The sequence below is a fragment of the Lucilia sericata genome, unplaced genomic scaffold, assembly GCF_015586225.1.
Source record: "Lucilia sericata isolate MDLA Ls3-8-SP2 unplaced genomic scaffold, ASM1558622v1 Contig000287F_arrow, whole genome shotgun sequence".
NCBI classification, from domain to species: Eukaryota; Metazoa; Arthropoda; class Insecta; order Diptera; family Calliphoridae; genus Lucilia; species Lucilia sericata.
In genome coordinates, this window is record NW_023994312.1 from 178,928 (window position 1) to 251,016 (window position 72,089).

Here is a 72,089-nt window from a genome sequence, read left to right on the forward strand (position 1 = left end):
AAAAATGTACTCAGCAAAATCTTTACCTATCCGATTTTTGTTCGACGATAACCAATAACAAATGTGATAACCCCACTTTCCTGGATTTAAAATCGGCTTTGCAGTAATTTTCTGTGTTTATTAGTCCATTCTATTGGATCGTGCAATTTGGAATGGTTTTAACAAAAATTTTAAAAACAATATTTTTTCAAAAAACTTCTAATATTGACTAGGATTAGAACCATTAACTAATACCATATTGGACACACGCTCTAGACAATTGGTTACAAATCCTATTGTAAAAATTAATTAATATTGTTGATAACGATCACTCACTGTCAAGTGATGTATGAAATAACTACATCATGTATGTATGATGTATGAAATAACTACATCACTCATAACCAAAATTTGAAAATTTTTTACAGGGTAAATGTATAGTAATCCACAAATAATTATGCATTTACATTTTTCTGCAAAAGTGATACAAATTCTAATAGATTTTATTCCAGTAAACCAAAGTTTCGGTGTACCCTTACAAAGAGTTCTTTTATTAGACCTATTCTGAATAAAAATTCCCTGAGTTATGCATGTATGTAAAAACAATATTGTGATTTTTTTAATTTATTTGTGTTATGTTTCTTTGGTACAAAATAGTGTTTCTTTCAATTGTCGATTTATTGCCGATTTTTAAAACGTAAGTGCCGATAAATGCCGATTTTTTGGGAAAAAATTGCCGATATTTCTACAAATTTATCTGGCAGCCCTGCTCGGAAACTTGTTTTGTTTTGTTATTCTTCTCATTCGTACAACAACAAATCAATGCAATTAATATCTATGTGTGGACATTAAGGAAACTTCATAAGAGAATTAAGAAAAAGTTTCTCAACAAAAGTTTCCTAGTTTGTTTAATGTGAAAAAAATTGTTTTATTTTTTAATTTTCAAACAATTCACACATCTATATATATAAAAATTAATGTGTGTTTGTTTGTATGTTTATATGTTTGAACGTTATAGACTACTAAACGGCTGAACCGATTTTATTCAAATTTTCACAGCGTATTCCTGTATGTCTGGAATAGGTAATAGGCTGCTTTTTATTTTGAAATTCCAAGTGGGCGAGGAGCCACGCCTATATTAAGAAAATATTAAATCCGTATATTTTAGATAATATAACAGTTAGAATCCTCAAATTTTGTCGGAGCAACTTTAGTGTCAATATAATTATTTAGGACAAAAAGTAGGCGGACTATCATTAGGGGGCGTGGCACCTCCCATATAAATTAAATACAAAAATACGTTTATCTGGGAAACTAATAGAACTAAATTCTTAAAATTTAGCACGAAGAACTTTAACATCCATGTTAACATTTTGGGTAATAAATTGGCGGACTACCCATGAGGGGAGCGGCACCTCCCATATTAATTAAATACAAAAATTCGTTTATCTGGGAAACTAATAGAACTAAATTCTTAAAATTTTGCACAAAGAAGTTTAACATCCATGTAAACAGGGGAGCGGCACCTCCCATATTAATTAAAAACAAAAATTCGTTTATCTGGGAAACTAATAGAACTAAATTCTTAAAATTTTGCACGAAGAACTTTAATATTCATCTGAACATTTTTAAGGGGGGGGGGGTCTTGGAGGCCCCATATGAATAAAATAGAGAGATTCGTATATCTGAGAAACTATTAGAGCTAGAATCTTTAAATTTTACTTGAAGAACTTTCACATTCATCTGAACATTTAGAGTATAACGGGCGGACTTCCAATGGGGTACTTGGTACCTCCCATATGAATTAAATACAACATTTCGTTTAACTGGGAAACTAATAGAACTAGATTCTGCAAATTTTGAACAAATTATTTTAATATTCATCTGAATATTTTGAAGGAAAAATGGCGGACTTTTATCCGGGGAGCTTGAAGCCCCCACATGAATTAAATTCGTATATCTGAGAAACTATTAGAGCTAGAATCTTCAAATTTTACATGAAGAACTTTGACATTCATGTGAACATTTAGAGAATAACGGGCGGACTTTCAATGGGGGCTTGGCACCACATATATGAATTAAATACACATTTTTCATAGATAGATAGAAATTGGCGAACTTGCAATAATTTGCTGGGCATCTCTCATATGTAACATATTGTTAATCTGGAAAACTATTATAGTTAGAATTTTCAAAATCGTTAAGGGGGGTTTTTATTTAATCAGTTTAAACGGCTAAACTGATTTTCTTGAAATTTTCACAATATCTTCCTGTATGTCTGGAAGGAGTTATAATTGCTTTTTATGTTGAAATTTCAAATGAGCAAGGTCCCACGTATAGAGTCCCCAAATTTTGTACAAGTAACTTTTGTTTAAATACAAATATTTTGGACAAAAATAGGGAGTTCAGCAAAAGCGGGCGTGCCACCTCCCATATGAAGTAAATACTAAAATCTAATTATTAAAATCTGTATATCTAGAAAACTATAATAGCTAGAGTCCCCAATTTTGGTGCCTCTCACGTGAAGTAATTACAAAAAATTGTATATTCTTATCTATATATATAAAAATGAATGTGTGTTTGTTTGTATGTTTATATGTTTGTATGTTTGTATATTTGAACGTTATAGACTACTAAACGGCTGAACCGATTTTATTCAAATTTTCACAGCATATTCCTGTATGTCTGAAATAGGTAATAGGCTACTTTTTATTTTGAAATTCCAAGTGGGCTAGGAGCCACGCCTATATTAAGAAATTATTAAATCCGTATATTTTAGATAATATAACAGTTAGAGTCCTCAAATTTTGTCGAAGCAATTTTAGTGTCAATATAATTATTTAGGACAAAAAGTAGGCGGACTATCATTAGGGGGCATGGCACCTCCCATATTAATTAAATACAAAAATTCGTTTATCTGGAAAACTAATGGAACTAAATTCTTCAAATTTCGCACGAAGAACTTAAATATTCATCTGAACATTTTGGAGGAAAAAAAGCGGACTTTCATCTGGGGGGTCTTGAAATTTTACATGGAGAACTTTGAAATTCATGTGAACATTTGGAGCATAACGGGCGGACTTTCAATGGGTGGCTTGGCACAATATATATGAATTAAATAAAAAATTTCGTGCATCTTGGAAACTCTTATATTATTCAAATTTTTTATAGACAGATAGAAATTGGCGATAGATAGAAACTGTCGAACTTGCAATAATTTGCTTGACATCTTTCATATGTAACATATAATAAATCTGGTATTTATTTATACATATTCCTTTTAGGGTAGCAAAGCACACTGTGTATAGCTAGTTGTAAATATTAATGAGTGTTATGAGAACACTTGACAACTTTGAGTATTTGACATTTTTTGTTTTTCATCATTCACTTTACAAAAATGTGCTAAAATAAAATATACAAATCAGGGTGCACTTATAAGGTGAAGTCAATTCTACAGAAACAACAAAAGTAGATACTGTCAAAAAATTTACATGTTGCCACCGTGTTTTTTATTTTAATTTACCTTACAAAAATCCCACATGCCCAAAAATCTCTTCACGTAAAGTAAATATCTATTATAAGATAAAATTTATTAAAAATTATACATGAATTGAAAATTATTCACAAACAAAATTTTTATTTTATAAACGGTATTTTGTATGGAAATTTTGTTTTATAAACCTTTCATAAAATAAAAATGATGTTTGTGAATAAGGGGGTTAATATTATTTACTATTTTTTTTATTAAAAAAGTAAATAAATTAGCAATTAAAATAACAAAAAATTAGTATTAGATTACAAAATTGTAAGTAGTAACAAAAATACAAATTATATACATATTATTTTTTATCAGTCAATATTGGGAACTTAGAATACCGTGTAGGTCTCTACTATTGTCGTATAAGAAATATATAATGATCTTTATAGAAATGTGACCAAACCACTACCATGGAAAGTTGTTAAAACTTAAGATATCTATGATAAAATCTAGTTTTAATAATTTTATTCACAATTGTGTGATGTTTGTACTCTCAATTGATTAGTAAAAAGTTGCCTATAATTGATAAAATAGATGCATATTTAAGACAAAGAGTTTGTGCAATTTTTGAGTATTTCGCATAAATTTACTACGGATTAAATGAATATAAAATTTATTTATTAATTTTTTGTACTAAAAATATAATGAATCCCTAGATGTACATATTTTTTCGGATTATAGCAACTCTAAATGGTGTAGGTACTTTGACAGTTGTATCTACCTCAAATAAAAAAATGAGTGATCAGGTGTTGAATTGACTTCACCTTATAAGTGCACCCTGATACAAATATTTTCATTTATGTGTGCTTAAAATAAAAGAAAAATTAACTTCTCATTTCCGAATTTAAACATAAAAAAAGAAATTGCAAATTTCATTCATGTCTATTTATTACGAATGTATCAATTTAAGTGTTCGTACATGAATATTTTTGAACCCTGCTTGTAACTTGCAACATACAAACACTTTAATTCTACTTTTTTGACAGGCGAGTAGAATGCGAGAAAGCGTAGAACGCGTGCTTTAGATTTTAATAAGGATCAAGAATATACATAAATATACCTTATTTTTTGACGGTGGGTATAAAAAATAAATTACATTATGATATAATATAAGTGTTGATATTAATTAAGAATTTATAATAAACATTTACATCGTTTTGCTCTTCATATTCGAGAGTCATCTTCTAATTTATTGATGGACGAAGTTTTCGTTATCCTTCAACGTTCTAGTTTTTGCTTTTAAAGTTTATCATATGATTTTATTTATTTATTATTTGTGTACTTTTTGATCTTGATTTTTTTCTCTTTTTCTTGTACAATTTCTTTTCATTAAAGTTTAAATACAATACAAGAATCATTTTTATACACTGTCAATAAACGTTAAGGATGTAAGTAGGACACGAATTATTTTTAGGCAGAAATGAATAAAAAAATAGTAGTGTCTTGAAATTAATTGTATTTTTTAAACTAAGAAACAAGAATGAAAGTAATTTATTTATATATATTTTAAGCGCTTTTTTGTTGCTATTTTGGAAAAATTTAACGACATAAAATTTCTTTGTACACTTAAAGTTATACATTTTTGAATTGTTTATTTTATTTAAAGTCTTTTTCAAAATTTTGCATCAGATACGAATAACACTACTATTGTTTTTAATTGTTTATTCCTGTTTGTTTTTAAAATTTTATACAGATCACTTTTAGTTTCGGGTTGTATTAAAACAATGGAGCATAGTTAAAATAATATTGAATTCATAACATTTTTGTAATTATTAATATTATTTGTAAATGTACTGCATAGTGCGGCATTTATACAGCTTCTGTTATCTGAAGCCATGCGTAACATTATATATATTATTGTTGAGGATTGTTGAGAAGTAATAAGCCATGATAAAGCGGAAAATTGATGAATTATAACTGGACAACATTTGCTTCCAGCTGGATTATATCGTCCTACAGAAACAGTTGTCTCAACCATGGACGTTTCGAAGAACACGTTCCCAGGTCGCCTAGTAACGTCTCGTTTTGGCAATTTGATTTTGCCGGCAAGATAAAGGCAGGAGAAAATGCATTAAAAAGAGTCCAAATTGTCATCAACAATGGCGCCGTCTCTTTAAACGATGTCATCTAAAAAAAGTAAAGGAAAAAATCATAAAAGTGGAGGTAATCATTAAAACATTTAATACATTTTATATAAAAATATTATCAATACCTATTTCAGTCCGCCTATGCCTTATCGTCAACAGATAGATGAACGGGCATAATAAGTCCCTATAGAGTTCTATTCTAGTGTAGAGGATAATATAATTTTACGCTGCTGTTAGTAACAATAAAAAATACGAACTCTACCAATTAGAGTTGTCTTTAGAATAATATTTATTCCATTAATTGAGGAAAAAAATTCTGTTTTCGAACGAATAAAATTTTTCTAATTTGTCGATTAATCGAATATTGGAATAATATATATTTTAAAGTTACTTTTTACTAATATTTTTTTGTAGTATTAAATTAAATATATTTATGCAAGAAATGAAGCGATAATTGTCTAGAAGCCACCCTACAGTACGAAAAGTGCCAATTTGCACTTGTTATATTACCGCATTTCCGGCTAATTAGTTACCTCTGGTAAATGAAGTGGTAGATATTTTGCCTAAACTTTCACTACATTTCACCATTGTAATCAATAGTTTACATTTGATACATTTTCGCATGAAGTTTATGAAAATAAATTCCAAATAAATTTAGTGTTTTAAAAATTACACTTTGAGAGCCATGCAACAAATGTTAGGTCATATTTTCGTTTAAAATTTTTATATTTATTAGTGCATAACGAATTATTATATATCTCAATCACTTTACAAATATAGAAATCCAAATTTCAAAACTTATATAAATATTGGAATCAGCTTTTACATAATGTAATTTTTATATTCATTGGACTCACCCTTGTCCAGTTTTAGTCCTTTAAACTCAAATCTCTCAAATATATAAATATTTTTTGCCAAAAAAAAAAAAACCGTCGAAGCCCGTCCAGCGACTATATCTTAATAATAATTTATAATAACTTTTTTTAATTTAAATAAAATGTAATTTGTAGAAATTTATTACTAAATCCTTTTATAACAGGAAAAATTTATATGGTAGACATTTTTAAACTGCAGAGTTCGATTCAGAGACACCAAATCCACATAAAAGCAATGGAAACTTTGTTAAAAAAACATGTTTTTAAATTATTAGTTGCATATATCTAGACCCTACCGTAACTTCGAATTTTCGATTTTTGAACGATTTTCTTTGGATTTAGAGACATCAATTCTTCTATATTTAATTTGGAACCACAGAGATGTGTTGGAAAAAACAAATTTTCAAAATTATTAAAATATAATTTTCAAACAATTGATTCAAACATACATAAGTATTGCAGTCATAGTATAAGTCATGTAGAATGCTATTTAAAATAAACCAAATAGTACTTGCTTGTTTATAAAAACAAGTGAGAGGAATAGCAACACATTACTGATGAAACTGTGTGTTTTTATTGGCTTGAAACATAAAATTAAGTATGTAGGGCCCGCAGTAAGTTGGGTTGTCATTCGAATAAAAATTATTCGATTAATCGAGGAAAAAAATTTGTTTTTCTTTTCTTTCTTTATCTAAATATGTATAAACAATAACTAAAACAGATAAACAATAATTAATTTGGTTCTTTAAGTATCTATCTTTTCACAAGAAAGACAACGATTTCTAAGAATACTGTTTCCTGTGCCTATGTTCTGTAACTTTCGAATCGACAAAAAATTCGAAAAAATTAAAATCGTCTTGTGTAAAACAGGTTGAACACCATAATTCAAATATATTTTTTTTAATTGAAATGTGTTCAGCTTATAAATTATTTGAATCACGCAACTAAAAAGTGGAAGACTCTAATATTTCAATGTTTTTTTTTCTCGACTCGAAAGTTACAGAACATGGGCACTGGGCAAGAAGTGAGGTTGACTTCGTTGGATAAAAAGTGTAATATTAAACTATAACAGGGAGTTTAGCGTACATGCTGATTGGGTACAAGTGGTGCATTGAACAAATTGAAGACAGCAATTGCAATTCTTTTGACGACAGCACAGCTACACGACCACTCGACTGCTTTGGTCGCTGCATTCGAATTAAGCTAATTTCTATTTTTGTCAGAAACAGAAACAGTGTTGCTAATATAATAAAAAATTTAAGTGCTTAAAAATATTTTTTTTTTTACTTTATTGACAGAAGTTCTGATAACCATATTGGAATTAATTAATAATAGGTACGTGAATTATTACAACATATATATTTTTACTCAAAATAATAGTTTAAATCTTAATCACTTTGAAATTTTATACGGTTATTTTTTCTTAAAGTAAAAACAAAAAACGATATAGTGACACCACTGAATTATAAATTCATATCAACAAGAAACAGCTGTTTATATTTTTCAATTGTTTTATTCTTTTGGATAATTGCATTTGGTAAGTATTTGATTGCATTTTCATGTTATATTAATGTTAGTTTTGTATTTCAAGATAAAATGGATGTAGACGAAATATTTATCAAAATGTCAAACTTTAGGATCAGCTGATTACTTTGTAGCTGTAGTCTTTAAAATAATTCAGTAGCTAACGACTACAACTGCAGCACAGCAGCATTTGTGTTAGTGTAGCCTGCTGTCTTCAATGTGTTCAATGCATTAAGCAAGTCTCTAGAAACGTTATTAGACATTCCACCCATTGAAACTTATTTCAGATATGAGGCAGCACTTACAACCGAACGGCCCATAAAATAATCATAGGAAAACAGGGCAAAAGCGGTTGTAGGACACGTAAACAATCGTCGGTCGTGCCTGATCGCATACACAGAGGGAAAAAGAAATATACACGCTTGGTACCAAATTGGCACCAAAGAGTTTGTAATTTTTCAATAACAACCGTTGTCAAAGTATATACATACGTACGACAACACTATGTCGCAACGTTGTCAACATTGCAACAATTCGTTGTCGAAATCTAAATTTTTTACACATACGTTGTCTAAATGTTAACAAACGTGGTAAGCTCACTATTGGCAACGGATTGTTTGCAATAGTGAACTTACCACGTTTGTTAACATTTAGACAACGTATGTGTAAAAAATTTAGGTTTCGACAACGAATTGTTGCAATGTTGACAACGTTGCGACATAGTGTTGTCGTACTTATGTATATACTTTGACAACGGTTGTTATTGAAAAATTACAAACTCTTTGGTGCCAATTTGGTACCAAGCGTGTATATTTCTTTTTCCCTCTGTGTACCAGACACAGAATATGTCGGAATCTATAAAACAGAGAGCCCAGATAGAATGTCTTGGTCAAGCGGAACATTTCTCACGAACACTGATTGGAAATTCTTAGGAATTACGGCCTGGAATTTGAGCTTCAGAACATTAAAAGATGGAAAGCAGCGCACAATAGGCCCGATAATGGCCTATCAACCTAACGCTAACTGAAGTATAAGTTTCATTATCGATTTTATTGCATATGTAACCCTATTACCCCATATAAAGCATCATTAAGAAAATCGGTTTTTGAACAACTTTGTTTTAAGAAAAACATCAATAACTTGGTCAATAAAAAACCAAATTGTGTTTTACCCAGAATAGACATAATTTTTTAATACATTAATAAATAGTACGATTTTCTTATATACACCAGTTTGTAAAAACGTCTGCAAAACAGGTTAGTTAAACATCGTACATATCGTTATAAAGTCCTCAGCTTCCACTTTCAAATCCGTTGAGAAATTTAAAATAAATAGGTTAAGATATAACTTTGTTGATGATTTATGTATAAGTGTATTAAGGTGCGAAACCCGTTTTTTACCCGTATCTTATGATTTTGAAGGTGTTTGGCAAATTTTATTTATATAATATTAAACTATTCGAATAAAAACTTTTATTCGTTAGAATAATCGAATAGTTTTTAAAATTTATTCGACTACTCGAATGAAAAAATATAGTACATTTTTATTCTAATAATTTTAAACCCGAATAATTGACAACCCTAGTGATAACCTATAAAAGGGTACTTTTTCGTACTTCAAACACATGGAATTAGGCATGTAGGGCCCGCAGTAAGTAAGAAACTATATAATATGATTTTTTCGTACTTTCTCGTTCTTCAAAAGACATATTTCGAATTTTAAAAGGGGAATTTCTTTTATACCTTCCACCAACATCAGTGATGATAGAAGGTATACACCTTAAAAAGCATTAGGTGACGATAAAAGAATAATGAGCTAAAATTAACACGTATTTTTCATCAAATTTTATTAAAAACATGCAAAAGAATCTTAAACCTATCGAAAGAGCAAAAGTTGGTTCCAATAAATGCTAATATATCCATGCGGAAAATAGGAAATATCCATATACCCAGCAAAAACTCGGTAATGGGTTGTACTTCCATAACCACTTACTATTCAATGACTACTACTTACCGTCTGCATTACTTAGAAGTACTCTAGTAATGACTTTCTTATAATTAAAAGTACTTTATGTTCGGCTTTGTCATTTTGTTTGCACATTTTATTTAATTGCGTGCTAAGAATTGTGTTTTACAAAAAAGAAAACAAAAGTAGGTTAGTATGTGAAAACCATTATTTGACGCGCAATAAAATAGCTAAGCAGTAGTGCAGTGAGTAGAACATTTGACTAACAAACCGAAGTCCCTGGTTCGTATTCTAGCTGGCTCTTTATACCCTACACCACTTTAGTGGGGAGGGTATATTGGGTTTGTGCTGATGTTTGTAACGCACAATAATATTGGTCCTATACCCACCTTAAAGTATACCAATCGGCTCAGAATCATTTTCTGAGTCGATTTAGCTATGTCCGTCCGTCTGTCCGTCCGTCCGTCCGTCCATGTAAACCTTGTAATCAAACTACAGGTCGCAATTTTGAAGATAATTCAATGAAATTTGGTACATGATCTTCTATTGTCCCAGGGACGAAGCCTATTGAAAATGGTTAAGATCGGTCCATTATTTCACCTAGCCCCCATACAACTGAACCACTCGAATAGGGCTTTTAAAACTTGTAATCAAACTACAGGTCGCAATTTTGGAGATAATTTAATGAAATTTGGCACACGATCTTTTATGGTATCGTAGACGAAGCCTATTGAAAATGGTTAACATCGGTCCATTATTTCACCTAGCCCCCATACAACTGAACCCCCGAATAGGGCTTTTAAAACTTGTAATCAAACTACAGGTCGCAATTTTGGAGATAATTCAATGAAATTTGGCACACGATCTTTTATGGTACCGTAGACGAGGCTTATTGAAAATGGTTACCATCGGTTTATTATTTCACCTAGCCCCCATACAACTGAACCCCCCGAATAGGGCTTTTAAAACTTGTAATCAAACTACAGGTCGCAATTTTGGAGATAATTCAATGAAATTTGGCACATGATCTTTTGTGGTACCGTAGATGAAGCCTGTCGGTCCATTATTTCACCTAGCCCCCATACAACTGAACCCGCCGAATAGGGCTTTTAAGTTCATAATTATGTTTAATATACTCATATCTCGACAAAAAGCTGCAATAACCAAGTTGTATACAAGACTTGATGGCCCCCAACGAATTCCATAATAATAGGTTCTCATATGACCCTAGCCCCTATGAAAAACCCCCATCAAAATTTCACTTAAATGTCCACAATTTTATTCAACAATAAACGGCTTAAGTATGTATATCTAAGGCAAGGTACAATTCAACTTAAATGCTTGATTATGGCAACTAAATCACATTATATTTTTGTCAAAGGTGTGGGGTATTATATGGTCGGCCTCGCCCGATTATAACTTCTTACTTGTTTTATTATTAAAAAATGAAACAACATACTAAACAACTTCTTTGTAAAAGAAATAGCTAGTTCTATATATTGTTGAAATCAGTTTTTAGAGGACCCCAGATAACGGCGAGATTCAAATCTTCAATAATTCTGTTAGACGTGCTTTCGAGAAGATCGCTATTTGAAATCAGCAAAATCGGTCCATAAATACCGGAGATATGAGCAAAAATCCGAGACAAGCTCTGAAAATTTCATAACAAATACAATTTTTTTCATGCTTTGATATAAGCAACAACAACAACACTGCTTATTCATTGAGTATTTCGTTTCATATGTTTGGATGGCTGTGTATTTCATTGCCTTGTGTATATTGTTTTCGTTTCTTGGTGCATTCAGTTTCGTATGTTTGGATGCCTGTTGTTTTCTTTGCGTTGTGTATTTTGTTTTTGTTTTTTGTGTACATATTTCGCTTCGTACGTTTGGATGTCTGTTGGTTTTACTGCCTTGTGTATTTTGTTTTTTATACCCTCCACCACCATCAGTGGTGATAGAGGGTATATATAACTTTGTCATTCCGTGTGTAACACCAAGAAATATTCATCTGAGACCCAACAAAGTATATATATTCTGGGTCCTTATGAAATTCTGAGTCGATTTAGCTATGTCCGTCTGTCCGTCTGTCCGTCCGTCCGTCTGTCTGTCTGTCTGTCTGTGTAAAACACTCTCACGTTAAAACGAAGCAATATAATTTAACCAAATTCACCCAAAATATTCATTATTATCCGGTACAGTTTGGTATTGAAAATGAGCAATATCGGTTCACATCGGGAAAAGTTATTAATCAAAATTTAAAACAACCTCGAAAAAAATAAGCATTTTTTTCACATTCTAATGTAATTTTCTCCAAAACTATGCAAGATAATTCCATGAAAATCACCACACATTCGTTTCTACACAAGATCTTGATCCGTGCAGAAAATTGCTAGAATCGGTCCACAATTTCATATACCTCCCATACAAAAGTACATATTCCCGGAAAATGGGTTTTTTGCTAATAACTACCGTCACAATGAAGATATCTTCACAAAATTTTTCAGATTAAAATGTTTTGTCAATAGAATTCATTCAGAGAAAAAATTTTCTGGATCGGTCCATAATTGGTCATAGCTCCCATACAAGGTCCCCTCCCGAAAATCACTTAAACGCGCATAACTCATTACTAAATTAGGATATCCATATAAAATTTGGTACAAGTATTACTCATATGCACAGAAATATTACTGAGAAATTTTTTTCCGATCGGTCCATAATTGGTCATAGCTCCCATACAAGGTCCCCTCCCGAAAATCACTTAAACGCGCATAACTCATTACTTAAATAAGATATCCATATCAAATTTGGTACAAGTATTGCCCATATGCATAGAAATATTACTAATAAAGTTCTTTCGGATCGGTCCATAATTGGTCATAGCTCCCATACAAGGTCCCCTCCCGAAAATCACTTAAACGTGCATAACTCATTACTAAATTAAGATATCCATATACAATTTGGTACAAATATTACTCATATGCACAGAAATATTACTGTGAATTTTTTTTCCGATCGGTCCATAATTGGTCATAGCTCCCATACAAGGTCCCCTCCCGAAAATCACTTAAACGCGCATAACTCATTTCTTAATTAAGATATCCATATAAAATTTGGTAGAAGTATTACTCGTATGTACAGTAATATTACTGAGAATTTTTTTTCCGATCGGTCCATAATTGGTCATAGCTCCCATACAAGGTCCCCTCCCGAAAATCACTTAAACGCGCATAACTCATTACTTAAATAAGATATCCATATCAAATTTGGTACAAGTATTGCCCATATGCATGGAAATATTACTGTGAAAGTTTTTTCCGATCGGTCCATAATTGGTCATAGGGCCCCCTCCCGAAAATCACTTAAACGCGCATAATTCATTACAAAATTAAAATAATCGTATAAAATTTGGTACAAGTATTGCTCACATATACAGAAATATTACTATGAATTTTTTTTTGGATCGGTCCATAATTGGTCATAGCTCCCATACAAGGTCCCCTCCCGAAAATCACTTAAACGCACATAACTCATTACAAAGTTAAGATACCTATATAAAATTTGGTACAAGTATTGCTCACATATATAGAAATATTACTATGAAAGTTTTTTTTTGATCGGTCCATATTTGGTCATAGCTCCCATACAAGGTCCCCTCCCGAAAATCACTTAAACGCGCATAACTCATTACTAAATTAAGATATCCATGTAAAATTTGGTACAAGTATTGCTTATATGCACAGAAATATTACTGAGCAATTTTTTTTCGATCGGTCTATAACTGGTCATAGCTCCCATGCAAGGTCCCTTCCTGAAAATCACTTAAACGTATATAACTCATTACTAAATTAAGATATCCATATAAAGTTTGGCAGAAGTATTGCTCATGTACAGATAAATATTACTGTGAATTGTTTTCCTATCGGTCCATAATTTATCATAGCTGCTATACAAGGTAAATTTCAGAAAAACACTTGAAGGCACATAACTCATTTTACGATCGGTCCATGTTTGGTCATAGCTCTCATATTAGGTCCCCTTTAGAAAAGAAAATGGCGTTTGTAATGTTCAACAAATCTTGGAATTGTAATAGATTTAAGTTGTTTAAATCTTGGGATTTTTCTATTTAAGACATGAGAAAACTTATTTCTACAAATATTTGATCAATTAGAAAAGTATTAACATAAAAGTAGCTGGTGGAGGGTATTTAAGATTCGGCTCAGCCGAATATAGCACTCTAACTTGTTTTTTTTGTGCTTATTTCGTTTAGCGTTGTTCTTGTTCGTTTTGCTATTGCTATAATAATGGCGCAATTTACATGAAGACTTTTCAGACGTCTGTTTTTTCCAATTCTCTTTTGAGAATCTTCCAAAAAATCATGAACATTTATACGGTGATTTTTTACATGCAACTATGCATGTCTTTTTTTGATGTTTAATTGTATAATCCTTTTTAATTACTTATTCGTAATAAAAATAAAATGAAATTTTTAACATAAAAACAATTTAATTTGATTTAAAAAAATTTAATTACACGCTATAGTATTTTTTTAATGCAAATTTTAATGTTTTCATGTAAAAAAAATACATAATTATTTTTTTACATGAGCATAATATCAACAGTACGAATGAGTTTAAAGAGGAATGTCAAAAACAATCATGAAAATCCCAAATCATGTTTGTTTTCTTACCCCCCATTCTTCTCTACCCCGCTCACCACCAATCATCGACAAACATGAAAACAGACGTCTGGGCAAACATGAAAAAAATCATCGTGTAAATTGGGTGAATGATATAAATGGGAAAATGAAATAAATTAAAATTTTATAGAATTGATATTTTTTAAATACACCGTGGTGAAGGGTATATAAAATTCGGCATAGCCGAATATAGCACTCTTACTTGTTTTATTTTATTATACCCTTCACCTTCGTGAGAAGGGTATATATAAGTTTGTCATTCCGTTTGTAATTTCTATAATATAATTTTCCGACCTTATAAAGTATATATATTCTGGATCCTTATAGATAGTGGAGTCGATTAAGCCATGTCCGTCTGTCTGTCTGTCTGTTGAAATCAGTTTTTAGAGGACCCCAGATATCGGCGAGATCCGAATCTTCAATAATTCTGTTAGACATGCTTTCGAGAAGATCGCTATTTAAAATCAGCAAAATCGGTCTATAAATGACGGAGATATAAGCAAAAATCCGAGACAACCTCTGAAAATTTCATAAAAATAGACAATTTTTTTCATGTTTTGATTAATAAGCAACAACAACAACACTGCTTATTTATTGAGTATTTCGTTTCACATGTTTGGATGGCTGTGTGTTTCATTGGCATGTGTATATTGTTTTTGTTTCTTGGTGTATTCAGTTTCGTATGTTTGGATGTCTGTTGGTTTGATTGCGTTGTGTATTTTGTTTTTGTTTTTTTTTTTCGAGTATTTCGTTTCGTATGTTTGGATGGCTGTGTGTTTCATTGCCTTGTGTATATTGTTTTTGTTTCTTGGTCTATTCAGTTTTGTATGTTTGGATGGCTGTGTGTTTCATTGCCTTGTGTATATTGTTTTTGTTTCTTGGTGTATTCAGTTTTGTATGTTTGGATGGCTGTGTGTTTCATTGCCTTGTGTATATTGTTTTTGTTTGTTGGTGTACAGTTTCGTATGTTTGATGTCTGTTGGTTTCATTGCGTTGTGTATTTTGTTTTTGTTTTTTTGTGTATTTCGTTTCGTATGTTTGGATGTCTGTTGGTTTTACTGCCTTGTGTATTTTGTTTTTTGAGTGTTTATTTCGTTTAGCGTTGTTGTTGTTCATTTTGTTTTGCTATAATGATGTAATCGGGAAAATTAAATACATATGTACATAGGTACATAAATTTAAATTTTATAAAATTTATATTTTTTAAATACACTATGGTGAAGGGTATATAAGATTCGGCACAGCCGAATATAGCACTCTTACTTGTTTTTTAAATGTTTGGTTATTTTCTTTATAGTTAGCTAATTACGTATAAGATGTATAAAGATATACGGTTGTATTCATAAAAAGTTAATTTAGATTTATTAAACATTATTAAGCAAAATCCACGAAAATGGTATAAATCATAAACGTCAAATAACTTAAAATACCTTCAATAAACCAATGACAAATAGAAAAAATTTATTGTACGCTCGACCCTACTTTAAGCCAACAATAAGTTGAATTCTTACAAATTTTGTCTCTGATTAAGCTTTTTTCATTAATTTTAGGTTGAAGACGAAAACTAATCATGTTTTATTCTGAAATGAAATCTAAAAATTGTAATTTTAACGTTTACAAATTTGTAAATAAAATTCCAGATAAATTTTAAAAATTTCTATTTTGATGAAAAAACTAAAATCTAGGCATTATTGGATTAATAGATGAATATTTGACAATATTCCAGTTGGTCAATACTATTTTTGGCAATTTGGAAATGCCCGCCTGTCAATCAAATCATGGCCACAATCATTTTATTTGTCTTTTTCACAGTTTATTCGCTAAATTTAAAGCCATGAAGTAATTAAGAGTGTAAATTATATTGATTAGTGTTCTATCAATGCAAAATATCTTCTCCGACAATAAAATGTAGTCTTTTATCAAAGAAATTTATCAGTATTTGCAAAAATTTATTAAATATTGCTATAAAAATAAGTAAAAATAACAAAATGTGCATAGTGATGTTTATTTTGTCACAAAATATTCGTTATTCGAATACTTTTAATTATAATTAAAAATATATATGTTATATTCATTCATCTGAACTAAATATATATTTATTGTAGCCATGTATACATTTATTTTTCTTAAAAGTTCGTTCTTATTTTCAAAAATGTGTTATAACCAAAAATATAAAATTAAGAAAACCTACTCAACGAATATTTTATCCTAATTGTTCGCAACACTAACACAGAAAATGACAGCCAAATTGTACAGTGCGGCCAAGTTAAACAATAAACAGCACAATAGTTAATGTAGATTTATTATTTGTTTATGAATACCACAATTTTATTAATGACTTTTAAGTCTAAAGTGTACTTTAACTATTGTGTGATTTAAATCTAAAATAAGCATTTTTTATCAATACAACTGATACACTTTTGTATGTATCGTTATAAATATATATATTTGTTTATGCATACTTATCTACTATATTCTACAGATATGAATAATCTAAATATGTATACATATAATTTTATTAATATTATCTATTAATTAACATATACACATACATTTACATATAGATTTACATATGTGGGTGATAGCAACAGGGAATTGTCCTATAAGATTTGTTTTCTAAATTGAGTTTTAAATTCTAGCCTTTAATATTCACACATATGTTAGTCTAATTTTTAAAATTTGTTAGTCTGTGTGTCTGTCTATCATAAGAATGGAAATTATTAAACGCTTAGGATTAGTTTTTGTTAACGTTACACATAACCCACTGTACTTATTTGTGGAACGTGTTTTGTAACATACAGCTGTTTTCGGGTTTCGAAATTTGCTAGTGTAGAGTTATTATTTTTGGAGAAATTAGCTATTACTCACTCGGGATATTTAGTGATGTATCTGATTGGCGGTAGATGTAGTTGTCCGGGGATTTTTCTACACGGTGTTGTCTCAGTGTTACATTCTTTTTATCAATCACCATAAATAAATGATCACTTATATATCCTACATTTAAAAGATAATATCAAAAATAAAAATAATCTAATACTTCGAGGCTTACGGCCGTAACGCTTACCCGAGGAATTTTCCAGAAATACTTAATATTTTTATAAGTTTGAATTTAAATAAAACAAGTAAGAAATTATAGTCGGCGATGCCGACTATATAATACCCTACACCTTTGACAAAAATATAATGTGATTTAGTTGCCATAATAAAGCATTTAAATTGAATTGTACCTTTCCTCAGATATACATACTTAAGCCGTTTATTGTTGAATAAAATTGTGGACATTTAAGTGAAATTTTGATGGGGGCTTTTCATAGGGGCTAGGGTCATATGAGGACCTATTATTATGGAATTCGTGAGGGTCATCAAATCTTGTATAGAACTTGGTTTTTGCAGCTTTTTATCGAGATATGAGTATATTAAACATAATTATGAACTTAAAAGCCCTATTCGGCTGGTTCAGTTGTATGGGGGCTAGGTGAAATAATGGACCGATGTAAACCATTTTCAACAGGCTTCGTTTACGATACCATAAAAGATCATGTGCCAAATTTCATTGAATTATCTCCAAAATTGCCTGTAGTTTGATTACAAAGTTTAAAAGCCTTATTCGGGGGGTTCAGTCGTATAGGGGCTAGGTGAAATAATGGACCGATGTTAACCATTTTGAATAGACTTTGTTTACGGTACTATAGAAGATCATGTGCCAAATTTCATTGAATTATCTCCAAAATTGCGACCTGTAGTTTGATTACAAAGTTTAAAAGCCCTATTCGGGGGTTCAGTTGTATGGGGGCTAGGTGAAATAATGGACCGATGTTAACCATTTTCAATAGGCTTGTCCCTGAGACAATAGAAAATCATGTACCAAATTTCATTGAATTATCTTCAAAATTGCGACCTGTAGTTTGATTACAAGGTTTACATGGACGGACGGACATGGCTAAATCGACTCAGAAAATGATTGTGAGCCGATTGGTACACTTTAAGGTGGGTATAGGACCAACATTATTGTGCGTTACAAACATCAGCACACACCCAATATACCCTCCCCACTGAAGTGGTGTAGAGTATAAAAATTCTTATTTACATCTCCAATCGTAGACAAACTTCTTTTATGCAATAGTAGACCTACTGTATGTATGTATTATATTTACAATAATTAGTATCTAATTTAAATTTTCATATTTCATATCTACAACTCACCAAATTTATATTTAATTAAACCTCATTAAATTTCAGAAATAATTTTAATTATATTACGCTTTGTTTTTCACAATTTGTTATATATTTTCCAACCCTGGTGAAAGTGTAAAAACGCGATTATAAATTACTTCGTGTTGTTATTGATTTTGTTAAATAAATCCCACATTAAAAGTCGTTACACTTGAAAATTATAAATAAATATCGTGCAGGAATTGTGCCTAAAATCATCATTTGTTGCAAAGCTGCTGTATTTCGTAATAAATCGAAAGTGAAATGAATAATTTTTAATAAGAAAACTACAAAGTAAAGACAAAAATAATAACTTTAACGAAGATCATTTGTTTTCGAAATGTTGCCGGCTATGGTGTAATATGTAACTAATAAACATACATAAATTAAGCTACATATAGCAGTAAGCAACTTAAAGCTCAAAAGCTTTTTTGTGGAACATAAGCTCTACTATAAGAAACCCAAATTTAATTTAAACAAACTCTTAATTTAAAAAACGTTGATGTGAAAATGGTGCATACTTTTAGGATGCAAAGTACTATAGCAAAGGAAGGAAAATTGGCAACACCAAAATCTACACCACAAATCAAAAGAAAGCATACGGATATAATATCACCAGATGCGATGTCCAATGAAGAAAATAGGCTGTTACCGAGTAGTATGCAGTTATCAGATGTTGTTAATATAATTCAGGGATCAATCCAAACTATATTAGACGAAAAACTTAAAAATCTATCAACAAAAGATGATATAGTAGTGATAAATAAATCTATGTAAGAATGCTGTACACAAATAGGATTTCTTAAGATGCAAAATGAAGCTCTAAAAGAAGAAGTAAACATATTGAAAGCTGAAAGAAAGAAAGAAAGGCCACCTGGAATTAATGCGTCTGGTTGAAAAAAATAAAAGAAAAAATGTAATTTTTCGTGGAGTCGACAAAAATGGACCATTGAAAACAAATATTCAGAAAGTTTGTAAGCAAAAGATGCAAATTTTGGATATAGAGGTAAAATACGTTAGAAAGCTTTTTGAAACAGAAGATAAGGTATGTGCTGTAGCGGAATTTAAAACAGAAGAAATGGCAGAACAAGTATTTAAGAACGCAAAAAACTTGGCAGAACAGCTATTTATGTTGATATGGATCTTGCTGAAGAAAAATTACAAAATAAAAACGTTATGCTAAATCTGAAAAAAAGTAAGAAATGATAGAATGAAAATAAATAATGAATGGCTCTATTGGAATAAAGATTATGTTTAAATGAGTGGTAGTAAAAATGGAAAAGATCAAATAAATTCTGTAAACTTAAGCTATAGTATAAGACTTTGTTGAATCAAAAAAACTAATTGTAGCCGGAAGTAAAAACGTAAATATATGTTTAGATAATAAGAAAAATTGTAATGAAAATAATAATTGTTAAAACAGAAGAAATGGCAGAACAAGTAATTAAGAACGCAAAAAACTTAGCAGAACAGCTATTTATGTTGATAGGGATCTTGCTGAAGAAAAATTACAAAATAAAAACGTTATGCTAAATCTGAAAAAAATAAGAAATGATAGAATGAAAATAAATAATGAATGAAAATAAATATTGGAATAAAGATTATGTTTTAATGAGTGGTAGTAAAAATGGAAAAGATCAAATAAATTCTGTAAACTTAAGCTATAGTATAAGACTTTGTTGAATCAAGAGAACTAATTGTAGCCGGAAGTAAAAACATAAATCTATGTTTAGATAATAAGAAAAATTGTAATGAAAATAATAATTGTTAACTTAACATAATATCGTACAATATACATGGCCTTGAAAACAAATTTCACAATATGGACTTTTTATACCCTACACCACTTTAGTGGGGAGGGTATATTGGATTTGTGCTGATGTTTGTAACATACAAAAATATTCGTCCTAGACCCACCTTAAAGTATACCAATCGGCTTAGAATCGTTTTCTGAGTCGATTAAGCTATGTCCGTCCGTCCGTCTGGCTGCTTGGCTGGCTGTCCATGTAAACCTTGTGCGCAAGGTACAGGTCGCAATTTTCAAGATAATTGGATGAAATTTGGCACGCACGTTTTATTTGACCCAAGCCTATTGAAAATGGTTAAAATCGGTCCATTATTTCACCTAGCCCCCATAGAACAGAACCCCCCGAAAAGGGCTTCTGAGCTCATAATTATGTTAAATATACAGATACATATATCGATAAAATACGGCACAACTAAGTTCTATAGAAGTCTTGATGACCATGCCAAATTTCATAAAGATCGGGTCACATTTGACCCTAGCTCCCATACAAAGTCCCCTTCAGAAAATTACTTGAATGTCCCAAATTAGCTTATAAACACAAATATCGCGATGAAATTCAGCACAATAAAATATTATGTAAATATAAATATATTCACAAAATTGTGTCGGGCGTAGTCCATATTTGCCCCTAGGCCCCATATAAAGCGTCTTTCAGAAAATTAGTTTTTCATCCATAAATTGCTTAGGTGTATCGGAACAAGGGAATATTGAAGATAAATGCTTTATTATGAAAAATAAATCACATTTAATATTCATAACTGGTGTAGGGTATCATATGGTCGGCCACGCCCGACTATACTTTCTTACTTGTTTGAATACACAGAACAGGCAGATATATTCATTCTGGTGGAGACTCATATAGAACTTAACAAAATTTTTAAATTTGAATACAGATTCAGAAACTATAACGTGAAATGGAGACCTGCAACTCGCAATAGTTCACATGGAAGAGGTATAGGTGGTTACATAACAGGAGTCCGTAAAAACTTAAAGGATATTGGAGTAACGCATAAATTCATATGGAGGCGCCGATACGGTTGATATTAAAACTAAGGCAACTGAGTTTACTTTAATTCCTATTTATCAGGCTTGGGGGGTAATGATTACATCATGTAATTGATTACAGCTGCAATTACAAATTACATGTAATTGTAATTGGCTGTTTAGCAATTACAATTACTTCTAATGTGTAATTGATAAATAATCAATTACAAGTACTTGTTGTAATTGTAATTAAAGTATTACTAATTGTAATTAGTAATTACATGTGATTGGAATTGAAAGATTACCAATTACAATTACTTGTAATTTTAATTGCGCAAAAGCCAATTACAATTACATGTAATTTAGGAAAAGTAATAGTAATGTAAATAAAAAGTCATAATTATTACTTTCAAAGTATTTATTACAAATAAACTATAAAATAACAAAAATAATCAATTACAGTTTTTCTTTCATAATTAAATAAATGACGTGTTATAAGTTACATAAATATCGGAATGGATGTCGCAAAAATTTCTTAATACAAATTTGTTAAAATATAAATAATTATTATTTAATAATACCAATTTTTCGAAATTTACGTCAGATAATATTTGACGATTTGGTGTTAATATAATACCAGCAAATGAAAATAGTCTCTCTACTGGACCAGATGACGCCAACGGTGTATTTGACTTCTTAAAAATTCTTAGTATTGTTGGGTTATTTCTAAGACTTTTTAATGAAGAATCCGTATCACGCAAGTGTAGTTGAAGTTCGAGTTTTATATTATCATTATTATTTGTGTCACTGGAGAGAAATTCACCGATATCTACAAAAAATATATAGAATTTTATCTGAATAAATGATATGCTTTAAAAGTACTTTAACAATAATCAACAGTATTTTTAAAATACATTGAGTAATATATTCAATACTCTCGTTTTTTATAAATTTGCAAATAACGTAAAATTTTAAAATAATTTAGATGTATAAACGATTTACACATATTTTTGTCTTTGTGAATCGATTCCTTATTTGTTTGCTACTGTTCGAAAATTTTTGAAATGCCCCAAAAGAGAAATGTAGGGTTTTCTTTTCCCGTGCTTTTTACAAGTACCAAGAGAAAATTCATTAATTCTCTGGAACACAGCTATAAACAGTTTGAATATAGTTACTTGATATTCACTAAGTTTTTAAATACCTTCATTGTTTTCACCAAAATCAAATATTGAGGGTTTTTTAGACACATTTACTTCCACATTGTGTTTTGGTAAGTGCATTTAAAACTTGTTACAATATCTTATAAAAATAGTTTCCATATCTTCTATTGTTTTGTTGGAAATACTGCATATGGCATTGAACCATTTCAACTCGATATTTGGATGTGATATTGCAGCTACTATGGCGTGATAAGCATTTTCTTTTAAATAGAAAAGCTCTTCAAATCAACTCAAAAGATTTGCTTGAATAATTTTTGTGGTATTTTCTAAAAATGTCAGTTTTTTACTAATTAATTTATCCGTTTTTACCAGGGTTACCAGGGACGGAATCAACATTCCGTAATAAATTTCATTCTCTCCCTGATGGAAATCTAAAATTTCAGCAAATTGCTTCATTACTTCACAGTACTCTTTAAGATATGCCATTTCTGTAGCAGAAAATTTTGTTATTTGCAATTCTTCAGAGAGTGGTTAGATTTGATTCATTGTTTAACAACTGCAATGTGGAATCATACAATGAATTCCATCGTGTAACACAAGGAGTTTTAAGTGTTGAACCAATTATGTCTACAATGATTTCGGACGATTTTGGTCTATTTCCTTTCTTCCAAAGAGCATTGCACTTTAAAAAAGCCTAAATTTAACAAATAAATTATATTTAACAAATCAGTTATTAGAAATTGTTTATAAAATTCAATTGTATCGTTATTTACCTGTGAATGTATAACATACGTCCCACGATCCGATTTAAGAGCATTATTGAAATCAGTTGTTGTTATTAAACTTATTGTATGACTTCCACAATGATAATGTTTCGGGATGTTTACTGTACTATTTATATCCAAATTAGCAAAAGTTATTTCTTCCTCATTACTTTCGTCCTCTATATCGCTGGTATCATCATCTGAATTAAATATTTCTTCAGGTTCCTTATTCTTTGAATGCTTTGACGAAATTTGATCCATTATCCGTTACCGTAGCAACAACATTAATTGGATTCAAATTAAATTCGTCATGTATTTCAATAATCATTTCAGCGATACGATCGAACGTGTGGGAGCCAGTGAAACGTTTACATGCCAATGCAACAGAAACTCTTTTTTAAATCTCTATTAAGCCAATGACAAGTATAGCCAAAGTAACATTTGTGCTTATTTGACCAAATGTGCAAAAATAGCTGGTTTCATTAATTAGCTTTTTGATTGTCGACTTAACGTAATAAAATTGCCTCGAAACTTCCTCAGAAATAAGTCTTCTGCTTGGAATTTTCAGATTTATTCGTTTTTCAAATATCCTTTTAAAATAATCATTGTCGACGATTGAAAATGGTGTTGTAGTTTGCACAATAAAGTTGAAGATATCTTTTTGAAATAACGATTGTCTTGTTTCAACTTTTTTTCATCATTTTCTAATTTTCTTCTTTTCACATAATTTACGTATTCTGGTTGATGTTTTCTTTTGAGGTGTGTAAGAAAATTTGAATTTACTCCTGATAATCCTTTTATAATGGCTTTTGTACGCACAATAAACATTTTGCCGAGATTTTATTTCCATTTCTTCCACTGTCATCAGAACTCTGAACAAATTTTACATTATTAATACATTTTTATACATTGGTACATATTAGGGTATTCGAACGATCAATTTTTGTCGATTAACTGTTCGAATAAATGAAAATTGCCATATTTCAAATAGTAAATAAACCGAATAATATCTATCAATTATCCGATTAATAAAAACTTACTATTGAACTGTTAAATTTATGTATATTTCATACAAAATTCAATATCAATTCAATATTTTATTTAATCTTAAATTGATTTTAAATAATGACGAAAATTTATTGGAAGATTTTTATAATAATACTTCAGAAATATTTTAAGAATTTGTTCTGATTTAACAACTTCTATAATGGGCTCATATACTTTAGATGAATAGCAATCTTGAAAATACATATCGCCTTTACGTCTACAATCAGTTTTGGAAAACATTGTTGAATTTCTGAAATATTTCGTTGTAAAACCACAAAAATAAAAAAAATGAAATTTTGCTAAATTTTAAAAAACTTTGATAATTGCTCATATACTAGTTCATTGGAATATATGAGATGTGAAACAATTTTTTGGAACTACATAGTTGAAAAATCTAAAAATTATAAAACTAATTAACTTAATTTCTTTTTATGGAAAATGATTTTACATGAAGAGAAATATTTTCTAAAGTTTGAAAAAAAAAAAAAATAAATTAAAAATTGAGAAAGAATTTAACTCGAAAGAGAAAAATTATAATTTTGTTTGTTATTGGGAGAAAATATTGTAAAAAAACAATAAAATTAATAAATAAAATATCCAGTTTCCTTTTATTCGATTAACTGAATAATTTTGAATTATCCTATTATTAACCGGCTAACACAAAACCTCAAATAATTATTTGTCGAATAAACCGAATAAGAGGAAAACCCGAATAATTGAATACGCTAGTACATATGTATGTATACATATACAAAACTTAACTTAAACTACCAATATTTTGGTGCAGTCACATTTGGTAAAATTCACGAATTATGAGGATCAGTCCATAGTTGACCCTACCCCCCATAAAAGTTACTCCTCATAAAATCACTTTAACGCTCATAAGAATGCCAGTATAGCAATGAAATTCGACATGAACTAGTTTTATAGGAACTAAAATCTTTCTGTCAAACTTTATTAGGATCGGTCTATATTGGTATATAAGATTCGGCAAAGCCGTTTATAGCACTCTTACTTGTTAGTCTTTCTTTGCGGACCGACACACATTGTAAGTTGATTTAAAAATATTACTATTGTTCAATTCACAATCGATGTTGTAGCGTTGTATGTCAGCAGCTGCTACAATAGTCATAACAATGTTGTTGGTATTTTCTATGCAAAAGCTCTATACTACTGCTACGATAATTTTTCATATGTTTTTCGAATGTTGTAAGAAAGTTTAGTGTTGCCAATTGTTTATTTCAACATATAAACAAAAAATTCAAATGGTTTTAGCATAAAAACGATAAAGTGGTAACACTAAAATCAAAAACAAACAGCTGTTTACCAAAACAAAAAAAAAAAAAAATTTATTAAAAACTGTTTTTTATTAGTTTAAAATGTGGAATAAAGAAAATAAAAGACTTGAAAATTCAAAGAAATTATTTTGGTTTATTTCGCATGTTTAATTAGTATAATATTTTTTGATTTTTTATCTTTTGACATATTTGTTTTGATTGTTTTTTTTTCATTGAGAACATAAACTTATGACTTGCTGCAAAGATCTGTTCACAATCACTGTTACTACACATTAGTAAGTACAATATACAACTTGATGTGATGTGAATTGAACATATGTTACAGTATGTCTTTTAGAAATAAGTAGTAGAATACATCTTTTGAACAAACTAAATATATGTACCTGAATTTCAAACATTTCATTAAACAGCAACCCATCTATTAAATGAAATCTATTAATGACACATCTGTAGATGAACTACTTTGTAAACAAAATCCATATTTAATTGAAAAGAAATTAATTTATATGCAATTAAATGCTTTTAATTAATAATATTTTAAACAAGTAAGAGTGTTATATTCGGCTATGCCGAATCTTATATACCCACCATCAAACCTCGTTTGACTCGAACGAAACTTACTTATGTCTAATTTCATCTATATATTCGTATTTTTAGGCCAGTTATAAGCGTTAAAGTAATTTTCTGAAGGGGACATTATATGGGGGGGTAGGGTCAATTATGGGTCGATCCTCATAAAATTTGGTAGACAGAATTTGGTTCGTATAAAATTTATTTGTGTCGAATTTCATCGCTACACTCGTATTTTTAAGTCATTAATGAGCGTTGCAGTCATTTTCTGAAGGGGACCTTATATGGGGGGTAGGGTCAATCATGGACCGATCAACATAAAATTTTTTAGATAGATTTTGACTCGTATGAAAATTACTTATGTCGAATTTCATCTATATACTAGAATTTTTAAGCCAGTAATGAGCGTTAAAGTCATTTTCTGAAGGGGACCTTATATGGGGGGTAGGGTCAATTATGGACCGATCCTCATAAAATTTTGCACAGTGATTTTGGATCACAAGAAACTTACTTATGTCGAATTTCATCGCTATATTCGTATTTTTAAACAAGTTATGGCTGTTAAAGCTGCTTTTCTAGGGGCCACTTGTATGGGGGCTATCCGAAAACGTGGACCGATATTGCCCATTTTCAATACCAAACAAACCTTACCTATAAGAAATATTTATGTGAAATTTCAAGCCTCTAGCTCTTTCCATTCGGACTCTATCGTGCTTTCAACAGACAGACAGACAGACAGACAGACAGACAGACGGACGGACGGACAGACGGACAGACATGGCTAGATCGTCTTAGAATTTAATGAGGACCCAGAATATATATACTTTTGTGGGTCTCTGACCAATATTTCGATGTGTTACAAACGGAATGACAAAATCAATATACCCCCCATCTTTTTTGATGGTGGGTATAAAAATAATAATATGGACTTAAATGTTACAGCTGTTTAGTGGTGGACATATGCCGATAACATACTCACCAATCTCTAAAATAGTACAAAGAAACATATGGGTTTATGTCTTTGATATTAAATCATCTGTTCCAAATCTAGGATTTAACATTACTAGTTAATTAACAAAATGTATTCCCTTTTTCATTATTAAATTTTAATTTTGCCAAAGGTTAATTTTGAATATATGTATATAGTATTTTCTTTTTAAATATTTATTAAAAAAACAACTTACTTTATACAACATTTTAAAAATATAATTGTATATAAAGTAATTTAGTTACTTTTTTTAAATTACATACACTTTTTTTTCAATTACAATTACAAGTAATTGTAATTGAGGTGCTGCCAATTACAATTACAAGTAATTGTAATTGAGAAAATGAAATCATTAACCCCCATCCCTGCTATTTATATTCGTGGTGCTGATTGGAAAAATGAGTTTGAAACTTTAAAAACCGTAGTTCATGAAAATGATATACCTAATCCAATTCTTATGGGAGACGTTAATACTAGAATAGGAAATGAACAGCAAGACTTAGAAAATATTTTGGAATTTTGTAATAACTACGGCCTGATTATTATGAACGGAAGGACAATTGGAGACGAAGAAGGTTACTTTACGTTTGTTGGTAGCTCTGGAAACTCGGTAAACGATGTATGTGCCGTTTCACTAAATATCCTTAAAGCAATAAAATCATTTACAGTGGAGTATCAAATTTGGTCAGATCACCAACCAATACAATTAAATATAAACATACAAAATTCATTAAGGGACGTAAAAAATAAAATTTGAATACCTAAACTGAAGTGGAAGTGGAATGAAAATAATAAAGACAATTACCGTATCAGAGTTAACCAGAATCTGAATCACTTGAGTTTGTGTAAACCGGAGGCTGATTTACAAGACCTTAGTCAAGTAATAGTTGATTCCTATATATCACCTACAACAAGAGGAAATAAAATAGATTTTAAGCGCAAGTGGTTCGATGTTCAGTGCAAAGTTTCTAGAGAAAAAGCTTTTAATGCTTTAAATAAGTTCCGAAAAACTCAAAAAAATTAGGATAAACAAGGATACTTAGAGAAGAAAAAATTATTCAAAGAGTTGTGTAGAAATAAGAAGCAAAATTACTATGATTTACTTGAACTGAAACTAAACTATATTACAGACAGCAAACAATGGTGGCAGATAGCAAAAGAATTAAAGCAAAATAACAATTGTATTGTAAGTAATATAAATGCTTATTGTTTTAAAGAATATTTCGAAGCACTATTAAATCCTACACTTGATTCTATGGTACATGACTATGCAATAAATCGAATTATTGATGATGATCTTGAAAAACCTTTTAATATACAAGAGATTAAACTAATGCTTGGTAAAATTGAGAAAAATAAGGCTCCAGGAGAAGATAGAATACCATATGAATTTTTAATAAACGCAGGAGATGACTTTTTAAGATCATTGGCTGATGTTTATACAAAATTATTAAATGGAAATGGTTCAATAGAAAAATTTGAAAAAGTATTATTTTACCTTTATACAAAAAAGGGGATATCAGTCTACCTAATAACTATAGAGGCATTTCATTCATGAATTGTATAGCCAAAATTATGATGGGAGCAATATACGAACGTCTGACGGAGTGGATAAATAAATACCAAATACTTAATGAGTTTCAAGCTGGGTTTTGCAAAGGATATTCAACAATTGATAATATTTATAATCTAACTGCTATAGTAAATATCAAATTCCATGAGAAGAAGAAGGTTTATGCTTTCTTTGTCGATTTTAGAGCTGCCTTCGATTGTGTCCCAAGAAAATCCTTAATATATAAACTCCATTAATTAGGAATTGCTACAAAAATAGTAAATTTTATTGAATACGTATATAAATGTACCAAATCTGCAGTGTGGACTTGGACAGAGTTCTCAGAGTACTTTGTTACAAACTCAGGTGTTAAACAAGGATGTTTACTATCTCCATTATTATTCGCGATGTACTTAAATGATCTACATGATAACTTGGGTGGTGGTCTATTTATAGCTGATACAAATATAAGAGTGCTAATGTACGCAGATGATATTGTTGTGTTGTCGGACAATATATATACTTTGCAAAAAATGATTGGAAATTTAGAAAATTACTGTAAGATTTTGGGAATGGAAGTAAATTTATCTAAATCAAATATAATGGTATTTCGAAAAAGTGGTCGGTTGGCATCAAATGAAAAATGGAAATTTAATAATGCGGAAGTAAAAATTGTAAATGAATACAAATATTTGGGTTTCCTGTTAACACCAACAATGGTATTCACAAAACGCATATGTTCTAGAATTGACGCAGCTAAATTTTGTATTAATATTACATGGAAAGAATTTATTGGTAAGAGGGATGTGTCACTAAAAGCAAAATGGAATTTATTTCTATCAGTTGTGAGGGCAATCGAATCCTATGGATCTCAAATTTGGGGTTATACAGGTTTTGAAAATGTGAACAAAATTCAGAGATTCTTTACGAAAAGGATATTGAAGCTACCTGAAAATACACCAAATTACGTGATAGCATTTGAAACAGGACAAGAAGAAGCGCATATTTATACATATAGCCTACATTTAAAATATATTTCTAAAACAATATTCGATATGGAAAGACACAGACTACCACATATACCTTCCAAGATTATTATTAACAGAAGTATTTATTGGCATAAGGACTTATGTGAACGGGCCTCTAGTTACGAGCTAAATTTTAGAAATATTGATAATTGTAAAGTTGTCTGGAATAATACATGTATTCAACTGATACAAAAAATGAAAACACAAATTACATTCTGCTCTACAAAGTCTGAGAAGAATATATGTATATTTAGATCATTTTAAAGGAAACTCGTACTGTAATGAGAACTTTAGCAGTAATGTGATATCAATTATAATGAGAACTCGTGGCGACCTCCTTTGTCTAAATGCTAATCCATACATGTCAGTACAAAGCGGAATATGTTCGCTCTGCAATCTAAATGAAGAAGAAACACTACTCCATTTCTTAGGTAGATGTCCCGTGTTAAGGGAAATTAGATATATGTCATTTTCTTGTTCCAGATTGGCAGATTGTGAAATGTTTGAAATTTTGAATGGTGGGGAAAATGAAAATTGGTACCCATTATATAATTATATAGTAAAGGCCTTAAATTACAGAAAAATACTAATAAATTAATATAATTTTTAAATTGTTTTGTTTTTAAGAACTCTTTTCATAAATTTATACTTTTTCAAGAAAATTCTAATTTATTATTCTAATAGGAAACTTCCGGCAGACGGTTATAAACCATGCCGTAATATCTTTATTATTTTGTGTATAACATATAAGCACTATTGTATAAAATGTAAAACTAAAGAAAAAATTAATAAAGAATCTAATCTATATTTATACCCTACACCACTTTAGTGGGGAGGGTATATTGGGTTTGTGCTGATGTTTGTAACGCACAATAATATTGGTCCTATACCCACCTTAAAGTATAACAATCGGCTCAGAATCATTTTCTGAGTCGATTTAGCTATGTCCGTCCGTCTGTCCGTCCGTCCATGTAATCAAACTACAGGACGCAATTTTGAAGATAATTCAATAAAATTTGGTACATGATCTTCTATTGTCGCTAGGACGAAGCCTATTGAAACCCTCAATAGGGCTTGTAATCCTTGTAATCAAACTACAGGTCGCAATTTTGGAGATAATTCAATGAAATTTGGCGCATGATCTTTTATGGTATCCTAGACCAAGCCTGTTGAAAATGGTTTACATCGGTCCATTATTGCACCTAGCCCCCATACTACTGAACCCGCCGAATAGGGCTTTTAGTTTCATAATTATGTTTAATATACTCATATCTCGACAAAAAGCTGCAAAAACCAAGTTGTATACAAGACTTGATGACCCTCACGAATTCCATAATAATGGGTTCTCATATGACCCTAGCCCCTATGAAAAGCTCCCATCAAAATTTCACTTAAATGTCCACAATTTTATTCAACAATAAACGGCTTAAGTATGTATATCTGAGGAAAGGTACAATCCAACTTAAATGGTTTATTATGGCAACTAAATCACATTATATTTTTGTCAAAGGTGTAGGGTAGGCCTGGCCCGACTATAATTTCTTACTTGTATTAAATTTACTTTATTTCAACTTTACTTCAATTATTCTGGAGACAAGTGTTCTGTGGTTAACCAAAAAAGAACAATCTGTACAGGATATTAAAGTCACGTATTCATCGTGTCAAATAGTACTATTTTTCGCAACTGTGTTGTTTTTATCTAATTTAAGGATTGGCAGGAATGTTTTGTTAACATTTCACCGTGAATTACCAAGATAATATGAAAATGAAAAAGAAGTGTCATTTTTTTCTAGTCGTTTTTGTAAACTATCCAATTCATAAACAAGTGTAAATAATATTAAAAAAATATGAGCGGACGGTGGAGTATAATGGACAGGGGAAAGTCACGAAATCGTACTGGTGGCTATTGTCTATTTATGTGGTGTTGGTGGAAAGGAAAGTGAGCTTAAATGTAAGTAGTAATGAACAGGTTGAAATTGGATCACTGTTATCTATCTAATGTTAATTTCCTATCAGGTACCAACGTATTTGATTTAAGGCGAAATAATTTAGATGGTAAGTATTGCTGGTAAGATGTTTATTGATCTGATGATAGAACACGTATCTACATGAAACATTTATTAAGAACAACCTTACCCTCATGTATCGTGACTAATTTTATTTCCATTCATGTATGTTCAGATATAAAATTGGAATTTCTACCTACTACAGGGACGAGTGCATGATGGTATTATGATTTCACGGGTAAGTTACGTATACTATTTAATCGACCTATTGCTTCAAATGCTGCGCGTGTATAACTCCTATTAATTGCCCATTTAAATTTTCCGCTTCGTACTGATTATTGCCCACAACACTTCTAATACGACATTTCTACCATGGACGGCAAAGTTTGGCGTTTATACCCTTTTTAAAACAGCTTTGAACAAAGTTCTTTCGAAAGACTTCTTGGCCAGGTTTATATGAAACGTCTCGGCTTCTTTTGTTGTATGAGATTGTATTTCTCTTATAAGCCTCATGCATTTTCTCTGTCATTCTCTCATGAATGAGTTTCAATTGTTCTGCCTTTGGTAGAACTAGAATATCACCGTCATCAATTGATCCAAGTTTTCTTAAAATGCTGTAGGCTTGGGCGTGTGTGATCATGTTATAACCAGTAAGTGCATAATATGATATTGTTCCGATTGACGTATGAACTGTAGATCTCAAACAACACTCAATTTTTATAAAATTTTCATTCCAACGGGCTTGATCCTTTTGTATAAAACTTCTGATGTTAACTATGAAGGACTGATTCACCCTTTCACTAGCGTTAGCTTGAGGGGAGCGTATGGCTGTTCTCATGTGATGGATTCCGAATGAATTTAGCAAATCTTTAAATGAAAATATCTCATCAAGTAGAAATCTGTTTACTGTTTTTGTTGAAGCTTTTGGCATAGCTTTTAACAAGACGAACTTTGTTTTGTGATCGAGCACTATAAATATAAAAGCATTACCAGATTTTGATCTTGGTAAGGGCCGAGGAAATCAATATAAATTTTTTGAAATGGTCTTTGAGTAGTGACCTCTTTACCCATTTTAGGTCTTAATGTTTGCTTAGGGTGCTTTGTTTCTTTACAGGTTTCACATTTATTTATGAATTGTTTTATTTCTTTGACCATTGATGGCCAATAATAAAATTCCCTAACGTTGTATAGTGTTTTTGCTATCCCACCATGAACTGTGTTCTTTTCATGAGAATTTTTTTATAATTTCCTCTGTTAACCCACTGGGTACCCATATCTTCCAATAGTCACCTTCGTTTTCTGTATCGTCCCTATTAAACTTGACTCTTTTATATACAATGTTATCCTCTACTTTAAGGTCTGGCAATATGTTTTCATTTTGTTCAATGGTTTCGATTAAGGTGCAATATTCTAGGCTTTTGAACATTTCGGAATTGAAATCTATAACAATAGTTGATTTTGATATTTCCTCCATATCAAGACGCGATAGCATATCCGGTAATACGTTTTTACTTCCCTTTCTGTGCTCTATGTTAAATTTATAACGTTCTGGTGTCTTACACCACCGATCCAATCGTCCATTCAAGTCTTGCTGTTTCATCAGCCATTTAAGGCTGGAATGGTCAGTAATCACGGTGAAATCCATCAGTTGTATATATTGACGAAATATTTCTATAGCAAGAACTACTGCCAGGCATTCTTTTTCAGTGGTTGAATAGTTCTTCTGCGCAGTATTAAATTTTTTTGAAAAGAATACTATGGGATGCTCTCATCATCTTTTTGGAATAGGACTGCTCCTACTCCTACGTTTGATGCATCACATTGCACATAAAACGGTCGCTCATAATCTGGACTAGTGAGAATAGGCGAGGATTTGATTTTCAATTCAATTCAATTTGTTGACTTTTTCAACGTATCTGTTAGTGGTGAAGTTGGGGTTGAAAAATCCTTTATAAATCTTCGGTGCCATCCGACAGTACCAGTCCGGTTTCAGCTTTCCTCCCCCTACAATATAGCCTAGATAACGAAGTTCTTTGTAACAAAATTTTGACTTCTGCATATTTATGGTCAGTCCAGCATCAGTAAGTCTATCACCTACAACTTTTAACATTTGCATATGTGTGTCGAAATCTGGTGAAACTACGGGTAAAGTCGTCTAAATACACGAATACGCGATCCTTTAGCTCAGATGGAATCACTTTATCCATGAGGCGACAGAGGTGTTGGGCAGCATTGCATAGTCCAAAAGGCATTACCTTAAATTGGTAGTGTGGTCTACCTGGGACTGTGAATGATGTCTTGGGCCTTGCGGATTCCTCGAGCGGGATCTGCCAAAAGGCATCTTTTAAGTCTATCGCCGAAATGAAATGAGTATCTCCTAGACGAGCTAATAAACCATCTATATTCGGGAGTGGATAAGCATCTTTCCTCGTTACTTTGTTTAGCTCTCTGGCATCTAAACACAATCGATTCTTATTTGGTTTTATGACAAGTGTTGTTCTGTTGTTCCAATCGGTATTAGTGGCTACTTCGATGACATTTAGCTTCAGCATTCTATCAATTTCGTCATATGTTAACTTATGGATAGCAGGACTTACAGGGTAGTGTCGCATTTTCTTAGCCGGGACGTCCCCTGTGTCTATACTGTGCGTCTCGAGGTGTGTTCTTCCTAGTCCATACTTAGTATAACATCTAAAGGACAATTTCACATTTTCAAGGATAGTAGTCTGTTCCGGTGTTAAGTCATGGATTTTCATATCTTGTTCCGGCATTACTATCTCATTTACACTAGCGGATTTCATGCATATTTGTATTCCAAGACGTTGTCAAAGATCATACCCTAATATAAGGTCTGGGACAAGATACAGCGTTATTTCTTCGGTTTTATCGCCGCATTTGTAGTTTTGTTTTAATTTTTCCTATTATTAGATTAGACAGCGTTTGTGTGACTGATGGCTTCGACTGGGTACTGGCTGCTATCTTCGGTTATTTCTTCATAATCCAGCTCATTTACTCTTCTCGTTATATTGGTCTGTTGACGGTAATGTGACCTTTTTGCAAGATTCCTTTCAGCTCTACGGCATTCCTCCAGGAGCTAATCTCCATAGGAAAAACGAGTTGTGCTACGCCATCTTTTAAATTGTCCTTTACTAGTCTAACTAACTCATATTCTGGTATAGGGAATCTTATTTGGTTTTGTAATTTTACAATTTCGGCAAGAAATACATCGGCAGATTCTGAAATATGTTGCCTTCTTTCCATTATTCTTCGCTGAATTTCGAAATCACTTTCGTAACGTCTAAATTTGTGAAGAAACATTGCTGAGCACTTCTTGTAACAAGGTGATGAAATCCCTTCATTAACACGTCCCAAGGACATTGATAGTCTAGTCGCAACGATTCTACTCGGAACACGAAGTCTTCCACACTTATAGACTGGTTGTTTCCATCAAACTTTACTCCCCATTTTTATACCCACCATCAAAAAAGATGGGGGTATATTGATTTTGTCATTCCGTGTGTAACACATCGAAATATTTTTCATAGGCCCCATAAAGTATATATATTCTGGAACCTCGTAAGATTCTAAGACGATCTAGCTAAGTCCGTCCGTCTGTCCGTCTGTCTGTTGTTGGCACGATAGCGTCCACAAAAAAAGAGATATTGAGATGAAATTTTCCCAAAATATTTCTTATTGATCAGAAATGTTTGGTATTGAAAATGGGCAAAATCGGTCAACGATTTCACATAGCCCCCATACAAATGTTCCCCCCGGAATATTGTATAAAGAGCTTCAAACATTCACAAATTCGGTGTTTATGAAGCAAATGCCACAAAATTTCGCATAAGTCGATTTGACTACCGAAATAAAATTCTGAATTACGGCGGAAATAGCACCACAATTGGCCCTACCCCCCATATAAGGTTCCCTTTTTAAAATGACTATAAGGCTGATTACTGGCTTAAACATACAAATATAGCGATGAAATTCGACATACATAGGTTTTAAGCAAGCCAATATCTCTCCACCAAATTTTATGTGGGTCGGTCCATAATTGACACTACGCCCCATATAAAGTCCCCTTCAGAAAATGACTTTAACGCTCATTATTGGCGTAAAAATACGAGTATTGAGATGAAATTTGATATAAGTATGTGTTATATGAGCCAAAACCTTTCCACCAAATTTTATGCGGATCGGTCCATAATTGACCCTATCCCCCATATAAGGTCCCCTCCAAAAAATTACTTTAACGCTCATTACTGGCTTAAAAATACAAGTATAGCGATGAAATTTCACAGAAGTAAGTTTTATACGAGCCAAAATCTCTCTACCAAATTTTATGTGGATCGGTCCATAATTGACCCTACAACAACGAAACCCCCCTCCCCCCCCAAATAAGGTCCCCTTCCGAAAATGACTTTAACGCTCATTATTGGCGTAAAAATACGAGTATAACGAAAAAATTTGACATAAGTAAGTATCTTAGGAGCCGAAACATTTCCACCTTATTTTACGTGGATCGGTCCATAATTGACCCTACCCCCCATATAAGGTCCCCTTCGTAAAATTACTTTAACGCTCATTACTGGCTTAAAATTACGACTATAGCGGTGAAACTTAACAGAAGTAAGTTTTATACTAACCAAAATCTCTCTACCAAATTTTATGTGGTCGGTCCATAATTTACCCTACCCTCCATATAATGTTCCCTTCAGAAAATGACTTTATCGCTCATTATTTTCGTAAAAATACGAGTATAGCAAAGAAATTTGACATAAGTAAGTACCTTAGGAGCCAAAATCTTTCCACCAAATTTTATATGGATCGGTCCATAATTGACCCTACCCCCCATATAAGGTCCCCTCCATGAAATTACTTTAACGCTCATTACTGGCGTAAAAATACGAGTATAGCAATGAAATTCGACTCAAGTAAGTTCTTTCAGATCCAAATTCTCTTAACCAAATTTTTTGTGGATCGGTCCTTAATTGACCCCCCCAACATATAAGGTCCCCATCAGAAAAATAATTTAACGCTCATTACTGGCCTAAAAAATGAGTAAAGCGATGAAATTCGTTATAAACATGACCTGTATGAACCAAGATGGTTCTACAAAATTTTACGAGGATAGGTCTGTAATAGACCATCCCCCATATAAGGCCCCTTCAGAAAATGACTTTAAAACTAAATACTGGCTTAAAAATACTAGTAGATCAATGAAATTCGACATAAACTAGTTTTGTATGAGCTAACATCTCTCTACAAAATGTTGTGGGGGTCGGCCCATAATTGACAAAAATACTCTAACGCTCATTACTGGCTTAAAAATGCGAGTACAGCGATGAAATTCGACACTGATAAGTTCTATAGGAACCGAAATCTCTCTACCAATTTTTATGAGGATCAGTTCATAATTACCCCACCGAAAATTTTAACAACGCTCATTACTGGCTGGAAATTATACACAAATATGATTTGTATAAATAAAAATCGTTCTACGAGATTTAAGGATGATCGGTTCATAATTAGTCTTACGCCCCATATAAGGTCTCCTTAAGAAAATGACTTTAATTGACCCTACCCCCCATATAAGGTCCCCTCCATGAAATTACTTTAACGCTCATTACTGGCGTAAAAATACGAGTATAGCAATGAAATTCGACTCAAGTAAGTTCTTTCAGATCCAAATTCTCTTAACCAAATTTTTTGTGGATCGGTCCTTAATTGACCCCCCCAACATATAAGGTCCCCATCAGAAAAATAATTTAACGCTCATTACTGGCCTAAAAAATGAGTAAAGCGATGAAATTCGTTATAAACATGACCTGTATGAACCAAGATGGTTCTACAAAATTTTACGAGGATAGGTCTGTAATAGACCATCCCCCATATTAGGCCCCTTCAGAAAATGACTTTAAAACTAAATACTGGCTTAAAAATACTAGTAGATCAATGAAATTCGACATAAACTAGTTTTGTATGAGCTAACATCTCTCTACAAAATGTTGTGGGGGTCGGCCCATAATTGACAAAAATACTCTAACGCTCATTACTGGCTTAAAAATGCGAGTACAGCGATGAAATTCGACACTGATAAGTTCTATAGGAACCGAAATCTCTCTACCAATTTTTATGAGGATCAGTTCATAATTACCCCACCGAAAATTTTAACAACGCTCATTACTGGCTGGAAATTATACACAAATATGATTTGTATAAATAAAAATCGTTCTACGAGATTTAAGGATGATCGGTTCATAATTAGTCTTACGCCCCATATAAGGTCTCCTTAAGAAAATGACTTTAATTGGCTGAAAATACGAATACCGCAATGCAATTCGACATAAACTAATTTTAAGCTAAAATCTTTTTACCATATTTTATGAGGATTAACCCTAACCCTGTACAAGGTCCCTTTAAGAAAATTACTTTCATGTTCATTACTGGCCTAAAAATAGAACTACAAAATTTGAAATAAGTAAGGAACTGAAATCTTCCTACCGTCAAATCCGAAATCTTCACTGTCAATAGTTGAATCCCCATTAAGAGAACTATTTCAAATATTACCCTGATGTTCACATTAGTATCGATATATAAAAATAAAATATTCAAAATATCAAAGTTTATTTATATGGCAGTGATTTGATGGTGGGTATATAAGATTCGGCATAGCCGAATATAAAACTCTTACTTGTTACATTTGTAAGTGTGTGTTATGATTATAACCGTGAGCGATATTTTGTGGAATGTGTTGTGTTTGTGGTGTTGTTATTTCATTTTTGTTTTGGGGAGTTATTTCGTGGGGAGTTATTTCATGACGCCCCGGCGATGATGTAGTTTGTGGACCAGTTCCTTGCGGAAATTGTAAGGACATTAGTGGTGGTATTAGGCTTGCACTTGATTGAACTGCCGGAGGATTATTGTTTACTGACGCTTGATTGGATGTTGAAGTAGTAGTTGTCATGGTCGAAATGTTGTGGGTTGTTGTATTTGTTAGTCTGGCAGCAGCTAAACAGTTAGAGGTTCTAAGTGTTTTCTGACTCTTTTCCCTATTTGCCATACTGTGTTATAAGACCTATTCACTAAATATCCTTGTATTCTCTAAAATTTGTATTACTTTTAAATCTTAAGGCTTTTCAAACAACTCTGTATACATATAATGTAAATGGGGCAAAATTCAATAATAATGACACTATCGGATATGAAGGGTATCAGTGTTAATTTCAAATTTCAATAATTAAATTTTTAAACGAATCTTGTTATGATAGAATTTAAAATAGTTTAAAATATGTAACAAATAATACGTTAGTACTATATTTTAATATTTCTTTTCTCTTTTCTAGGTAAGTACGGATCGATATTATTCGTTGGCTTTGTAGATCAGTGAAAGAGGCAATTATATGACTGATATGAAAATCCTAAATTCAAACAATATTGATTGTCTTCTAAAATAATATTGTAGAAAATTAATATTTAAGAATAACTTTTGTTAAAGATAAATTTACATTCTAACGTTTTATATGAAGACAAAACGTAATAAATTTTGAATCATATCAAGAAAGTGTTCTTATTTCATAAGATAATTTTTTTTTGTGAAACGATTTGCTAAACAATTTTGACAGAACAAAACGAAAGGGACTATTAAGTTTTTCAACTTGTAAACGAATCATTTAAATTTAGTAGCTGTTAGGCACTTAGCTATATAGCCATTCGGACCAAGTCTTACGATGTTTAAATTATGTGATTAAAATTTGAATGACTTTTAGTGATAGGTTACCTTCCCATTTCCGTCGGAACACAGGCATGGTATTTGAATACCTTCCGGGACGTACGAAATATAAGAATGAATCTTTTTACTATACAATAGTGGTTTTCGAATTGCTCAAACGTTGGGGGCCAAATGTAATGACGTGTTGTGTTCCATGGACAGACTTGGCACGCTGGTGGTCGCTACGGCTTAAGCTCGTCGTACTAGTGGATTCGTGTCTGTCGACAGGTCGGTTACATTTGAATTTTTCGTGCCAAATATTTAGTTTAGGTTACCGTATCCTGGATATGATTCTGAAGTTTTTCGAGTTAGGACTGCGATGTAGATGTCCTTGAAGACTTCCCCCCCCCAATTGCCATATTCCAGTCAACCATGACATCTTAGTTTGTCCAAGATTTACTATGATGTCCCTAATCAACCTACCTCTACTTCACTACTATGCCAACATTCAGTAGTGATTCAGCACATCATCATTTTCATGTTAGTTTGTATAAAGATTTCACATAGGTGGTTTATTTAACAACAAAAAATACTTAAAACAATAACTAGATTTTATTAACTACAATATCAATAGACATAACGATTGTGGCGAATTATTAAGAATATGAATATAAATATGGTTAAATAGTTTATAAGTATATAGACAATTTATATTTTAGATTATTTATTATTTTGATTTAGGTCAAATTATATATATGTATATAAGAATTTTATTTTGAGAAATTATATATTTGCGTATGTGTACATACAAATATCTATTAATATATGTTTAATTATTTTTATTATTAATTATATCGATATAAAAGAAATTTGTGTATAGTTATACTATTTTATATTTTCATGTATTTTGTCTTGAAATCTATTTGACCTTGTATATTTAATTATTTATATTTATTTATTTATTAATTTATTAATTTAATTATTTATTAATTTGTTTATTTATTTATTTATTGATTTGTCAATTTATTAATTAATTTATTTATTTATTAATTTGTTTATTTATTTATTCATTTATTAATTTGTTAATTCATTAATTTATTAATTTATTTATTTATTAGTTTGTTTATTTATTTATTTATTAATTTGTTAATTCATTAATTTATTAATCAATTATTTATTAATTAATTTATTTTTTTTACTTCTTCTTTTTTTCGTGATCTGTTTATTTGTTTATACTTTTATATTTTTATCATATATTTTTATATTTTCAACTATTTGTGTTTTCAAATTTTAATATATATATATATATTTTCTTTTTTGTTTTACTAATATAAATACAAATTGTTTATATTTTATTATTGTACCAATATATTATTTTAGATTTCTAGTATCTACATATGTATATTTATTTTCTTTAATAAATAAGCTAAACCTAAACGTAAACGGAATACGTATACATAGGCATTTATATATATAGTTACAACGAAACATAGTTTTTTTTATTTTATTTTGTTTTTTTTTTTTAATGTTCGGTTATTTTCTTTATAGTTAGCTAATTTGCACAGTTATTGATAATTCATGATGTATAAGATATACACTTTTGTATGTATCGTTATAAATATATTTGTTTATGCATACTATCTACTATATTCTACAGATATGAATAATCTAAATATACATATAATTTTATTAATATTATCTATTAATTAACATATACATTTTACATATAGATTTATGTGGGTGATAGAAACAGAGAATTGTCCTATAAGATTTGATTTCTAAATTGAGGTTTAAATTCTAGCCTTTAATATGAACAAATATGTAGTCTAATTTTTAAAATTTGTAAGTCTGTGTGTATTGAATGTCTATCATAAGAATGGAAATTATCAAACGCTTATTATTAGTTCTTGTTAACGTTACACATAACCCACTGTACTTATTTGTGGAACGTGTTTTGTAACATACAGCTGTTTTCGGGTTTCGTAATTTGCTAGTGTAAAGTTATTTTTTTTTTTTTTGGGAAATTAGCTAATACTCACTCGGGATATTTAGTGATGTATCTGATTGACGGTAGATGTAGCTGTCCGGGGATTTTTATAGTTTTTTTCTATAATTAAAACAATAATTTTCCAATCTTATAAAAAAAAAGTCTTTTATTATCAACTAGTTTGTCGTGCCAGAACAAGAATATCATACGTTAAGTTTTTAAACAAATGTGAAATCTCTTGTTCAGCATTGTTGTATTTTTCTATTGAAAGCTGTCATAAGGAAAAAGCGTTGTATTTTCGCGTACTATTAGGGTAAAGTTGCCACAGCTTCTCTCCTCCCAAATTTGCGGTAGGAAATATATGTTCTCAAAGGTGCTGGCGTTGTATTAGGATCTATTGCAATAAATGCAGGCTTCAGACGTTCAATGGATATGTTGTGCGGTTTGTTATTAATTTTTATCGAAAACACTCTATCGGAAACTCTTTCCAAAACTTCGAAAGGTCCTGTGTAAGGGGCTTCCAATGGTTTTTTAACGTGATCTGATCTTACAAATACATGAGAACAAGTCATTAAGTCTTTATGAATAAAAACTTTTGTACTGCCCAAATGATGATTAACTGGTGTGGGACGAACTTGACGCATATACTCTCGATATTTGTCCAAAAATAAAATAGGATTTGCTGAATCGTCATCTGCTGACATTTCCTTAAGTGGCACAATTTCTGGCCAACGTGAAAATCTATCAATCATGGTGAGGCAATATCTGTATAACATTCGCGTACCCAAGTACTTATATCACGATTCATCGATGGCCATATGCATTTCTGACGTATCTGTTTTAATGTCGCTCTTTTCCCTGGATGTGACATTGAGTGGATAAAATCAAAAATCTTACGTCTTAGGGGAAGTGGAATATACGGGCAAACTGTTGAATTTGATGTTTCGCAATATAATTCAATACCATTTACCTTAATTTTCCGTAGTCGTAATGATGTGTTATTCTCCAAAATTTGTTTCATCTGTGTGTCAGATTCCTGATGTTCCAGAATTTCCTGGAGACTTACCGCTTCGGGCATGGTTATTTCATTAACTCGTGATAGGGCATCAGCGACTGTATTCTGTGAACCAGAAACGTGCTGGATATCGGTCGTGAACTGGCAAATAAAGTTCAAATGACGTACTTGACGAGGCGATGTTTTATCCAATTTTTGCTGCAAAGCATAAGTTAATGGCTTATGATCGGTTAGCACGACAAAATTACTCCCATCTAAAAGATGCTTGAAATGTTTAATGGCCAAATAGATCGCCAACAACTCCCGATCATACGTGTTATAATTTTTCTGAGACGGTTTTAGTTTTGCCGAAAAGAATGCAATTGGTTCCCACTGATCATTTACGTATTGTTCTAAATGGCCCCCACTGCTGAATCCGATGCATCTGTAATCAAGGACAGTGGTGCTTCTGGATCCAAAAAGTTCAACATAGTTTCATTGGCCAAACTTGCCAAACATGCCTCGAAAGAGGTTTCCAAATCATTATTCCATTCAATCTTCCTTTTGTCGTTTTTCTTCGATTCCTTGAATAGCCCATTAAGAGGTGCTTGAATGGTAGCCGCATTAGGAAAAAATTTCCTGTAGAAATTTAAAATTCCTAAAAATCGGCGTAACTCTACTATATTTTCCGGCCTTGGGTAATTTCTTATCGCGTTAACCCTATCCATAGGTGATTTCAAACCCGTAGTGGATATTTGGTATCCTAAAAAGTCCAAACTGGGAACTCCAAACTCGCATTTTGAGGCATTAATAGACAAGCTTGCGTCTTTCAGTTTCTGTAACACTGTCTTAACGTGATTGTAATGTTGTTCTTCGCCTTCGGAAAATATAAGAATGTCGTCCAAGTAACAATACACGTAGTCTAAATTTCGGAATATCGAATCCATATATTTCTGGAATATTTGGGTAGCATTTCTTAGCCCGAAGGGCATTACTATAAATTCAAACAATCCAACTGGTGTGTTGACAGCAGCCTTTTGAATATCATCCGGATGCATAGGTATGTATATTGTAGTAAGACTTATTAATGTCGATTTTAGAAAATACTGTTTTCCTGCATAATTTTTCCGATATATCGTCCACTCGTGGAATTGGATATCGATCTGGCTGTGTATTTGCGTTTATCCACAGGCTCTCCATCTACCTGTTTTCTTCCTCACAAGATGGATGGGACTAGACCATATACCTAGCTACTATAAATGTCCAACCAAAAGATCGTCGTAGGCCTATATTTATCTCAAGATATTTTGTACCGTAGGTCGGTATTGGTGTATTGTTTACCGCAAATAATTTCATGTCATCTGATTTTGATTGAGTATTGGTTAAAAAGTCCTTGGTATAACTGACACAACGGAACCAGAGTCCACAAGAAATTTCAAATTATGTTTTTCATCAAAAATGTGTAATCGTTTTTCAAAAGTGCGACTTAAATTATTGCTGCTGTCATCCGTCGCACATACTGAGGACAGCTGACCTAGTTTTCCTGGGGTGTACCAGAATTGAATTCACACGGTTGCTTACACTTTTTCGAATTGACACCAAATTGGATGTGATAATAGCAAACCTTTGGTTGACGACGGTTTTGAGATCTGCCTCTTCCATGGTCGCTCTCCCTGCTATTACTACGACGTTGTGAATATGTATTGTTTGTTGCAAAATTTATGGAAAGTTGGCTGACTTTCTGAATTAATTGGTTTTAAGATGTTTCAATAGCCAACACACGGGATTCCAGTGCTGAAGCTTTCGAATATGACGCGAGTGTATCACAGTGAGATACGACATCCCTTGGTTTTGTTGCTGCGGCGGCTGCGGTGAATTGTCAAAAATACGATCAGCAATTTCAGCCAAATACTCAATATCCTCAGTTTTGCACGCTGACAATATGCATCTGACATTACTTGGCATGTGTTGCATCCAAAGTGCAGCTAATGCTTCCGAGGAAATGCTGGTTCCAGCCAACTCTTTCATTTCTCTTAGTAAATGGCTAGGTTGTTTATTTCCAATGTCCAATCCAGTCAGAAGTTTTAGTAGTTGTTTTTCCTTAGAAGTACCAAAACGAGTAATAAGCTCTTTTTTCAATTTTTCATACTTGCCTGTAGCTGGTGGATTTTTAGCTACGTCAGCTATTTGCATTAAGGTATCAGCATCTAAGGCAGAAATGACGGTGTAATATTTTGATAAGTCTGCTGTAATTCTGTTCATATGTAGCAATCCATCTACTTGTGTGAATCACAATTCAGGATCAGACGGCAAAAATTTAGGCAAATGGTGCATACCAACTGCCTCTACAGATATGTCTTCAGCAATTTCCACGAGTTAGCTGCATCCAGCAGTGTCCGTTTTGTCTGTGTCTTCCACAGTCTTAAACTAATTCCGTGGTGAGGTTCTCTCAACACTCATGTTGACTTGCCGATTATAGATAATGAGTAATTAATTAATTCCCGGGGTCACCAATTATAGTTTTTTCTATAATTAAAACAATAATTTTCCAATCTTATAAAAAAAAGTCTTTTATTATCAACTAGTTTGTCTTATTACATCTCCAATCGTAGACAAACTTCTTTTATGCAATAGTAGACCTACTGTATGTATTACATTTACAATAATTAGTATCTAATTTAAATTTTCATATTTCATATCTACAACTCACCAAATTTATATTTAATTAAACCTTTATATTAATTAAACCAATTTAAATTATATTACGCTTTATTTTTCACAATATGTTATATATTTTTAAATTTACTTTATTTCAATTGTTCTGGAGACAAGTGTGCTTTATGTTCTGTGGTTAACCAAAAAAAGAACAATCTCTACAGGATATTAAAGTCACGTATTCATCGTGTCAAATAGTACTATTTTTCGCAACTGTGTTGTTTGTATCTAATTTAAAGATTGGCAGGAATGTTTTGTTAACATTTCACCGTGAATTACCGAGATAATATGATAATGAAGAAGAAGTGTCATTTTTTTCTAGTCGTTTTTGTAAACTATCCAATTCATAAACAACTGTAAATAATATTAAAAAAAAAATATGAGCGGACAAGTTTTAAATGTTTTTAAAGAAAAGTTATTTATATATGTATAAAGTGATTACTGCTCGTGAGCCTCTGAACAAATAAATGGGAGAGCTTAGTGTTTGAAACATTGTGTCCATTAAAATGCTCGTGTCCAGAAGTGATTCCGCGTCAGTGAATATTCTTTTTCAAACCTACGTCCAAGTAAGGGACTGTCACAACCCAGCAAAAAATACTGCTTGCCTAGAAGCAATTTTGTAAGGGAGACTATTATCCGAAATCACCAGTGCGCATTAAAAAGTACTTAAAAGCAATTGGTTTTGAATCCAAAAAGAGTTTGCAACTAGTTGCACTCATATCATGTATTTTAATCTACCATCAGTGGTGATAAATGGTATATATAACTTTGTCATTCCGTGTGTAACACCAAGAAATATTCATCTGACACTCAACAAAGTATATATATTCTTGATCCCTATGAAATTCTGAGTCAATTTAGCTATGTCCGTCCGTCTATCTGTCTGTGTAAAACACACTCACGTTAAAACGAAGCAAAAGAAATTCAGGAAATTCACTCAGAACATTTTTATTATCCGGTACAGTTTGAAATTGAAAATCAGTAAAATCGGTTCACGACGTAAAAAGTTATGAGTAAAAATTTCAGACTACCTTGAAAAAAAATAACGTTTTTTTTTCCGATTCTTAAGTAGTTTTATCAGAAACTACCAAAGATATTTCGAGGAATTTTGTCGCACTTCCAAAAATCACCTAAACGCACATATTTCATTGATAAATAAAGCTTTTGTGATAAAATTCGAGCTGAATATGTTTTGTGTACATACAAATCACTCTAGCTCCCATATAAGGCCCACTTCCGAAAATCACTTAAATGCACATATTTGATTGTCAAATAAACGTATCTTGAAAAAACTCGACACAAATATGTTTCGTCTATATATGAATCACTCTACGAAATTTTTTTCGGATAGGACTATAATTGGTCATAGCTCCCATATAAGGTCCACTTCCGAAAATCACTTAAACGAATATGTTTCATTGATAAATAAAGCTATATAATTGATAAATAAAACTTGAATATGTTTTGTGTACATATAAATCATTCTACCAATTTTTCCCCTGATCGGTCCATTATTTGTCATAGCTGCCATCTTCCGAAAATCATTTAAACTCACATATTTTATTTTCAAATAAAGCTATCTTGATAAAATTCGACACAAATATGTTTTGTGTACATTAGGGATATAACTATTGACATGTTTTGAAAATATGCAAGTTGGCATAGCTAAGTCCAATAGAGCTTTAAAAGATATGAAAAACCACGGTATTATTTTTTCGTGATTGTTAATAAAGTTCACGCACCAAATGTCTGCCCGTCTGTTTATTAAAAACTATTTTTTGAAGGTCCCATATGTCCTTGGAATCCAAATCTTAGATTATTTTATTAGATATACTCTTAGAAATTTCTCTGTGTAAAACCAGTAAAATCGATCTATCAAAGATATGATCAAAACAAATACGATCAACAAATTTCAACTTGATTGGTGGGTTAGTGTTGTGTTTCTTATTATTTTTTATGGACTTTTTGATTAGGGGATGTAAAATTTTATATTTGCAAAAATATCAAAAAGTCATGTATATACACATTTCCACCGAAAAGTCTGCGTTTGTCACATTATATCAGTGTAAATACCAGTATTTAAAATTAAAAAAAAAAAATTAAAAATTGAACAAAAAATTTGGTTTATATTAGAAATTGGTGTTGGTGCGTGATGTTTTTGCTTCCAAATGACATAAAAAAATTATTTTCACTACTTATACAACATTGGCTATCACGTGGTGGTATGCCAAAAATTTCGCCAAATTAGTTATATCCCTAGTGTACATACTACATACATACACTCTACGAAATTTTTCTGGAGAGGCCCGTAATTGGTCATAGCTCCTATATAAAGTCCACTTCCGAAAATCACTTAAACGCACATATTTAATTAATAAATAAATCTAATGGAGTAATATTCGACTTGATTTTTTTTTTGCAAATAAATCATTATACGAAATGTTTGTCAAGTTATCTAAAAAATAGATAGTTAAATGGGTTTTAATAAGTATTAGTTAAATGGGTTTTAATAAGTAGCTTGCTGGTGGAGGGTATTTAATATTCGGCATAGCCGAATATAGCTTGTTTCTTTAATAATTTAGTTTTTTATTTTAATATAACATATCAAAACCAAATTTAAACAAGTTAGAGTGATATATTCGGCTTTGCCGAATCTTAAATACCCTCCACCTTAAACTGGTTCATAAATTATCAAATTTTATGTACTGATTCAAATTAACCATAATATTTTAGACTTATTTTCATTACGCCTTACAATATGCAATTAAAAACAAAACTACCACTTAACAGAGCGTACTAAATTTAACCTATGTTCTGTATTTAAAATAATTTCTATGTGTGAGAAAAATGTATGGCAATAGTTATACATAGTTATAAAACTATATAATTTTGTACGGGAGGTACAATAGATTTTCAATGTTTTTGATCCTATGGAAAAAAATTGCTTTAAATTTTTATTGTTGAATCGAATTTCGACACTTAATTTGATTTTTAAAAAAATTTTATTATTTATGACAAAAAAAGACAAATCGACCAGGAATCGAACCGGCAACGCTCAGTTTGTTAATTCTCCGTATCATCCACTACACCACTTCATTATTTAGTCCTTCGTTAACTAATATTTTTCATATAAAAATGTCATGTTATTTCCTGTTTGTGCAAAACATTGCTGCTGAATAACTTTTATTAACACTGATGTTGCTGAATAGCATACAAAATTAAACAGTTACATTTTCTCAATGTGCACATTTTATTTGATCTTGGGTTAACAACAATTTTTTACACAAACAGGAAAGAGAATTTCTATGTGAACATTAGTTGCAAACAATTACGAAGTTAGTTAATATGTAGTGTAGTGGGAATGGCGTAAAACTAGCAACTGGGAGATTTTAAGTTCGAATCCTGTTGGTTTTTGACAGTTTTTATTTAATTTTTTTGCGAAAAATAATCAATTTTTTAATCCCTATGGGTGGTACAGTGGATTCCCAAACTATGTATGACAAAATTCAACAATAAATATTTGTGCCAAATTTTTTATGGATATCATTATTTAGTAATTAGTAATATGCGTTTAAGAGATTCTCGAAAGGGGATCTTAAATGGAAGCTATGACCAATTATGGACCGATCGTGAAAAAAATTATAATAAGATTTCTGTAGATAAAAGCAATATTTGTGCCAAATTTTGTATGGATATCTTTATTTTGTAAAGAGTTTTATACGTTTAAGTGATTCTCGAAAGGAGACCTTGTGTGGGAGCTACATTTAGCTAAATTCTGTATCTATCTCATTATTTGGTAATGAATATTGTGCATTCAAGTGATTTTTTGGAGGTGACATTATATGGGAGCTATGACCAAATATGGACCGATCGTGAAAAAATTGTATACTGTGATTTATGTATATAAGAGCAATACTTGTGCTAAATGTATCGATATCAATATTTAGTAATGAGTTATGTCAGTTTAAGTGATTTTCGGAAGGGAACCTTGTATGGGAGCTTTGACCAAATATGCACCGATTATGAAAACATTTTTAAATAACATTTCTGTATACAAAAATAGTATCTATTACACAATTATTTACGGATATCACTATTTGGTAATGAGTTGTGTGCATTTAATTATTTTTCTGAAGTGGACCTTGTATGGGAGCTATGACCAATTAAGGACCGATCGGAAAAAATTTCAAAGTAACATTTCTTTATATAAGAGGAATACTTGTACAAATTTTATATGGATATCTTAATTTAGTAATGAATTATGTTAGTTACTTTGAAAGGAGGATGTATATACATCAAATCCGAAGAAATACACCTAGGTCTCTATCGGGCCTGTTGTGCGCTCCTTAACCAGTGCCTCAGGTGGGAATCGAACCCACCACCTCCGGTCTACCAGACTAGAACACTAACCACTAACCTACCGGAGGCCATGAATTATGTGCGTTTAAGTGATTTTCGGGAGGGGACCTTGTATGGGATCTATGACCAAATATGGACCCATTGTGAAAAAAATTTAAATAACATTTCTGTATACAAAGGTAATATGTATGCCAAATTTTTAATGAATATCATTATTTGATAATGAGTTATGTACGTTTAAATGATTTTCTAAAGGAGACCTTGTATGGGAGCTATGGCCAATTACGGACCGATCCTGAAATTTTTCTTTGGATGAATTCTACTGACATAAAACTTTAATTTGTAAAATTTTGTGAAGATATCGACATTCAAACGGATGTTATTACTAATAAACTCATTTTCCGGTAATTTGTACTTTTGTATGGAAGGTGTAAGAATAAAGGATGTAAGAATAAAGCTCTCATGTAAAAACAAATGTATGATGATTTTCTTGAAAATTACATCAGAATGTGTAAAAAATGTTTTTTTTCAGAGTTGTTTTAAATTTTGATTCATAACTTTTCCCGATGTGAACCGATTTTCAATACCAAGCTGCCTAGGATAATAGGGAATATTCTGGCCAAATTTCAATAATTTATTTCACTTCGTTTTTACGTGAGCGTGAGACGGACAGACGGATATATCTAAATCGACTCAGAATTCCATAAGGACCAAGAATATATATACTTTGTTGGATCTCAGATGAATATTTCTTGGTGTTACACACGGAATGACAAAGCTATATATATACCCCCTATCACCACTCATGGTGGTGGAGGGTATAAACCAGGGATGGAAAATGAGATTTTGTTTCAGTATCAAAAAATATTTCAGAGGGTACTTTTTTGGATCTTAGAGTACTAAAATATTTTTTTTTTTTTGCTGAAAGTTTTTAATTTCTTAAATACACTTTCACATATTTAGACATTTTTAAATAATCAACAACAGAAGTAGAAAAGGTATTATATATACCGTAGGGTGATCGATTATTCGACATTTTCCAAAAACCGATTTTCGAGTAGTTCGAATTGTTAACATTTGAAAAAAACCGGTTGATATTTTTCAAATTCAGAGAAATAATTATAATTATAAATAAAAACATCTAGTTTAATTTGAAAAAAAACATTATTTCTTTAATGTAAAAAATTGGGAGGAGTCATAATCTTAGTTTATTCTAAGTCCCTGTTTAGTAAATTTTCATAGGCATTCCAACACTGCTATAATATTTCAGCGACAAATTAATTATTGTAATTGGAATATAATCTTAAGATTGATAAAATTTTATCCAACAGTTATTCCAATCAATTTCACAAGTAAATTTTCATAATTAGGAAAACCAAAAAAGTTTAACCAAAGGTGCTTTAGAAAAATATACTCTAGTTTCTTGAAATTTAGACAGGCTGTATTATTATTTATTTCAAAATTTAATTGAAGTAATCTTTAAATACAAAGCAAATAAAAGTATTCGAAACCGGCTTTTAAAAAGTTAAAAAACCGGGTTATTCGATATTCGAAAAAATCAACATTTAGAAAAAACCGACACTGGTAAATCAGAAAAAACGGTTTTATGACCGATTGAAAAACAGAATCGATCACCCTAATATACATATATTGATATAATGAATCTTTGTCCGTCCCTCAATCTTAACTTTTTCGATATAATTTGATGAACTTCAATGTCCATGTTATCATATAGCTACCATAAAAATATTACCCCGATATTGTACTTCGTAAATATGTATATTAAAATCAGTCATGATACAATTTGCTATATTTTAATAAATCCTGTCTTAAAGAAATTCAGGCCACATTTAGCCCTACTCAAGGATGAATTTAGAAATTCAACTTATTTATTTATTATACGCTAATAATTGAGCTACAAATATTAGTAACTATAGTTTATTGTCAATAAATCTCTTATATAAATTAGAATGGCCTGGTTCTCAACTAAAATTAAAGTTTAATTGATTATAAGATAGCGTTTCTCAAAATTTTTGTCCTGGGGTTAATATTTGGCGAGCTGGATCAAAGGATAAAAAGGTCCTTTTTTGAGGTTTTTATGATTTTTTTTTTTCATATTTCTTCCAAAGGAAAGATATAAAATTTTAGTATCATTCGAAAGGTCCTGGGGAGACGCTTTCAATGGCATACCAGATTTGTGTAAATTTTTGTGTAACAGTAAAAGTAATCAAAATTTTTCGTAAAAGTTTCAGATTTTTTCATTTTAACATATATGATTTTAATATAATTAATTGAAATCAATAAAATCTACGAAACGGTTTTTTCCGTTTTTCAAAATTCAATCTAGATCAAATTTTATTAAAATTTATCGAAGCCTATTTACGCTACCAAAACATCGCGAAATAATGTAAAAATAACATAGGAATCGTTATTTACAAAGTAAGCGTAACAAACAAGTAGATATTTAGGATAAATTATGTTACTATGTTAGTTAAACTGAAAAATTTGATTGATAATAGAATGAAACCATAAAGTGTTATATACCATTGTAAATCTAATGAAATTACGCGTATGCTGATGTACATATTAAGTATGTTAGATAAATATAGCTAACAGAATACCTGGGACAAAATAGAGTTTAAAATATTAAGATAAAATACAAAACATAAAGAATTTCGAAAAATAGAAAAAACCATTTCGGTGAAGTTTAGTTGAGGTTTATAAATAATTTCAATTAATTACATTATATATTTCTATGTAAAAATATGAAAAACTTAATATTTTTCAGAAAAATTACGACATTTGTAATCATTTTGGTGTTGTATACGAATTTGTGTATGTCATTGAAATCGTCTCACAAAAATTTTGAGAAATGGTATCTTAGAATGAACTAAATTTTCATTTTCGGTGGGAACATCAGCAATTTCCATTTTGGGGCCTATTAGGGCCCCAAATTTAATAACACATATGTGTTATTAAATTAAAATTCGATGTACATAGGTGTTCATTTGTTAAAAAATCAATAGTCATATCAAATTCTACACATGAGACTATACATAAGACCATCCATGACATGAAACAATAATTTGCTTTAAATTCCAAATAATTTTCACCAAAAAATTTCTCTTATTATCTATGGTTGAATTCTTAATTTCAAAACATATCGTTTTATATTAGATAGAAATTGAGTCCTTCGATCTTCTATCATTTGGAAATAATTAGTTTTAAAGTCAAATATTTTATCAAAACTGAAATTTTTGGTAATTTTCTCATATAATATTAACAATGGAATTTAATTAGATTAATATTCATATAATGTCAATCAAGATAAAAATTCGAAATGAGCTGCATTGGTTATTTGCAAAACATACTTCTAAAAAGTGGCTTTTAAAACTAGATTTCAAAACAGTCTTAGAATTTCAAATTTGAACTTTTAAAGATACATTTTCTCATTGGCTGATTATGTTTTATCAAAACGATAAATTGACATTTTACATACAAAAATTATTTTAACAAGCGGTATATCCACCTGTTAAACGATAACCGGAGGTTGAGATATTGGCCCTGAGAGTATCAAATAAGACTCGGGAGTATCACGGTACTTTTGAACATCAAATAGTATCAAAAAAAGTACCATCGTACCAAATTTGCCATCCCTGGTATAAACATTTAAATAATATAAATAAATAAAACCAGTGTGACCATTTTAACATTTTTGCAGCTAGTTTTACCATTTTTTACTATAGTGGAAAGGGTTTTATGCGTTTGTGCTAATACCCCCCTTTAAGTATACCGATCGACACAGAATCACTTTCCCACTAAAGTGGTGTAGGGTATAATGATGAAATTTGGAATACACGTTTGTTTTGACTTAGGAACGAAGCCTATTGAGAGTGTTTTACACAGACAGACGGACGGACGGATGGACAGACAGACGAACATAGCTAAATCGACTCAGAATTCCATAAGGACCAAGAATATTGTCACAATAAAACAAAATACTTATTACAAAAATAAATATTTTAATAATGCGCGAGAGATTTGCTGTACATATGATGTTGCTCAAGTGCAGGTTCGATAATTTGATTATCTGGCAAAATCCAATGTTTCCGTTCTTCTCAGTCGTCTATGACCCTCAAATGACAGCAACTCCCTGGCAAGGGGATTTGGGTGATCCATTAGTTTCGACAAGTAGGTTAAACAAGAGAATTTGACCTCCTCGCGTATTATGGGGACATTGAGATCCCTATGAATATTACTATTGCAAATGTACCAAGGGGCACCTGTTATTGACCTTAACAGTGCTGACTGCTTTCTTTGTAATTTTTCAACATTAGATGAGGAGGCTGTTCCCCACAGTTGAATGCCATATAGCCATATCGGTTTTATAACTGTTTTGTGCAAAAACACTTTGTACTCCAAGTTTAGAGCTGACCGTGGTCCAATTAGCCAGTACATTTGTGCTGGCTTTAATTTTATTTGTGTAACCTTGGCTTCAATGTGGTGAGTCCATGTTAAGCGGCGATCAAGGTGGATACCAAGATATCTCACATGGCTTTGTTCAGGAATTTTTATATTGTTTATCTGTACGGGAGGACAATTTTCTCGTCTTAAAGTAAATGTAACGTGAGTACATTTTGTTGCATTGACCTTTATTTTCCATTTGTCACTTTTCCAATTCGCCGATGTGGGACTGGAGTTGTTCAGAAGCTATTGAAGGGTTATCATGTATGCTTACAAAAGCGGTATCATCCGCAAATGTAGATGTGTAATTTTTAAGCAGTTTGTGAACATTATCAGGTAGTAATGTGATAATTTTGTGTATTAGTCCATCGTGTCAGACTTTATCGAAAGCTTGAGAAATATCTATGAATAATGCTGAGCAATATTGCTTGCTCTCGAAGGCCTTCCGAATAAGAGTAGTTATTTGATGTACCTGTTCGATAGTGCTGTGCTTTCTTCTGAAACCAAACTGATGGTCAGGAATAATGCAATTATCGTTAAGGTGTACTATAAGGCTTTCAAGCAATAACTTTTCAAATAGTTTTGAGAATATAGGCAACAGGCTAATGGGAACTTGTCACTTGAGTGACATCTTTTCCCGGTTTTGGTATCATAACAATTTCGGATACTTTCCATGAGGTAGGGAAATATCCAATCGAGTTAAAGATGAACAAAATAATTATCAGTGCTGAATTGGGCAGGTTACTTATCATCGTGGTAGTAATTTTATCTATACCAGGTGATTTTCCTGCCTTTAGACCTTTAATTGTCGTCTTCACGGTAGAGAACCGGAATTTTATTGGGCGTGGAACCACATTATTTATAATGTTAGCACTAATAGAACAATCTGTAACATTTTCAGTAAACACATTCTCCAAGTGATTGGAAAATTCTTTAAGTTTTTCTGAGGTATTTCTTGCCCATTGAGCATTCTGGAGGCGTATGGGTGATTCATATGCAATAGGGCATTGCATATGTTTAACAGCTTTCCAGATACTATATTCTGTTTTCTTAGTAGGGTCTAAGTTTTTGAGATAATTTCTCAGTTTAGATTCCTTATTATTTTTTAAGGCGATGTGAAGTCTTCTTTGGCACTGATTAAGTTTAACGTTTATGTTTGGAGATCGCGATTATTGCCATTGACTTCTGAGTGTTCTCTTTTCTTTAATTAGAGACTCAATATTCCTAGGACATTTCGAATTTTTGTAGTATCCCAAGGTTACTGGGGGTGTAGACTCTTTGACAACATCTTGTAAGATATCCGTAAATATATCGACAGCGGATTGTATTTCATGATCATTTTTCAATGAAATGTTTTGTGGCAAGTGTGAGCTAACATACATTTTATACTTTAACAAGTTCGTCCTCTCGTTAGGGAAACAAGAACAATAGTTTTCCAATTTATTTGGGGTTTCTAACAACGTTAAAACAATATATTGAAGATATTATAACTCTGCTATCAGGTATATTCATAGAGGTGGCCTGGATATGGTCCTTTTTATATTCTGGCATTGGGAAATGTCTAATATTTTTTCTCACTAAAATGTTCCACCACAGGCTCTGCTACTTGGATGTTTTGTGTCGTAAGTGTAGTATCCGTTAATTCTGAAACAATTCTTTAGGGTAAAGTGTGTTTCAGAGACGAGTATTACGTCAATTTCCTGAAGTAGCAGGAATTGTTCTACTTCATTCTTGTGTTAGCTAAGGCCGTTAGCATTCCAAAAACATATTCCTAGGGAATTCATTATACCCTACACCACTTTAGTGGGGAGGGTATATTGGGTTTGTGCTGATGTTTGTAAAGCAAAATAATATTGGTCCTATACCCACTTTAAAGTATACCAATCGGCTTAAAATCATTTTCTGAGTCGATTTAGCTATGTCCGTCCGTCCATGTAAACTTTGTACTCAAACTACAGGTCGCAATTTTGAAGATATTTTAATGAAATTTGGTACATGATCTTCTATTGTCCCAGGGACGAAGCCTATTGAAAATGGTTAACATCGGTCCATTATTTCACCTAGCCCCCATACAACTGAACCCCTGAATAGGGCTTGTAAACGTTGTAATCAAACTACAGGTCGCAATTTTAATGATAATTCAATGAAATTTGGCACATGATCTTCTATGCCACCGGAGACAAAGTCTATTGAAAATGGATAACATCGGTCCATTATTTCACCTAGCCCCCACACAACTGAACACCTGAATAGGGGTTGTATACCTTGTATTCAAACTACAGGTCGCAATTTTGAAGATAATTCAATGGCATATGATCTTCTATGGTACCAAAGACAAAGCCTATTAAAAATGGTTAACATCGGTCCATTATTTCACCTAGCACCCAACCCGACGAATAGGGCTTTTAAATTCATAATTATGTTTAATATACTCGTATCTCAACAAAAAGCTGCAAAACCAAGTGCTATACTAGCCTTGATGACTCTCATGAATTTTATAATTATAGGGTCTCATAGCACCTATAAAAAGCCCCCTTCAAAATGTGACTTAAATGTCCACAATTTTATTCAACAATAAATGGCTTAAGTATATCTGAGGCAAAGTACAATTCAACTACAATGCTTTATTATGAAAACAAAATCACATTTCATTTTTGTAACAGGTGTAGAGTATTATATGGTCGGCCTTGCCCGACTATAATTTCTAACTTGTTGTTATATGTTTTTGGGTGGGGACAATCTTGGCTTTTATATCCGCATCTCACAGAAAGAAAGTTCTGGTGTGAAAGAACTCTTGGCAATTTAGGCATTGAGAGGGCCTCTGCGCTTAAAGGGTTCCTGTACAGTTTTTTTACGATTAAGAAGATATCTTAAACTATATATGGGATGAGTATCACCCTTTTTCTTCAATTGGGAAGAGTTAAAAGTAATTTCAACTCTAAACATTGGTTGAGGAATTATGTCCTTGTTAAATATATTGTGAATGGACTTCACTTCATAACCTTCAGTCTCTAGCGCCTTTTTAATGTCATCAGTTGGTACAGAGCTGTCTACACCTTAGATGACTACTGAAACCCTTTGCACTTTTTAGTTGATATGTGTAATAATTCCTTTTCTCAGAATCAAAACTATCAACTATTGTTCTAAAAGACTTTTCTGTATAAGTCTGTATTTTTGTTTCCTGAATGTTTCCCTTGCGTAGAGAGACAACGTGGAAATTTTCTTTGCCTACAAGTTGGGACAACTTATTAACCAATAGATTTGTGGTAGGTTCGCGGAAATATAGGGGGGGGGGGGGGCGGCTTGTGGTCTTTTAAAGTCATGGATGGTACTTTTTCACTTTCTTGGTTGTCAAGGAGTGCAAAACGATTTTGACTTACCGAATTTGTTTTCGCCTGTTTTGGATTTGGTTCCAAATTTGCATTAACAAAAACGACAATTTATTTGATTTAAATGTATTTTTAGGGCCAATCATTAGGTGAAAGATTAGCGATTAAATTAAAATTAATCCTCGAAAGATGTTTTTGAGTACTCAATTAGTTAATTTAGTTTGCAAGTTTAAGCGCCCAATGGATGTGGTTTAATCTTAAGAACGAAATGCAAAAGTGTAAACAGCTGATGCAAAAAAATTAATAAAATATTTAGAAATATAAACATTTAAATATTCCATTTATTGATTAGTATAAATTATGGACACTTCAAAATACATTTTTTTGTTTTTAATTTAAGTTTTCTTTCTGTCTTCTTATTTTTATAAAATATGCATTGTTTTGATAACAAACAGTGAAGTTTTCTGTTGTTTTGTATGGCAACACTGCGAAGTTTAATCTTGTACTCATAAACATCAAAGGGGATTAACATAAGATTAAATTTATTTTTAAATTAACTAATCTGATTATTAATTGGCATTTGATTACCATCTCAAAAACCCGCTCTTAATATTAAACATATATATAAGTATGTATTTAATTAGCGTCCATTCGCTGTTACTTATCTTTTTTATATTTTAATTAAGAATTTATGATCACAATGTTATTTTCTCGTGAGAGCGATTTAAAACACGTCTAGCCACTATGAGATCAAACATGAATTTAAAATTAATAAATAATGTTTATGGACCACAAAGAATTTACAAATTATAAATATCAAGTGGTCCATTATTCAAAAACAAAAATATTCAACTATTGTTGGTACACACATTATGTTTACTTATATTTAAATAAATAACAAATGCATGTACGTACACGACAGAAAGAAGAATGACAAAAATTTGCACTAACAATAATACACGCATTAACAGACGCAGTGTTGGAAAGTACGAACGAAAAAACAAACAAGTAATGAAACAGTCGGTGACAAAAAGTATGATCTCCTCCAACATTTTCCCCCCGTTGAAAGGTCTGCGTTTCAAAGATCATATAAATTAGGTAAAGGGGCCACCTTGTGTATAGGTCGCCGACAAGAACCATTAGCAGATTTTAATTCGACATCATGTCCATCAGTACCAACAAAATTTTTTGTGACTCTTCCAAGGAGCCAATTCTGGGTTGGAGTATTATCTTCATGGATAATGAATAGTTGTCCAATTTCGAACATTGTTGTAGCGATAAAAGATAATCTCGGGACCACAGTTGCCAAAATTGATTTTTGAGATACGAAATTTGTTGCCATCGATTTAACGCAGATAACTTTGAAGAATCAAAAGTTTCCTGAGGTATGGACACCAACGATGAACCAATCAACAGGTGACCGGGAGTAAGTGCTTCTCCATCATTAGGGTCATCTGACATTGGAGCTATAGGACGAGAGTTTAATATAGCTTATATTTCGGCAATTAAAGTTTGTAGTTCTTCAAATGTAAGGCGAGCTTGAGCCATTTTGAGCACAATGCGTTATGACTTCTGATACGATTTCACTAGAGTGCAATTTATCTTTTAACTCTTTGAGTTTATTGTGAGCACCTGTAAAATTTGTCGTGTTATCGCAAAAATGCGTTGCGGTAGGCCACGTCGACTAGCAAAGCGATTTAAACAAAGTATAAAATTGTTTGTGGACAAATCGGAAACGAGCTCCAAGTAAGTTGCCTTTGAGCTAAAGCCTTTGAGCTAAAGCACACAAAAACTCGACGTAAGTTTTGTAAGGTACCTTTCCACGAATATGATACGTACCTTTCCACAAAAATACAGTATCCAAATGTGTATGTTTTCCGAATTAAAAATATATAGAGGTATTGTGATTTCATGAATATGTTCCAAATCTGCTTTAATTTGGAGCCACATCAATGTCAAACTATTGTTGATTGAATCATCATGTTTTGGACCCACATCTCTTGGAGCATTTTACAACGAACTTCAATAGGGCTTAAAAGACCAAGCAAATCGAAAATTTTTGCTACTATCGATAAAAATTAGTGTTTTGTGGGATTACTTATATCGGGCAAGTTAATGCGAAACAAAAATATATCTTGAGTAGGATTCCAGGACATTTCAAGTGTTTTTGTAATATTTTCTTCAGTGGTTTTAATGGCAAATTCTTCATCGTTGTTGGTTTCGAAGTCTGGAGAATTGGAATAAATTCAGATTTCTTGAGTTCTAAGATTTCGAGACTGTCAAAGCCAATGAGAACATCATCTGCGTATAAATCCTCACGAAGTACCTTTGAACCAATGGGAAAAGTTGAACTGTGCTGATCGGCGATAAAAACAAACTTCGAATAGCCAAAAACGGTGCTGCTGAGAGCCCATACGTAACGGTGTTTAGTTAAAACACGCTTAGTTTGTTTTTTGAATTGGATCTCCAAAGAACCAATTGAAATTTACGATCACGTTCATCGCCTAAAAATTGGCGGTACATTTTAGATATGTCTGCAGTGAGAGCAAATCTATTCAAATGAAACGAAAAGAGTGTGGTAACTAAATCTTGTTGTATAGTTGGGCCAACCATGAGTATATCATTCAAAGAATGATTCGAAGTTGTGCGAGCTGACCCATCGAAAACGACACGAAGTTTTGTTGTTGTACTCTCAGGCTTGAGAGCACAATGATGAGGTATGATGTAATGTGGATGCGAAAGAGGACGATTATAGAGCGACATATAACCAAGTGCCATGTATTCGTTCACAAGATCGACATACATAGATTTTAAAGTTATATCACGTTCCAATTTACGTTCGAGCGACAAAAATCTTCGTTTACTAATTTCGAAAGACTCATCTAAATAATTAGGATTTTGTTTAAATTGTAACCGAACTTGAATTCTTCGGTACGAGTTACATTTATGGTGAAATGTTTCTCACACGCTTGTTCCTCATTAGTAAATGTTTGAGGACCACTTACATATCCTCAACTTCCCACAATTTTCTCAATGTGTTATCAAGAATTGAAGTTGAAGAATCTAGGGCCAAATTACATGTAAGGGTAGAGGGATTTTGTTGAGCGTTGAATTTTCCACCGACAATCCATCCAAAAACTGTATTAACAAGGCAAGGCGTGCCTTGTCCTAACGAAATGCGTCCTTCAAGCAACAAATCGAAAAATATTTCCGTACTAATTAACAAATCAATGCGTTGGGGCTTATAGAAAAGCGGGTCTGCAAGTTGTATGGTTTCTGGAATTGTGAACCTTGTTGTATCTATTTTTTCACCAGGCTGTTGGGCTGATATAGATTTCGTTACAGCAAATGTTGATGACCACTGAAATGTGCCAATTCGGGATTTTATGGTAGCAGCAACAGAATATCAATTTTTTTTTTTTGAATTTCACTTCCAGAAACAACTTGATAATTTGGTTGAAAACGTAGTTTAAGTTTCGTAGCAGTTTCTTCTGTAATGAAGTTAATTTCAGAACAGGAATCCAGAAGAACTCTTAAGGTTGAAAACAACCGAAATTATCTTTGATAAGAACCGCCGCAGTTGGTATTATGGCTCTTTTGAACGAACGAACTACTAACGAAGTTGCATTATTTATAGATGATTCGGGAGGACCTGGATTAACTGGTGTTGATTCGCTTCGCTTAATAAAGATTTCCTGAATAGCCGGCCTACGGCCGTGCGCAAGGATTTTCTATTTCCTGAATAGCCGGCCTACGGCCGGGCGCAAGGATTTTCTCCTCTATGGTATGTCCAACACCGGCTTCGCTTAATAAAGATTTCCTAAATAGCCGGCCTACGGCCGGGCGCAAGAATTTTCTCCTCTATGGTATGTCCAACACCGGCTTCGCTTAATAAAGATTTCCTAAATAGCCGGCCTATGGCCGGGCGCAAGGATATACATACGTTTTTTTCTTAATAGCAAAATCATAATTAAATTATTAATATCTCAGGAACTATAATACTTACAAAAACATATTATACCTTAATAAAAAGCTCAATATCTTGGCTTTTAAACAATCTAATTTATATACTTACCTATATAGGCATTTTTTCTGGATTTCTTAGATAAACCTCAAAAATATCGGGTCAAAAATTATGTCTCCCAAAATTGACCTATAATGGGTCCTTTTTTGTATATCATGTTACATATCATTGGAAAGGTCTTTGGAATACCTTTAATTTGATATATATATCGGTCCAAACAAATGTATATTTTTTGAGATATAGCCCTAAATATTTTGAACTTTAGAGGCCCGCCCACCCTAAAGTAGGCGTGGCCGACAAAAAATTTTTACGTCATTCCACTCACAAGCGAACTCTCTATTGGTGGTGAAATTTTCGACGTGATTTGAAAAATGTCACTAAAACCGACTTAAGCCGAATTTGTAATATCAATGAAAGATTAATTTTTTCCGTAATCTCTGCTAAAAATGTTTGTTTTAATTCACCTTTAATAGATTTGCTTTTTCAAATTGAAAATATTTCTAATTTAAATTTCAGAACTTTTACTATTTTTAATTTACTTAAAAACATTTCCTTAGTTTAAAATTCAAAATTTTTCGCGAGAACTGCCTTAAACAACTTAAAAAGTGATGAAATAGTATAACTGTTCATTGTCTTTGCACTCAGACAAAACTGATCATGATTTTTATTTTTCTCTTCACATTCAATTCTTTAGTTTTTTCAAGTGTCCCCTCTATCGTTTACTAGGGGGACAGTTAAGTGACGACTGTCTTAGCTCTCGATTACGAAGAGTACATTCATGATGAATGACCAAAAACATTAAAATAGGATACAACCAGCTGGTTAGACTTTAGTGGAAAATAACAATTATGTCTCCAAGAGATGTGTGAAATATTTACATTCTGAAGTACAATAAAAAAAAACAATTTTTAAGTGTCCCCTCACTCGTTTACCTACCCTATAAGAACAGTGACAGTCATTTGACCGGTCAATTGACTGTCACTACTGAGAATATACCCATCATTGCGTAGAACAAAGCTCCCATCACTTTCTTAAGGGCAATATGTAAAAAGTGATGGAAACATTTGTGTACATGTGATGTTGCATCACCCTCGCACTTATGAATTCTATCGACTTTAAAACATATATTTGAGCTGCTCATTTTTTTGTTGTTTACTAATAATGGATGACATAAATATTAGTCATGATTGACTAATCATGCTTGATGGATATATCCATCACAGTTAACAAATAAAAAAATGATGCATTAATCGGTCATTGTTGACTAATTACACTTGATGAATATATCCGTCAAATCTGACGGCTATACCAATTTATAATAAAATACAATTTATTGATATTTTAATATATATATTGTTAATTTTATTAATATAGTAATCATATACATAAATTACCAGTCTTTTCACCATTTTACATATCTCGCAGAATCTTAAGTCCTCTGATGCTCCTATTAATTTGTGGAAATAAGTTGTCTGTAAAGAAATACATAAATATTTATAAATATCGAAATATAAAAATCATAAGTACATATTTATGTTACCATTGATGGATTAAACTCCGAATTGTTTATCTTCTGATCCACTTCCTGAACTTTTTTAAAATTTTGTTTATAATAATTCTCTTTATTTTTAATAATTTAAAGACTTTGTAATTTTTTTATTTTTTCGCTTCTTGATCTTTGGCTTTCGCAGAAACAATTAATTTGTAACGACGAAAAATACAACTCTGTAACACAGTGACAGTCATTTGATCGGTCAATTGGCTGTCATTGTTGATCAAAATATAAATTTTAATACATTTTAATCAAAATGTAGTTGTTTCATTCTTTCATATGCAAATTCAACCCTATACGTTGGGGTCCAGTAACGGTCATTTTACCGGTCATTTGACTGTCATTGTTGATGGAATCATCCATTAAATTTTTTTTCGACAATTCTATAAAAAAAATGTTGCGTGTGTGTTAGTAAAATCATTTTGTATGTGTTAGTTTCGGTCATTCATTTCTTATAGGGTAGGTTACAGTCAAAGTAAATTTATAAAGTAGACTCGTTTGAACAGCTGACTATTTTTTTTAAACTTGCTATTTGTGGACTTACTTGTCAAAAATGTTTATGTTGCCATATTTGTAATTTGTTGTATTTAATGTGAAAAAGTGTATTTTAAGTGTATAATATTTTTAAAAATGTTCTAATTTTTAAAAAATAAAGAAAACTCTGTGACTTTTAATGTAAATAACAACATATTTTTGGAAAGTACAACAATAATGCCATATTTTCCATTAATTATTGGTTCATTTTTGTAAACAAATTTTGACAAGTGAGTATTTCGAACAAAAAAAAATTGCCTGTGGTTTTTGTAGACGTTTGTTGTACAACAACTCGTGTCGCTACTTTATTAATTTACTTTGGTTACAGCAGTGTTGCCATATATTTTTTGAAGAAAACTTTTTATTTTTATGAAAAAAACTTTTTTTCAACAAAAAAACTTTTTTTATACTAAAATTACAAAATACCCAAGAAAAATTAGTGAAAAAATTAGCAAATTGAGGAATTTTAAATAGCTTAATGATAATTGGTACAGAACTTTTCCTTAACATCAGTAGCAAGGAATTACTGGATATTGTGGTCTTAGACACCATAAATTTACACTTGAAATGTCATGATGGATCTATGTAGATTCTGTGTACTACAAGAGGAAACCTCTGAACTTTTGTAACTACCCGTCATTGGGAACTCGAAACACGAAGATTTTGTCTTACCCAGACCCAGATGATATCTTCATACACTCACCGATTAATCCATTTATCTTCATGCGCGAATTTGGCCTAGTATGGTGAACCAATGGGCTGCACAAAATCTCTACAATATGGTCGAAGTGCATTGAGTCCTTAACGTCTATTCTAAGGGATTAAGGTATGGTAACACTGGGTTACAGTAAAGTGACGACTGTCTCGTTTACGAAGAGTACGTTGGTGACGAATATCCCAATATATAGAAATTAGGGTCAACCATATGGTTACACATTAGTGTAAATGACTGTCTTTTACGTATGCATTAATTCTTTGTCCAACTGCTGGGTAACTAAAGGCTTAAAAAAGGCAAAATACTAAAACGTACCTTGATGTTAGTAAATGGATGGTAAAGAGGTGATGATGATGAAGAGTTGATGATTATGAAGAGTTGATAATTATGAAGAGTTGATGATAATGATGGTAATGTTAATCTTCAAAAACAATAAGAGATATTTCAATCTGGTTCGATGGGACCAAATGTTTAGCTCAGAACGATTGGATGAAATGCTGGAGAGAAAATCACTCTTGAAAAGTAAATAAAATAATGTTAATTATTTCATTTTGCTCAGAATAAAACCCCAATCCTGCCAGCAACTCAACTAACTTTAAATGCATTAAAAACCGACTTTTTCATCAACTAATTATGGTTGATTCTTGGGTTATTTTTAATGGAGCCAACTGACTATTTTAACATGGCGATGTCCTACGCAGTAGTCAATTGTCCGAATCTGCATGACTTTTCAACTAGCATAAAGTTAGTTACTAAAAAATTAGCTTAAAGGTAACTCTTTATTAACTAACTTATAGTTAGTTGCAGAAAAGTCAAGTAATAGTTTTCTTTTGTATTCCCTACTATATTAATAATTACATTTGAATTAAATATATTTAAAATTTAACTACTAGTTATCTAAATTACATTTCGCTTTAATACAAGTTATGATATTAGTTCGTTAAAATTAATAGACATCAGTTTTCTGCAGTGAAAATTATGAATGATTTGTTCATTATTTCCATGATTCCCATTGATCCAAATCAAAAATAAATTTTAAAATGTTATGTGTAATGTTAATTGTTAATGTATTATATTTACAGTATTAATCAGCAGAATTTAGGGACCGAGTTTTGAAATATTTAACCTTTTATGATTAATTTTTCCAATTTACTGACTCTAATTTCACAACGTATACAAGAAAATGACAAAAATGTAAAACAAAATTCCAAATAATAAAGAAACATGAGAAAACATGTCGAAACAAAATGCTCTCCAGATAATTTTGGGGTACTCCCGCATTATATGATAGTTAGCTTGTAGCTAGTCTTTAAAAGTCGGTTGTTTACGTTAATAAATACCAAATTTTGGAACATTTTTGCATTACATTGTTGTTCGTTTATAGTCAGTCTACTAAAGTTAACAAATAAAATCATAATAATAGAGAATAGAGAACAATTACAAGATTTATTGAACATTACAAACCCCATTTTCTTTTATATTTTTATAGCGCCCTAAGATATGCTTTAACGATACCCTGCCAGCAATTTTGTAGTCGACTACGAGAAAAATTCACTTCTAGTTTACTTTTACAGACTGACTATAAGCTAACTACAATGTAATGCAGAGCTGTCCCGAAATTTTGTATTTGGCAACGTAAAGAACCGACTTTTAAATACGAACTACAAGCTAACTATAATGTAATTCAGAAGTGCCTCAAAATTATCTGGAGAGAATTAATTGTATGTTTTCTCTTGTTTCTCTTTTATTATGATTTTATTTGCTAATTTTAGTAGACTGACTATAAACGAACAACAATGTAATGCAGAAATGTTCCAAAATTTGGTATTTATTAACGTAAACAACCGACTTTTAAAGACTAGCTACAAGCTAACTATCATATAATGCGGGAGTACCCCAAAATTATCTGGAGAGCATTTTTTTCGACATGTTTTCTCATGTTGCTTTATTATTTGGAATTTTGTTTTACATTTTTGTCATTTTTTGTATACGTTGTGAAATTAGAGTCAGTAAATTGGAAAAATTAATCATAAAAGGTTAAATATTTCAAAACTCGGTCCCTAATTTCTAAATTCTGCTGATTAATACTGTAAATATAATACGTTAACAGCTAACATTACGCATAACATTTTAAAATTTATTTTAGATTTGGATCAATGGGAATCATGGAAATAATGAACAAATCATTCATAATTTTATGGATACCGGTGTTATTATTAGTTCCCCTGCAGAAAACTGATGTCTATTAATTTTAACGAACTAATATCATAACTTGTATTAAAGCGAAATGTAATTTAGATAACTAGTAGTAAAATTTTAAATATATTTAATTAAAATGTAATTAATTAATATAGTAGGGAATACAAAAGAAAACTATCACTTGACTTTTCTGCAACTAACTTTAAGTTAGTTAATAAAGAGTTACCTTTAAGCTAATTTTTTAGTAACTAACTTTAAGCTAGTTGAAAAGTCATACAGAGTAGGACAATTGACTACTGCGTAGGACATCGCCATGTTAAAATAGTCAGTTGGCTCCATTAAAAAAATCCAAGAATCAACCATAACTAGTTGATGAAAAAGTCGGCTTTTAATGCATTTAAAGTTAGTTGAGTTGCTGGCAGGGTATTTAATAATGTGTATGTATTAGGGTGATCGATTATTCGACATTTTCCAAAAACCGGTTTTCGAATAGTTCGAATAGTTGACATTTGAAAAAAACCGGTTGATATTTTTCAAATTCAGAAAAAACCGGTTAACCGGTTTTTCATTATAAATAAAAAATCTATTTTAATTTGAAAAAATTAACGTTTATGTTTAAATTTGATTAATAAAACATGGCCCGAACTGATTTTTAACAGTTTAAAAGATTATAACTTTAGATCTAGTCGTCTGATTTACATTATTTCTTTAATATAAAAAATTAGGAAAAAAGTGGGACACTTCTGTTAAATATAAGGAACTTTGTAATCCTAGCTTATTCTAAAATCCCTGCTTAGGCAATTTTCATAGGCATTCCAACACTTCCATAATATTTCAGCCGCAAATTAATTATTGTTATAGGAATATAATCTTAAGATTGGTAAAATTTTATCAAGCAGTTATTCCAATCAATTTTACAAATAAAATTTGTTAATTAATTAATAAAATCAAAAAAGTTTAACCAAAGGTGCTTTAGAAAAATATACTCTAGTTCCTGTACCCCAATATTTTTAAAATTTAGACGGGCTGTATTATTATCTACTTCAAAAATTAATTTAAGTAATCTTTGAATACAAAGCAAATAAAAGTATTCGAAACCGGTTTTTAAAAAGTAAAAAAACCGGGTTATTCGATATTCGAAAAATCAACATTTAGAAAAAACCGACACTGGTAAAGCAGAAAAACCGGTTTTAAAACCGGTTGAAAATCCGAGGCGATCACCCTAGTATGTATGCATGTGTGTGAAAGATTTAAGGATTTTCAAAATACATATATATAATTTTGCTCTACACAAATTGATAATGCAATTAGTTCATTCCCTACAAACATTTTCTATTGCGGAAGTTACCCGTGTGAAACCTCCAAACGGGCTAAAAGCTCGCTAGCGATGTTGCGGAAGTATAAGAATTCTTGTCACCAGTCGGGAAGAACTGATGCCAAGCTGGGGAACGTCTAAGAGTAACGTGGAAGATACTTTTGGAAGACCCGCAGAAGAAACTTCTAGATGACTCTTGGAAGTAAGGTATTGCCAAAGACTCTTCTAGATGTGACTAGGAAATCACTTCTTGAAGTGACTACCTAGTATCATCTAGAAGTGTTCCTATCTTATCTTCAAGAAGATGAGTTTTCTCTTCTTCTATTTGTATACTCACCAAAATATAATCTATAAAAATAAATCTAAATAAAATGAAATTTTATAGTTTTTATTGAAATAATTGATATTAAAATAGTAGAAAAAATAATTGATTTAACAACTAATCTAAAAAAAGTAATATATGTACATTAGACCGACTCACAAAAAATGGTGCTTGAGTTACCCCCTCAAAATATTCGCTGTTATGTAATATGATGTTACCCAAAATATTTTCGGTTAAGTGCTGTCCATTAGTGAGCTGGACAGTTTTAAAGAAAATATCGTATGGGAACACGATTCTTGATGTTAAATTAAATATTTTAACCCAGCTTCAAAAAAACTTTGTAATGTTTTATAATGGTTCCCAAAATATTTCTAGTCTATCGATGGCCGTTCGTGAGCTTAACCGGTTACAAAAAAGTCCCTTTTTAGTTATTTTTTTTAATTATACGGCATTTCTTAAACAATATATACAGGATGTGGTATCATTTGAAAGGTTTTTTAAAGCCAAGTCTAATTTGCAAAATTGTGCATACATTTTATTTTTCTTAGTGAAAAACCTAACAATTTTAAATATTTTGGAATATGACAAAACCTAACAATCATTGGACGCTGCTTTAAAATACCTTTTAAACGATACCCCGTATTGGATATTTTGTTTCAAAACAAACAAAAATTTTAAAAAAATAATTCCAAAATACCTTTTTTTATTTGGTCCAGCTCACGAACGGTCATCGCTAGACTTAAAATATTTTGAGAATCATCATAAAACAAAGCAATGTAACAAAAACACGTTTTTGCTTTCCATACAGACTGAATGGGTACAATATACATATGTATCAAAAATTTAGAATTATTACCTTATAATAAGATAATTTTCAGGAAATCTGTATTAATATTCCAACTGTTGACTGGTATACTTCCAAAAATTGTAAAACGTTGGACTCTAAAATATTTTTGTAGTTCTTCATAAATTTTATGATCAAATTGTAAGATTTATATTTTGGAACGCATTAATCCTTCAACAAAATAGACCAAAATAATGTTATAATTAATATTGAATATACATACTTTTGTATTTATTGAAATTACCTGTTATACTTTAGGAAGCAATAAAAATAGGATTCTCTTATGTCCAATACATTTACCACCAAAGTTTAAACGGTCAGATCCATTTTTTACTTTTTCTGCAAATAATCGAACCGCGTGATGAAATAAGACATATATGACTTACCAGATCCCTTTTTTATATTTTAATTCGGTTAGAAGTATTTTAATAGGGGATACAATATTAGCTACTGCTTTCTAAAAAAATAAAATAATTAAAAATTAATTAATTTATTTATTTATTGTTTTGAATCAATAAAAACATTACCTTTCATGAACATTTTTTAAATAACTTGGAATTAAACCATCTATAATGGATTATTTTTAAAATTATAACTAACGATAGAAACACCTTAACGACCCTAAACGGGATATTGTTTTTGACACTAATACTGCAATACTATTTTTTTTTGCTCTCTTCTAATTAAGGAGTTATACACGTTCAAAAACTATCTACTTAGGTTTAATATCTTGGGAACGGCATGCTCAATATTAAGAATATTAGTATCATATGATAGGTCATAGAAAGACCTGATGTTAATAACTAAAAAAGTACCTATAATTAGAATAATTAAATCCAAAGCTATATGAAAATTAATGAAATTGTATTTATTTAAAAAAGGTGGGTTTAAAGATATCTGATTTCAATATTAATTATCTTATATGGGCAATTTCGTGTCGAGTGACCCAAGTCAAAAAGTAATGTATGTATAAATTAGTAGTATTAATTTCAATATAATGATTCCAGATAGGGTTTGAATACTTTAAGTAAATATCTTAATGTATTTTGTTTTTGTTACGATAATGAAATACAAATAAAATTTTAGCTCAAATAATCTAGAAACAGATAGTTTATAGAATATTGAAAGTTAAGATTTAACTCAAATAAATCTAAATAGGTTAAAAATGCAATGTCCATCAAATGAAAGCCGAAACGTACAACTTGAAAAAGTCTTTAAATGCTTAAACCAATTAAGAGAGAGACGAAATTTAATATAAAAAAACATTTTTAATTAAACATATTAGACTTCGTTTAAAAATAATGGAAATGGAAGCCGTTTAGAGTTGTTGACTTATTCCTAAAATAGTATTTTAATGCAAAATATGACAACTTACTTTTTAATTTTATTTATATAATCCTTGAAGATAATTACTTTTTGGTATATAATTAATAAACTTCGCCAAATAACAAAACCTTCTTAAATGTTTATTAACAGTTGACTTTTAACACAACACTGTCATTGAATACTTTAAGTAAATATCTTAATGTATTTTGTTTTTGTTACGATAATGAAATACAAATAAAATTTTAGCTCAAATAATCTAGAAACAGATAGTTTATAGAATATTGAAAGTTAAGATTTAACTCAAATAAATCTAAATAGGTTAAAAATGCAATGTCCATCAAATGAAAGCCGAAACGTACAACTTGAAAAAGTCTTTAAATGCTTAAACCAATTAAGAGAGAGACGAAATTTAATATAAAAAAACATTTTTAATTAAACATATTAGACTTCGTTTAAAAATAATGGAAATGGAAGCCGTTTAGAGTTGTTGACTTATTCCTAAAATAGTATTTTAATGCAAAATATGACAACTTACTTTTAATTTTATTTATATAATCCTTGAAGATAATTACTTTTTGGTATATAATTAATAAACTTCGCCAAATAACAAAACCTTCTTAAATGTTTATTAACAGTTGACTTTTAACACAACACTGTCATTGAATACTTTAAGTAAATATCTTAATGTATTTTGTTTTTGTTACGATAATGAAATACAAATAAAATTTTAGCTCAAATAATCTAGAAACAGATAGTTTATAGAATATTGAAAGTTAAGATTTAACTCAAATAAATCTAAATAGGTTAAAAATGCAATGTCCATCAAATGAAAGCCGAAACGTACAACTTGAAAAAGTCTTTAAATGCTTAAACCAATTAAGAGAGAGACGAAATTTAATATAAAAAACATTTTTAATTAAACATATTAGACTTCGTTTAAAAATAATGGAAATGGAAGCCGTTTAGAGTTGTTGACTTATTCCTAAAATAGTATTTTAATGCAAAATATGACAACTTACTTTTTAATTTTATTTATATAATCCTTGAAGATAATTACTTTTTGGTATATATTTAATAAACTTCGCCAAATAACAAAACCTTCTTAAATGTTTATTAACAGTTGACTTTTAACACAACACTGTCATATTGTTTTTTATTACTTAAGATTCACAATATATTAATTACACTCTTTTTCTATGAACATTAAATTCAATAACTCATTTAAGTTTTACAATGAATAATTAAAACTGAACATGACTGGACAAAACACAAAACATCACTGAACTTAGCAAAATTTCTTCATTATATGGTAAAGCAGCAGAGAACAAAATGTAACCCAAAATGAAACTGTACTAATAAAATGACTGCAAACTAAAAAGTATATTCTAACTGTCAAACTGATATTATGGATTTTGACAGACAGCGTACATTAAAAATCATATATAAAAAACTATCAGCTGTGCTCTCTCATTCACCTATATAAATTCGGCTTTCTCAAAATTTTGTTGTTGTATTTCTGTGTGGATTTTAAAAAAGTTGCGTAAATATCTTACTTCGACAAATGCTGATCAGCAACTGAGTTGATTTTGTTTTGCAAGTTGAGAGATAATCAACTAA

General features: G+C 31.1%; 1 protein-coding gene across 1 annotated transcript; it reads right to left on the reverse strand.

The window, feature by feature from the left end:
- Window positions 1–23,338: 23,338 nt before the first annotated feature.
- LOC119603282 lies at window positions 23,339–23,854 on the reverse strand. The gene is made up of 2 exons (XM_037955269.1): window positions 23,603–23,854; window positions 23,339–23,523 (listed from the first exon to the last, which is right to left on the reverse strand). The coding sequence occupies exons 1-2, from the start codon at window positions 23,852–23,854 to the stop codon at window positions 23,350–23,352; spliced, it is 426 nt and encodes a 141-aa protein (XP_037811197.1). The 3' UTR covers window positions 23,339–23,349.
- Between the last annotated feature and the right edge of the window lie 48,235 nt (window positions 23,855–72,089).

Bases quoted from the DNA above. Each gene is read 5' to 3' on its own strand.
- LOC119603282 (XM_037955269.1), bottom strand. From the start codon at position 23,854: ATGGATCAAATTTCGTCAAAGCATTCAAAGAATAAGGAACCTGAAGAA. The intron at 23,524-23,602 runs GTAAATAACGAT...TGTTAAATTTAG, and splicing joins CGTATGTTATACATTCACAG to GCTTTTTTAAAGTGCAATGC.